Here is a 72,089-nt window from a genome sequence, read left to right on the forward strand (position 1 = left end):
TTGGCCAGCAGTGTAAGGATGCACAAACACTTTAGAATTACACCATTAGACCATTCTGAGTAAAAATAAATTTTCTATGGGATAGTAAAATTTGCGACATTGTTTTTAAGTGTTACTCTTAAAGCAATTCTTCACCATTTGAAAAAAATATTAAAGTCAGCAGCTACAAATACTGTGTACCTGCTGACTTTTAATAAAAGGACTCTCACTTGTCCAGGGTTTCAGCGCCGTCCTCAACCGAAACCCATTCTTCCCTGATCTTTGGGTCCCTGGGGCTGCAGTTTACTGTGGGCAGTCGGCTGTGATTCCATGTGGCTTTACAGCCGGCTTCCCATTGCGCCGCTCTTTGTGAATGGCCCTGCAGCCTTCTGAGACCTGTGACGTGTCCAAGAAGGTTCCATGCAGGGATGGGGCGAGAACTTACGGTGCATCCGCTGTAGCAAATTGACCAGAAGTGGGAGCGGGTACCTGCCAACCACCCCCAAAAAAAGTGCCACAAATGTATATCTGTGTACAACTCCTGGGACCTCTGAGACGTCATGGGAGCTATACCCAGAGAAAGGGTCAGAGGTCCCAAGAACTGAAAGGTTCTTGGGACCTCTGACCCTTTCTCTGGGTATAGCTCCCATGACGTCTCACCCCTCTCCTCTGTGTACAGCACCTGGAACCTCTCACCCCCTTCATCTGTGTACAACTCATGGGAATTTTCACCCCTCTCCTCTATGTACAGTTCCCAGGACCCCTCACCCCCTCATCTGTGCACAACTCCCAGGATCTTTCACCAACTTCACTTGTGTAGAACTCCTGGAACCTCTCATCACTCTTTTCTAGAGGAGGCGCAGTACACGGAGGTGCAGTATGTGGAGGACGGAGGAGGCACAGTATGCGGAGGATGGGGGAGGCACAGTACACGGAGGATGGAGGAGGTGCAGTACACGGAGGACAGAGGAGGCACAGTACGCAGAGGGGGCGCAGTACATGGAGGAGATGCAAAAAAAGGAGGATGCATGAGGCACTGTACGCAGAGGATGGTGGAGTCGCAGTACGCGGAGCAGTCGCAGTATGTGGAGGACAGAGGAGGCACAGTACACGGAGGAGGCGCAGTATGCTGAGGACAGAGGTATCGCAGTACATGGAGGACGGAGGAGATGCAGTACACCGAGGATGAAGGAGATGTAGTACGTGGAGGACGGAGGAGGCGAAGTATGTGTCAGAAACCATGGATCAGACTGAGACAGAAGTACAGTTAAATCACACTTGTTTAATAATAATAAAAAAAAGGTAAACAGAGTAACGTAGTCAAAACACAGCCAGAGTTCAGGAACCAGAACGGATAGTCAGACAAGCCAAAACATCAGGGAGCCAGAAGGAATGTCAGCCAAGCAAGTCTTTTTTAACAGGAACACAGGAGAGCTTCTCTAGAGATGTGACCATGGCGAAGGCAGAGATCATCTGGACTGGACGGCTTAAAGCAGAGTTCCGCCCAAAAATTGAACTTTAGGGGTGACCCCCTGACATGGCACATTTGGCATGTCATTTTTTTGGGGGGGGGGGGCAGATACCCTCTTTTTAGAGGGATCCAGCTCCCACTTCCTCCCGGGGCACCGTGGTGCCAGAAGCAAGTTCACCTCTCCTCCCCTTCCCTCTCGCCAATCATCTGGGACACGTCACATGTCCCAAATGATTGCCCGGCCAGTCACAGTGCGCAGCGCGTGCATGCTCAGTGCATGCCCGGCTGTGAAGCCACAGCCGGGCGCCCACAGTGACAATGCCGGCGCCGCAGAGAGGAGGGGGAGAGGAGCGGGGCTTCGTACGCCCGCATCGCTGGACCGTGGGGCAGAAGAGTGTCCGATTAATAAAAGTCAGCAGCTACAATTTTTGTAGCTGCTGACTTTTATATGGGTGGAACTCCGCTTTAAGTAGGCAGGACCGACAAGCAGGATATCATCAACAGGTGAGTCACTGTGGAGAGATAGGAGCTGGCAATTAGCCGACAGCTGAGCGGCCAGCTCAGGGAAGGGCTGGGCGCAGCCCTGACAGTACCCCCTCCTCAACAACCCCCTTCCCCTTGGAGGACCAACAGGCTTGAGGGGAAAACGTCTATGGAAATCACAGAGGAGGACATGTACATCCGAGGATGGGGCTCAAGAGCGTTCCTCCATTCCGTACGCTTTCCATTGCACCAGGTACTGTATGCGCCCACGGAACCTACGAGTGTCAACAATGGACTGTACTTCATACTCCTCATGGTTCTCAACCTGAACAGGGTGAAAAAGTTGCCCCCGAGGTGGTAAATCGGTTGCAGACCAAAGGTTTTAATAAGGAGACATGAAATACATTTGAGATATGCATATTAGAAGGAAAGTCTAATGCGTAAGCCACTGGGTTAATCCTGTGAAGAATGCGGAAAGGCCCAATAAACCGAGGTGCGAACTTCAGAAAGGGAACACGAAGTCGGAAGTTGTGAGGTGACAGCCAGACCATGTCCCCAATCTGGTAGGAAGGCACAGGCAGGCGTCTACGGTCAGCATGGAGTCTGTACCTATCATTAGCATGTCGCAAATCCTAATGGACTTGTGCCCAAATGGAACGAAGACCACAGAGATGCTCCTCTAACGCAGGAATACTCTGCAGAACAAAAGTCCGGCAACATGGAAGGTTGGAAACCATAGTTCGCCATAAACGGGGACAATCGGGAAGCAGAATTCAAGGCACTATTGTGAGCAAACTCTGCCCACGGTAAGAGGTCTGACCGGTTGTTATGATGGTCAGAAATATAGCAATGAAGGAATTGCTCCAAGGACTGATTGGCTCGTTCTGTGGCCCCATTAGACTGCGGATGATACGCAGAGGAAATGCAAGCTGAATTACCCAACTGTGCACAAAAGGCTCACCAGAACCGGGACACAAACTGACTACCCCTGTCCAAGAAAATCACTTTGGGTAGCCCATGTAAACGAAAGATCTCCCCAGCAATAATGGAAGCCAGTTCCTTAGAAGTGGGCAACTTCTTAAGTGGAATACAATGAGACATTTTCGAGAACCAGTCAACCACCATAAGGATAACTGCGTTGCCCTGGGAGTTGGGTAACTCCACAATGAAATCCATAGACAGGTGGGTCCAAGGCCTCTCTCCATTGGGTATGGGTTGTAGGAGACCCACTGGAAGGTGTCGTGGAGTCTTACTCTGAGCACACACGGAATAGGCAGCTACAAAGGCGGTTACATCAGCACATAGACTAGGCCACCAGAATTGTTGGGAAATGGCCCAAACGAGTTGATTCTTGCCAGGGTGGCCAGCTGCCTTGGGAGAATGGTAAGTCTGGAGCACGGCAGTATGAAGACTCTCTGGGACAAAGCAGCGGTCACAAGTTTTCTCCGGAGGAGCATGGACCTGAGCAGCAAGAATTTTGTCACCCAAATGAGAAATGAGACTGGTGCGAACCGTAGCCAGAATACGATCAGCAGGAATCACAGGAACCGGAACCGACTCCCATCTTGGAAGTGGAGGAAAATTGTCCTGACAAAGCGTCAGCCCTTACATTTTTAGTACCGGGTAAGAATGAGACAATGTAACTGAAACTTGACAAGAAAAGAGCCCATTGGGAGAGAGGCGTTTAGCCTCAGACAAGAATGTGAGAGTTTTATGGTCAGTAAGAATGGGAACCGGCACAGTGGTACCTTCGAGGAGATGTCTCCATTCTTTCAGGGCTAAAATGGGGCGCAGTACATGGAGGACGGAGGAGGTGCAGTATACGGAGGAGGCGTGGTACGCGGAGGAGGCTCAGTACGTGGAGGGCGGAGGACACAGGGGACGCTGTACGCTGGGGGTGCAGTGGAGGTGGCGGAGGATGGAAAAGGCGCAGTATGCTGAGTGTGTATCGGAGGACGGAGGAGGTGGAGGAGGCACAGTACACGGAGTAGGCACAGTACATGGAGGACAGAGGAGGCACAGTAAGCGGAGGAGGCAGAGGACACAGGGGGGCGTTGTATGCAGAGGACGGAGGAGGCGCCGTACGCTAGGGGGTGCAGTGGAGGTGGCGGAGGATGGAAAAGGCGCAGTACGCTGAGTGTGTAGTGGAGGACGGAGGAGGTGCAGTACAAGGAGGAGGTGCAGTACGCGGAGGACGGAAGAGGAGGAGGAGGAGGCGGCGCAGTACACTGGGGGTGCAGTGGAGGTGGCGGAGGATGGAAAAGGCGCAGTATGCTAAGTGTGTAGCGGAGGAGGCGCTGTACGCAGAGGACGGAGGAGGTGCAGTACACGGAAGATGGAGGACAGAGGAGGCGCAGTATGTGGAGGACGAAGGAGGCGCAGTACACGGAGGAGGCGGAGGTTGCGCAGTACGCGGAGGACAACGGAGGAGGCGCAGTATGCGGACGATGGAGGAGGCGCAGTACACGAAGACAGAGGAGGCGCAGTACGCGGAGGAGGTGCAGTACGTAGAGGACAGAGGAGGCGCAGTATGAGGACGGAGGAGGCGCAGTACGTGGGGCACAGAGGAGGAGCAGTACACAGAGGAGGCGCAGTACGCAGGAGACGGAGGAGCCATACACGGAGGAGGCGCAGTACGCGGGGGACGTAGGAGATGGGGGACGGAGTAAGCGCAGTACGCGGGGGACAGAGGAGACGCAGTACACGGAGGTGCAGTACGCGGAGGACGGAGGAGGCGCAGTAAGCTGAGGAAGGAGGGGGCGCTGTAAGCTGGGGGTGTAGTGGAGGAGGGAGGGGGCGCTGTACACGGAGGGTGTAGGGGAGGACGGAGGGGGCTCTGTACGCGGAGGGTGTAGGGGAGGATGGAGGGGGCACTGTACGCGGAGGGTGTAGTGAAGGACGGAGGGGGCGCTGTATGCGGAGGGTGTAGCGGAGGACGGAGGGGGCGCTGTACGCGGAGGGTGTAGCGGAGGACGGAGAGGGCGCTGTACGCGGAGGGTGTAGCGGAGGACGGAGGGGGCGCTGTACGCGGAGGGTGTAGCGGAGGACGGAGGGGGCGCTGTACGCGGTGGGTGTAGCGGTGGACACAGGGGGGCGCTGTACGCGGAGGGTGTAGCGGAGGGTGTAGCGGAGGAGGCGCTGTACGCGGAGGGTGTAGCGGAGGACGGAGGGGGCGCTGTACGCGGAGGGTGTGGAGGAGGACGGAGGGGGCGCTGTACGTGGAGGGTGTGGCGGAGGACGGAGGACGGAGGGGGCGCTGTACGCGGAGGGTGTGGCGGAGGACGGAGGGGGCGCTGTACGCGGAGGGTGTGGCGGAGGACGGAGGAGGCGCTGTACGCGGAGGGTGTGGCGGAGGAGGGAGGGGGCGCTGTACGCGGAGGGTGTAGCGGAGGACGGAGGAGGCGCTGTACGCGAAGGGTGTAACGGAGGACGGAGGGGGCGCTGTACGCGGAGGGTGTAGCGGAGGACGGAGGGGGCGCTGTACGCGGAGGGTGTAGCGGAGGACGGAGGGGGCGCTGTACGCGGAGGGTGTAGCGGAGGACGGAGGGGGCGCTGTACGCGGAGGGTGTAGCGGAGGACGGAGGGGGCGCTGTACGCGGAGGGTGTAGCGGAGGACGGAGGGGGCGCTGTACGCGGAGGGTGTAGCGGAGGACGGAGGGGGCGCTGTACGCGGAGGGTGTAGCGGAGGACGGAGGGGGCGCTGTACGCGGAGGGTGTAGCGGAGGACGGAGGGGGCGCTGTACGCGGAGGGTGTAGCGGAGGACGGAGGACGGAGGGGGCGCTGTACGCGGAGGGTGTAGCGGAGGACGGAGGGGGCGCTGTACGCGGAGGGTGTAGCGGTGGACGGAGGGGGCGCTGTACGCGGAGGGTGTAGCGGTGGACGGAGGGGGCGCTGTACGCGGAGGGTGTAGCGGAGGAGGCGCTGTACGCGGAGGGTGTAGCGGAGGAGGCGCTGTACGCGGAGGGTGTAGCGGAGGACGGAGGGGGGCGCTGTACGCGGAGGGTGTGGCGGAGGACGGAGGGGGCGCTGTACGCGGAGGGTGTAGCGGAGGACGGAGGGGGCGCTGTACGCGGAGGGTGTAGCGGAGGACGGAGGGGGCGCTGTACGCGGAGGACGTAGCGGAGGACGGAGGGGGCGCTGTACGCGGAGGACGTAGCGGAGGACGGAGGGGGCGCTGTACACGGAGGGGGCGCTGTACGCGGAGGGTGTAGCGGAGGACGCAGGGGGCGCTGTACGCGGAAGCTGTAGCGGAGGACGCAGGGGGCGCTGGACGCGGAGGGTGTAGCGGAGGACGCAGGGAGCGCTGTACGCGGAGGGTGTAGCGGAGGACGGAGGGGGCGCTGTACGCGGAGGGTGTAGCGGAGGACGCAGGGGGCGCTGTACGCGGAGGGTGTAGCGGAGGACGCAGGGGGCGCTGTACGCGGAGGGTGTAGCGGAGGACGGAGGGGGCGCTGTACGCGGAGGGTGTAGCGGAGGACGGAGGGGGCGCTGTACGCGGAGGGTGTAGCGGAGGACGGAGGGGGCGCTGTACGCGGAGGGTGTAGCGGAGGACGGAGGGGGGCGCTGTACGCGGAGGGTGTAGCGGAGGACGGAGGGGGCGCTGTACGCGGAGGGTGTAGCGGAGGACGGAGGGGGCGCTGTATGCGGAGGGTGTAGCGGAGGACGGAGGGGGCGCTGGACGCAGGGGGCGCTGTACGCGGAGGGTGTAGCGGAGTACGCGGAGGGTGTAGCGGAGGACGCAGGGGGCGCTGTACGCGGAGGCTGTAGCGGAGGACGCAGGGGGCGCTGTACGCGGAGGCTGTAGCGGAGGACGCAGGGGGCGCTGTACGCGGAGGGTGTAGCGGAGGACGGAGGGGGCGCTGTACGCGGAGGGTGTAGCGGAGGACGGAGGGGGCGCTGGACGCAGGGGGCGCTGTACGCGGAGGGTGTAGCGGAGTACGCGGAGGCTGTAGCGGAGGACGCAGGGGGCGCTGTACGCGGAGGCTGTAGCGGAGGACGCAGGGGGCGCTGTACGCGGAGGGTGTAGCGGAGGACGGAGGGGGCGCTGTACGCGGAGGGTGTAGCGGAGGACGGAGGGGGCGCTGTACGCGGAGGGTGTAGCGGAGGACGGAGGGGGCGCTGTACGCGGAGGGTGTAGCGGAGGACGCAGGGGGCGCTGTACGCGGAGGACGGAGGGGGCGCTGTATGCGGAGGGTGTAGCGGAGGACGGAGGGGGTGCTGGACGCAGGGGGCGCTGTACGCGGAGGGTGTAGCGGAGGACGGAGGGGGCGCTGTACGCGGAGGGTGTAGCGGAGGACGGAGGGGGCGCTGGACGCAGGGGGCGCTGTACGCGGAGGGTGTAGCGGAGGACGCAGGGGGCGCTGTACGCGGAGGACGCAGGGGGCGCTGTACGCGGAGGCTGTAGCGGAGGACGCAGGGGGCGCTGTACGCGGAGGGTGTAGCGGAGGACGCAGGGTAGCGCTGTACGCGGAGGGTGTAGCGGAGGACGGAGGGGGCGCTGTACGCGGAGGGTGTAGCGGAGGACGGAGGGGGCGCTGTACGCGGAGGGTGTAGCGGAGGACGGAGGGGGCGCTGTACGCGGAGGGTGTAGCGGAGGACGGAGGGGGCGCTGTACGCGGAGGGTGTAGCGGAGGACGGAGGGGGCGCTGTACGCGGAGGGTGTAGTGAAGGTGGAGGACAGTGGAAAAGGTGCTAGTTGGTGTTAGAGGAGGATCAGTGATGATTTTCCCCCATGAATTGTATTGGGAATTAAATGTGACAGGCGGAGTTGACATCAGTCACATCTCATCACTATGGAGACCTTCCGCTGACACATCACCGGGGGGCGGGGCCTCCACACCGGAAGTGGGTAGGATAGGAGAGACCGCCCTCACCCAGCATGGCGGAGGAGGACGTGACGTAATGACTGAGGTCGCGGTGCAGGCTGGGAGGGGGCGGCGCACAGCGGAGGTCGCTGTGCAGGCCGGGAAGAGGGGGAGGGGAGAGCGGGTCGGGTCGGTGGGGGTAGATGAAAGAAGATGAGGCGAACGGAGCGGAACCACCGAGGAGGACCGGCCGCCGCCATATTGTCCGCCATCGTGTGCCTGAGCGCCGGTCAGTCCGGGGAGAGTTCTATAGAATGTTTGGGGGGAGGGGAGAGCCTGCTAGGGGGGTGTATATAATGTGCAGTGTTATACGGGGGGGATATGAATTGTGTGGAATATAATGTGCCCCTCCCCCCGCCAAATCATCTCTATCATCTTCTTAGACATCCCATTGCAAACCCTACAGACAATATGTCCCCCCCCCCCCTCCCCCGTACTGTATGTGGCCCCCCTCCCCCGTACTGTATGTGGCCCCCCTCCCCCGTACTGTATGTGGCCCCCCTCCCCCGTACTGTATGTGGCCCCCCTCCCCCGTACTGTATGTGGCCCCCCTCCCCCGTACTGTATGTGGCCCCCCTCCCCCGTACTGTATGTGGCCCCCCCTCCCCCGTACTGTATGTGGCCCCCCTCCCCTGTACTGTATGTGGCCCCCCCTCCCCCGTACTGTATGTGGCTCCCCCTCCCCCCTACTGTATGTGGCCCCCCTCCCCTGTACTGTATGTGGCCCCCCTCCCCCGTACTGTATGTGGCCCCCCTCCCCCGTACTGTATGTGGCCCCCCCTCCCCCGTACTGTATGTGGCTCCCCCTCCCCCCTACTGTATGTGGCTCCCCCTCCCCCCGTACTGTATGTGGCCCCCCCTCCCCCGTACTGTATGGGGCCCCCCGTACTGTATGGGGCCCCCCCTCCCCCGTACTGTATGTGGCCCCCCTCCCCCGTACTGTATGTGGCCCCCCTCCCCCGTACTGTATGTGGCCCCCCTCCCCCGTACTGTATGTGGCCCCCCTCCCCCGTACTGTATGTGGCCCCCCTCCCCCGTACTGTATGTGGCCCCCCCTCCCCCGTACTGTATGTGGCCCCCCTCCCCTGTACTGTATGTGGCCCCCCTCCCCCGTACTGTATGTGGCCCCCCCTCCCCCGTACTGTATGTGGCCCCCCCTCCCCCGTACTGTATGTGGCTCCCCCTCCCCCCTACTGTATGTGGCTCCCCCTCCCCCCGTACTGTATGTGGCCCCCCCCTCCCCCGTACTGTATGGGGCCCCCCGTACTGTATGGGGCCCCCCCTCCCCCGTACTGTATGTGGCCCCCCCTCCCCCGTACTGTATGTGGCCCCCCTCCCCCACCCACCTTGTACTGTATGTGGATTGACCTGTTGCTGACACTCTCCCCCCCTCCATATTCCCTATTTAATCCATAACAAACACACCAATCAGGATGGATACAAATGTGCAACAAGTGATATCAGACTGTTACATTGTATCACTGATAGAGGAGAGATCATTGGTCAGAGAAATTTTAGGATGTGCCGCTCCAGCAATAGATAATGTAAGTGTGTACCCCAAGCTGGCCACCCTGATGCCTCGAGCTCCATGGTCTCGGGCTCCAGGCATCAGCGGCATATACATCGAGATCCTCCCCTATATACATTATACAGCCCCCTCCTCTATACTGTATACACCAGTCCCCTATATACATTATACTGCCCCCTCCTCTATACTGTATACACCAGTCCCCTCTATACTGTATACACCAGTCCCCTATATACGTTATACAGCCCTCTCCTCTATACTGTATACACCAGTCCCCTATATACGTTATACATCCCCCTCTATACTGTATACACCAGTCCCCTATATACGTTATACAGCCCCCTCCTCTATACTGTATACACCAGTCCCCTATATACGTTATACATCCCCCTCTATACTGTATACACCAGTCCCCTATATATGTTATACAGCCCTCTCCTCTATACTGTATACACCAGTCCCCTATATACGTTATACATCCCCCTCTATACTGTATACACCAGTCCCCTATATAGGTTATACAGCCCCCTCCTCTATACTGTATACACCAGTCCCCTAAATACATTATACAGCCCCCTCCTCTATACTGTATACACCAGTCCCCTATATACGTTATACATCCCCCTCTATACTGTATACACCAGTCCCCTATATACGTTATACAGCCCCCTCCTCTATACTGTATACACCAGTCCCCTATATACGTTATACAGCCCCCTCCTCTATACTGTATACACCAGTCCCCTATATACATTATACAGCCCCCTCTATACTGTATACACCAGTCCCCTATATACGTTATACAGCCCCCTCTATACTGTATACACCAGTCCCCTATATACGTTATACATCCCCCTCTATACTGTATACACCAGTCCCCTATATACATTATACAGCCCCCTCCTCTATACTGTATACACCAGTCCCCTATATACATTATACATCCCCCTCCTCTATACTGTATACACCAGTCCCCTATATACATTATACAGCCCGCTCCTCTATACTGTATACACCAGTCCCCTATATATGTTATACAGCCCCCTCCTCTATACACCAGTCCCCTATATATGTTATACAGCCCCCTCCTCTATACTGTATACACCAGTCCCCTATATATGTTATACAGCCCCCTCCTCTATACTGTATACACCAGTCCCCTAAATACATTATACTGCCCCCTCCTCTATACTGTATACACCAGTCCCCTAAATACATTATACTGCCCCCTCCTCTATACTGTATACATCAGTCCCCTATATACATTATACTGCCCCCTCCTCTATACTGTACATTGCCCCCTCTTACTGTATATGACCCTTCCTCAGTACTGCATATACCAGTCCTCTACACTGTATACAGGCCCTCCCTCCATATTGGTATATGGCCCACTATGTACTGTATTCACCAATCATGTACACTGTATACGGCCCCCTCCTCTGTACTGTATACACCAGTCCTCTATACTGTGTGTATATATAGTAGAAGGGATGATTGTATGTTTGTTTACATATAGTAGACAGTGTAATTGTGTGTACACATGTATGAGTGTCCTCTGGACTTGTAATATGTATAAAGATTGATCCCTCTCCGGACTGGTCCTGTGATATGTATTCATATATAAGGACTGATCACACTCCGGACTGGTCCTGTGATATGTATTCATATATAAGGACTGATCACACTCCGGACTGGTCCTGTGATATGTATACATGTGTAAGGACTGATCACACTGGTCCTGTGATATGTATTTATATATAAGGATTGATCACACTCCGGACTGGTCCTGTGATATGTATTCATATATAAGGACTGATCACACTCCGGACTGGTCCTGTGATATGTATACATGTGTAAGGACTGATCACACTCCGGACTGGTCCTGTGATATGTATACATGTGTAAGGACTGATCACACTCCGGACTGGTCCTGTGATATGTATTCATATATAAGGACTGATCACACTCCGGACTGGTCCTGTGATATGTATACATGTGTAAGGACTGATCACACTCCGGACTGGTCCTGTGATATGTATACATGTGTAAGGACTGATCACACTCCGGACTGGTCCTGTGATATGTATTCATATATAAGGACTGATCACACTCTGGACTGGTCCTGTGATATGTATTCATATATAAGGACTGATCACACTCTGGACTGGTCCTGTGATATGTATACATGTGTAAGGACTGATCACACTCCGGACTGGTCCTGTGATATGTATACATGTGTAAGGACTGATCACACTCCGGACTGGTCCTGTGATATGTATTCATATATAAGGACTGATCACACTCTGGACTGGTCCTGTGATATGTATACATGTGTAAGGACTGATCACACTCCGGACTGGTCCTGTGATATGTATACATGTGTAAGGACTGATCATCATCTAGACCAGTCCTGTGATATGTATAAGGACCGAGCCCCCCTTCAGACTAGTCCTGTGATATGTATAAGGAACACTTTTCCTCTGGGACTGGTTCTTTGATTTGGTTACGTGTATAAGGACTGATCACATTTTTCAACTGGGCCTGTGATATGTATAATGACCAATCGCAGTCTGGACTGGGCCTGTATAACTGTGTAAGGACTTATCACGTTCAACACTGGACCTGTGATATGTATTGATATACAGTGCCTTGAAAAAGTATTCATACCCCTTGAATATCTCCACATTTTCTCATGTTACAACCAAAAACATAAATGTATTTTATGTGATAGACCAAGTGACACATAATTGTGAAGTGGAAGGAAGATGATAAATATTTTAGTTTTTTTTTTTTTTTTACAAATATGTGAAAAGTGCGGCATGCATTTGTATTCAGCCCCCTTTACTCTGATACCCCCTAACTAAAATCTAGTGGAACCAAATGCCATCAGAAGTCACCTTATTAGTAAATAGAGTCCACCTGTGTATTATTTAATCTCAGTATACATACAGCTGTTCTGCAAAGCCTTCAGAGGTTTGTTAGAGAACCTTAGTGAACAAACAGCATCATGAAGGCCAAGGAACACACCAGACAGGTCAGGGATAAAGTTGTGGAGAAGTATAAAACAGGGTTAGGTTATAAAAAAATCTCCCAAGCTTTGAACATCTCACAGAGCTCTGTTCAATCCATCATCCGAAAATGGAAAGAGTATGGCACAACTGCAAACCTACCAAGACATGGCCGTCCACCTAAACTGACCGGCCGGGCAAGGAGAGCATTCATCAGAGAAGCAGCCAAGAGGTCCATGGTAATTCTGGAGGAGCTGCAGAGATCCACAGCTCAGGTGGGAGAATCTGTCCACAGGACAACTATTAGTCGTGTTCTCCACAAATCTGCCCTTTATGGAAGAGTGACAAGAAGAAAGACATTGGTGAAAGAAAGACATAAAAAGTCACAATTGCAGTTTGGGAGAATATCAAACATGTGTAAGAAGGTGCTCTGGTCAGATGAGACCAACATTTGAACCTTTTTGGCCTAAAAGCTAAACGTATGTGTGATGGAAAACTAACACTGCACATCACCCTGAACACACCATCCCCACTGTGAAACATGGTGGTGGCAGCATCATGTTGTGGGGATGCTTTTCTTCAGCAGGGACAGGGAAGCTGGTCAGAGTTGATGGGAAGATGGATGGAGACAAATACAGGGCAATCTTAGAAGAAAACCTGTTAGAGTCTGCAAAAGACTTGAGACTGGGGCGGAGGTTCACCTTCCAGCAGGACAACGACCCGAAACATCCAGCCAGAGCTACAATGGAATGGTTTAGATCAAAGCATATTCATGTGTTAGAATGGCCCAGTCAAAGTTCAGACCTAAATCACATTGAGAATCTGTGGCAAGACTTGAAAATTGCTGTTCACAGACGCTCTCCATCCAATCTGGCAGAGCTTGAGATATTCTGCAAAGAAGAATGAACAAAAATGTCCCTCTCTAGATGTGCAAAGCTGGTAGAGACATCTCCAAAAAGACTTGCAGCGGTAATTGCAGTGAAAGGTGGTTCTACAAAGTATTGACTCCGGGGGGCGCCATACAAATGTACTCCACACTTTTCACATATTTATTTGTAAAAAATGTTGAAAACCATTTATCATTTTCCTTCCACTTCACAATTATGAGCCACTTTGTGTTGGTCTATCACATAAAATCCCAATAAAATACATTTACGTTTTTGGTTGTAACATGACAACATGTGGAAAATTTCAAGGGGTGTGAATACTTTTTCAAGGCACTGTATAAGGACTGATCACCCTCCTGTCGTTGCAGCATGCTGCCTGTTAAACATTTCTTGGGGTTGGTGGTAAAGATTTGTGTATGGCGGTGGTATCCGTTCTGTTGATATTTCGGTGTAGTAGCTGTTGGGACATGCCGGTGCTCTTGTCAACCATGCGACAGCTTTGCTCTCTTTAAAGTGAAATTTCAGTTGAGTAACTGAACACATGGTTGAACTATATATGAATAGAAACCATGAAGGGTTGACTTTCGGAGGAGTAATTGGCCTTACCGCTCTGGAGTATGATGATTTCTGGAGGTGGGGGGGTTGTACTTGGATGTATTAGCCTTGTGTATGGTGACTTGTGGAGGGGTAATTAGCTGTATGCCCTGGTTTATGGAGACCTGTGGAAGTGTAAATGGCTGTTGTATGGTGACTTGGGTAACTAGCTCTACCGGCCTCATATGGTGACTTGTGGAAGGATAACTAGCTCTACCAGCCTCATATGGTGACTTGTGGAAGGATAACTAGCTGTACCGGCCTCATATGGTGACTTGTGGAAGGATAACTAGCTGTACCGTCCTCATGGTGACTTGTGGAAGGATCACTATCTGTACCGTCCTCATGGTGACTTGTGGAAGGATCACTATCTGTACCATCCTCATGGTGACCTGTGGAAGAATAACTAGCAGTACCGTCCTCATATGGTGACCTGTGGAAGAATAACTAGCTGTACCGTCCTCATATGGTGACCTGTGGAAGGATAACTAGCTGCGCCGGCCTCATATGGTGACCTGTGGAAGGATAATTAGCTGTACCGTCCTCATAGGGTGACCTGTGGAAGGATAACTAGCTGTACCGTCCTCATAGGGTGACCTGTGGAAGGATAACTAGCTGTACCGTCCTCATATGGTGACCTGTGGAAGAATAACTAGCTGTACTGTCCTCATATGGTGACCTGTGGAAGAATAACTAGCTGTACCATCCTCATATGGTGACCTGTGGAAGAATAACTAGCTGTACCATCCTCATATGGTGACCTGTGGAAGGATAACTAGCTGTACCGTCCTCATATGGTGACCTGTGGAAGGATAACTAGCTGTACTGTCCTCATATGGTGACCTGTGGAAGGATAACTAGCTGTACCGTCCTCATAGGGTGACCTGTGGAAGGATAACTAGCTGTACCGTCCTCATATGGTGACCTGTGGAAGAATAACTAGCTGTACTGTCCTCATATGGTGACCTGTGGAAGAATAACTAGCTGTACTGTCCTCATATGGTGACCTGTGGAAGGATAACTAGCTGCGCCGGCCTCATATGGTGACCTGTGGAAGGATAATTAGCTGTACCGTCCTCATAGGGTGACCTGTGGAAGAATAACTAGCTGTACCATCCTCATATGGTGACCTGTGGAAGAATAACTAGCTGTACCATCCTCATATAGTGACCTGTGGAAGGATAACTAGCTGTACTGTCCTCATATGGTGACCTGTGGAAGGATAACTAGCTGTACCGTCCTCATATGGTGACCTGTGGAAGGATAACTAGCTGTACTGTCCTCATATGGTGACCTGTGGAAGGATAACTAGCTGTACCGTCCTCATATGGTGACCTGTGGAAGGATAACTAGCTGTACTGTCCTCATATGGTTACCTGTGGAAGGATAACTAGATGTACTGTTTTGGTGTATGGCAATATCTGCCGGGATAACTAGCTATACATCCTGGTTTATGGAGACCTATGGAAGTGTAACTGGCCGTTGTATGGTGACTTGTCGAAGGGTAACTAGCTGTACCATCATCATATGGTGAATGGGGGAAGGGTAACTAGCTGTATCATCCTGGTTTATGATGACTTCTGCAGGGGTAACTAGCTGTTTCGTTGTAAATGGAGACTTCTGGAGGTGTAACTATCCGTTCTCGTGTATGGTGACTTGTGAAAGAGTAACTAGTAACAACCAACCTAGTGTATGGTTACTTGTGGAGGGATAACTAGCTGTACTGTCCTGGTATATGGAGACCTGCTGGAGGCCTAACGGGCTGTACCATATGGGTGTATGGTGACTTGGTGGACATATGGTGAAGGAGTAACTAGTAACCAACCTGGTGTATGGTGACTTGGTGGACATATGGTGGAGAAGTAACTAGTAACCAACCTGGTGTATGGTGACTTGGTGGACATATGGTGGAGAAGTAACTAGTAACCAACCTGGTGTATGGTGACTTGGTGGACATATGGTGAAGGAGTAACTAGTAACCAACCTGGTGTATGGTGACTTGTGGAGGGGTAACTAGCTGTACTGTTTTGGTTAATGGAGAATTCTGGAGGGGGGTGCCTAGCTGTACAATCCTGGCATATGGCAACTTGTGGAGGGGTAAGGATCTGCACAGTCCTGGTGTTATTATTACACAGACTGGCGTTGTTTGTGGGTTCCAGGCCCGGTAGAACGCCTCAGGTGGAGAAGGGAGTCTCTTTCCTATTTGGGTAAAATTTCAGAACGCCGACCTGAGAGGAAACCACAAGCATTCCGCACACATTCCACCCTTCTCTGATCTCCTGTGTGTGGCACAGAAGACGCTGACTGGCAGTTCCGAGAACAAAGGATTTATGTACATTGCAGCCAGTTTTTTTTTTTTTTTTCTTTCAAGGGTAGAGTGTCAGCTCTGCAGGTTCAAGTGTCAGTCATTGTTTATAAAGAGAAGATCAGACTCCAGCAGTGTGATGATAGTCGGAGGCTTCTTCCTGTCGGCAGGATAAAGGGGGGATAATTACAGGGACCGGTGACAACTGTCGCATACCAGACCCGCAGAAAACTTTGTGTCTTAGGTGGGGAGAGGTGTCTCCTGTGTAGTGCTCCCCCTCCCCCCCTGTCACATTCCTGGACTCCGAGAACCTGTCTGTAACCTCCCTCCCTCTCCATTTATACCTTTTCTTCATGGTAGCTTTCCCAAGTGTCCTAATCTCCCTCCTCCCACCCATTGTATCTTGTTATTGCTGTACAGGTTTTATTTCTTTTTTTTTTTTCTTCTTCTTTTTTCTTTTTTTTTTTTCTTTTCTTTTCTTTTTCCTGTCAAAATTCTTTTTACGTGTTTGTGTTGTATAGTCACCTTCGATTTGTATTGTGCACTATCAAGGAAAATTAATTTTGATATAGAAATCAATACTGTCTGACCCCTTTCACACTGAGGTGGTTTTCAGGCGTTTTAGCGATAGAAATAGCCTCTAAATAACCCCTGAAAACCGCCTCCTATTCAGTGTTAAATTTTTTACTCCCGGGGGGGGGTGTGCACTTGCGGGATGTTAGGAAAAGTCCTGCAAGCAGCATCTTTGGGGCGGTTTTGGAGCGGTGTACACACTGCTCCCAAAACACCCCTTCCAAATCGCCTAAAAAAGCGATTCGGAAGCGCCACAACACGGGCGCTTTTAACCCCTTGTTTGGGGTTAAAAGCGCAGCTAAAGCTCCGCAAAAACCAGTGGCGCCTTAGAGCTAACGACCGGGCACTGCAGTGAGAAAGTAGCCTTTATGTCATATTTAGCAGCAGAATGCTTTTATACAAAAGGGAATATAAAAACACCTATGCCTGTTGTCCTTACTATGCTCTCCTCCTGCCTGCCCCGGGGCGGTCTCTGCTTCCCTTTCACCAGCCCAACATATCTGTTCTACCCCCCCATCTCCAGCCTGCATGAAGTCTTTTTCTGCCTTCCCACCAGCTCAGCATTATATTTCTGCTACTTGCCCAGGGTCTCTCCTTTGCCCCCTCCTGTATACCTGACCTCTTTCTTCTGCCACCCTCTTGCCTGCCTGGCATCTCTCTACAATCTCCTGCCAGCATTTCTGCTCTTCCCACCACCTGACTTCTCTGCCTTCCCACCTGCCCTGCATTTTTCCCCTGCTTCTGCCTGGGGTCTCTCGTCTGCCTCCCTCCCACTTGCCCTACGTCTCTCGTCTGCCCCCCCTTCTCCCCCTGCCTGTGTCTTTTCTTTGCCTTCCCAACTGCCTAACATATATCTCACCTGCCCAGCATCTTTCTTCTGCAACCTGCCCTGGGTCTCTCCTCTACCCCCCTCCCAGTTACCTGGCGTTTCTCCTCTGCACCCTCCCTGCCTGCTCAGTCTCTGCTCTGCTTTGCCGAGTGTTCTTCTTTTGCCCCAGTCCCGTTTGCCTGGCATCTGTCCTTTGCCACCCTCCCACCTGCTTAGTGTCTCTCTTCTGCCCTCTTTACTGCCCGGTGTCTCCTCTGCCCCCCCCCCCGCCTCTCTCCTCTGTGCCCCCGCTTGTTTACCCAGCATCTTTCTTCTGCAGCCTGCCCTGGATCTTTTACCCCCCCCCCCCCCCCCCCCCACTTACCTGCCGTTTCTCCTCTGCACCCTCCTGCCTGCTCAGTCTCTGCTCTGCCCCACTCTTGGCTGCCCAGTGTCTCTGTTCTGCCCAACTCCTGCCTGGCCAGAATCTTTTCTCTGCCTTCTCACCTGCCCAGCATCTTTCTGCCCAGGTACCTCTTTTGCACCACCACCCCTCCCGTTTGCCTGGCATCTTTCTTTTGCCACCCTCCCACCTACTTAACGTCTCTCCTCTGTCCCCCTCCTGCATCTCTGGTGTCTCTCCTCCTTCCCCCTCTTGCATCTCTGGTGCCTCTCCTCTGTCCCCCTCTTGCTTGCCCAGCATCTTTTTTTCTGCACCCTGCCCAGGGTCTCTTCTCCGCCCCACTTCTGCTTGCCTGGTGTTTGTTTCCTCTGCACCTACCTACCTACCTGCATGCTCTGTCTCTGCTTTGCACCCCTCTTGCCTGTGCAGTGTCTCTGCTCTGCTTGCCTGGGATCTTGTCCTTGCTTTCCCTCCTGCCTAGCATCTCTCCTCTGCCTCCCTCCCGCATGCCTGGCGTCTCTCCTTTGCTCCCCCTTTAGGCCTGCCTGGGATCTCTCTCCACTTTTTTGCCACCTGCCTGACATTGAGGCATAGCTTGAAGTTTATATACTCTATTGGTGGGGGGGGGACTTTGTCAGACTCCTTCAGCTCAGGGATGTCTTGGATCTGTTGGGACATATAAGTTGTGTGATGGACCCATATGTTTCTGTGACTAATGACTTTATTTGGTTTCCCTCTTCAGCCATCAGTGCAAAAGCCGCAATTATATTCAGCAAGCAGCCATCATCTCAGGATGCTTTACATGGCAGGAGCGCCTTCCTGCGCTGCGAGGTGGAGGACCCCTCGGGGGTACAGTTTGAATGGTTACACAACGGCGCCCCCTTAATAGACACAGAGCGGCGATACCACGAGGGGGGCAGTCTGACAATCACAGCTGTGGACAGGAAGCTGGATGGCGGGAGCTTCCAATGTGTGGCCAGAAATCCGAGTACAGGAGAGGAAGAGCACAGCATCAATGCTTCTTTCAATATTAAATGTGAGTACCAGAGCGATCGCTGGCCTTTGGGGGGCCCTGGACAGACCCTTTGTGTGGTCACAAGTAACCAGAATGCGTTAATGACCCTCATTCTGTGGGAAAGGGGGACTAAGCATCCATAAACACTACTTTTTTTTTTTTTGTTTTGTAGGGATTGATAGCGGAGCTGTGTCCTTACAGAACCCAAGCAGCGTTGCTGAAATCCAGAACCTGTCACCGGTCACCCTGCGCTGTCACATTGATGGGCACCCGCGGTAAGAAAGGCGCCTCTTGGAATTTAGTTGTGTGAATGTGGCTCCCCCATTGCTGATACTTTGGTCCTGAATGACTCCCATCTCCTCATTTACTATCACAGATATGCCCAGTTAGGCAAAAAAAAAAAAAATTGCAAACTGGCAGAATATTTATTGCAGAAGTGATATGCATGGTCTCTTCTGCAATAAAGTAAACTTACCTCCGTGTTTGCAGTCCTCTTCAGAATGTACATGGAGCTGCACATGCCCAGCTCTGTTTACGTTTCCAGCACAGTGGCAGTGTGCTGGGATGAAAGACTCCTGCGTTTGCATGGGAGTGAGGTCATCCTGCCTTGGTCAATAAACTCAGCTGACGACCAGCGCCAGGGAGAAGATGTTGGCGAGAGACCTTGCAAGCACCAAACTGTTGGAGCATAGGAAATTATTTTTGCCTTTTAGTTCTGCTTTAATAATCTCTATATGTGGCACTGTTTTTTTCTGGTTGGGGTTGACCCTCAATGGAGGAAATGGGTCTGGGCATTGCTTCTACTGGGTAAGGTTGGTCCTCAAAGGAATGGATCTGGGCATTGATTCTAGCTGGGCGCGGTTGGCCCTGATTGGAGGGAATGAATCGGGGCATTGGTTCTAGCTGGGTGAGGTTGGTCCTCAGTGGAAGGAATGGATCCGGGCATTGGTTCTAGCTGTGTGAGGTTGGCCCTCAGTGGAGGGAATTGGTGTGGGCATTGGTTCTAGCTGGGTGAGGGTGGCCCTCAGTGGAGGGAATGGATCTGGGCATTGGTTCTAGCTTGGTGTGGTTGGCTCCAGGCGGAGGGAATGGATCTGGGCATTGGTTCTAGCTGTGTGAGGGTTGACCCTCAGTGGAGGGAATGGGTCTGGGCATTGGTTCTAGCTGGGTGAGGGTGGCCCTCAGTGGAGGGAATGGGTCTGAGCATAGGTTCTAGCTGGGCAAGGGTGGCCTTTAGTTGAGGGAATGGATCCAGGCATTGGTTCTAGCTGGGTGAAGGTGGCCTTCAGTGCAGGGAATAGGTCTGGGCATTTGGTTCTAGCAGGGTGAGGGTGGCCCTCAGTGGAGGGCATGGGTCTGGGCATAGGTTCTAGCTGGGTGAGGGTGGCCTTTAGTGGAGGGAATGGGTCTGGGCATTGGTTCTAGCTGGGTGAGGGTGGCCCTCAGTGGAGGGAATGGGTCTGGGCATAGGTTCTAGCTGGGTGAGGTTGGCCCTCGATGGAGGGAATGGGTCTGGGCATTGGTTCTATCTCGGTGAGGGTGGCCCTCAGTGGATTGAATGGTCCCTGGCATTGATTGCTTCTAGCTGAATGAGATTGGCCCCAGCCTGACTTTCTACTTTGTCTGATAATGTGTTTTCTTCACAGTCCGCTGTGTCAGTGGTACCGAGACGTGACGTCACTGACGGACAATGGGCAGTCCTATTCCATTAACAACAAAGAGCGCACTCTGACCATACACAGCGCGGGGCCCGATGACAGCGGAGAGTATTACTGCTGTGCGAACAATGCGGCCGGAGCCGTCTGCAGCAACCGTAACTTCACATTGAATATCATCGGTGAGACCTCGCCATTTATGTGCTCTATCCATCCAGGACTGAAATTGACTTATGAGATTTACTTGGAAAGCTGAAGTTTTTTTTATAGTTTCGTTTTCTATTACTATATGTACCCCGTTCCCTTCCCAGAGGTGACACGGGAGTGTTCTACTCCTCTGATGTGTGTATATAGTGTCTATGTGTTGCCCATAACAACCAATTGGGTGTCAGTCTACAAGATAAGGTCCAGTTGGTGGCACCACCAGGGTTAGAAAATATTCTAATCTAATTTTAAAATAAGCTATTTAGACTGACGGCTTCATTTCTCCAATCCCACCCTTCAGGTTCCCAAGTGATCGCTGACTTGATAGAAGTCCTCACTTTGCTGGGGATAATAATATGTTACAAATGAACATTTCTGGGATCCAGGGGGGGCGGGGCGGGGGTGTGACGGTTGGATAGCATTATTGGGTAGATATGGAAGGTACAGGGTGAAGGGATCTGGCAGAGGAGGGTGATGTGGTGGCAGCGGTAATAGGAAGGTGGGGGGGGGGGGGGGGGGTGGGGTCACCAGTCAGTAAGAATTGTTATGCTTTATTGTGTACGCTCACCGGCCACTTTATTAGGTACACCCTGTCAGCACTGGGTTGGACCCCCTTTTGCCTTCAGAACTGCCTTCATTCTTCATGGCATAGATTCTACAAGGTGTTGGAAACATTCCTCATAGATTTTGCTCCATAGTGACATGATAACATCACACAGTTGCTGCAGATTTGTCGGCTGCACATCCATGATGCCAATCTGCTGTTCCACCACATCCCAAAGGTGCTCTATTGGATGAGATGTGGTGAGTGTGGAGGCCATTGGAGTACAGGGACCTCATTGTCCAGTGGTGAGATGATTGGAGCTTTGTGACATGGTGCATTATCCTGCTGGAAGGAGCCATCAGAAGATGGGGACACTGTAGTCATAAAGGGATGGACATGGTCAGCAACAATACTCAGGTAGGCCGTTCGGTTTAAACAATGCTCAATTGGTACTAAGGGGTCCAAAGTGTGCCAAGAAAATATCCCCCCCACACCATTACACCCCCACCACCAGCCTGAACCGGTGATACAAGGCAGGATGGATCCATGATTTCATGTTGTTTACGCCAAATTCTGACCCCACCATCTGAATGTCGGAGCTGAAATCGAGACTCATCAGACCAGGCAACGTTTTTCCAATCTTCTATTGTCCAGTTTTGGTGATCCTGTGCGAATTGTAGCCTCAGTTTCCTGTTTGTAGCTAACAGGAGTGGCACCCGGTGTGGTCTTCTGCTGCTGTAGCCCATCTGCTTCAAGGTTCGATGTGTTGTGTGTTCAGAGATGGTATTCTGCATACCTTGGTTGTAACGAGTGGTTATTTGGGTTATTGTTGCCTTTCTATCATCCCGAACCAGTCTGCCCATTCTCTTCTGACCTCTGACATCAACAAGACATTTTCCTCCACGCAACTTCCGCTCACTGGATATTTTCTCTTTTTCCCACCATTCTCTGTAAACCCGAGAGATGGCTGTGTGTGAAAATCCCAGTAGATCAGCAGTTTTTGAAATACTCAGACCAGCCCGTCTGGCACCAGTAACCATGCCACCTTCAAAGTCACTTAAATCCCCTTTTCTTCCCCATTCAGATGCTCAGTTTGAACTTCAGCAAGTCGTCTTCACCACGTCTAGATACCTAAATGCATTGAATTGCTGCCATGTGATTGGCTGATTAGCAGTTTGTGTTTCCAAGTAAATAAACAGGTGTACCTAATAATAACGTGGCCTGTGAGTGTATATGTGGGGGGATAGATATCTCATTTTATTAGATGTCTGGTGGGCATGGAGTCTGTTGGAGACAATGATGGACATGATGAGTGTAGATCTCAATCAGTCGGATAAATCCATTGTTTTTATTGAAGTGTCTGATCTACTATAGAGGCCGGGTCAGTGTTTCATACTCCTTCTGTATACTGATACTCCTGATTTTTTTTTTTTTCTTTTTTCAGATGAAAGTTCTCCTCAGGCTGAGATCTCCCCCGAGGATCAGATTGTCAATAAGAATGAAGATGCCGTTTTCCACTGTAAATTCACCGCAGTGCCGCCTCCTGTACTGGAGTGGTTCTTCAAAGACAACAGCAGTCTGGTGAACAAGACCCGGTGAGGGGGACAGGCTGCTTGCATTGTGGTGGTGGTGGGGTGGGGGGGGGTTGGGACAATAGTAGAGGAAGATCAAAGGGAGATGGAAAGATCTCACCAGCTGTTGTATGGCTGTGTCCCAATATACAATGCTAATCATCCTCCTCAGTGGAGAATTGTACACAGCTTTGGGGGGCTCATCATTAGTTGTGTAATTATGAAGCGTTCGGTAGGAAGTTTTCATGTGCTGAATACTTCTCCCCTCCCCATTCTCCTTTTATAATCGCCCTCTAGGCAGCAACCCCCCTTGCAGCCAATGGCTGAATGAAGTCCAGGGAAGGAGCTCTCTCTCTCTTAGCCAGGGCTTATTCCCAATGAGTCCAGCTTTGTCTTGCAGTGGACAATGGGGAAACGATCTTCCTTTTCCGTCAACAGTCAGAACCCCATTAGTTTACATAAGAACTCTCTTCCTACCTCTCCTATGGGTGAGTGACAGGCCGGGCATTCTTCTTCACTAGTAATCATAATTTGCTGTCCCTGAAGCCTCTGCGTGTTACCTTCGTAAAACGGCATTTAGACCTTTTTTTAGAAAATTCCAAATTTGAAAAAATCTCAGGAGTGGAAAGATAATGAAGGGCAAAGTCTCTGGCGGATGAAATCTGGAAACCCTCCGTGATGTAATCCAGCTTTGCCCCTCTTCTGACCTGTAATGTTTTTCACTGGTTGCAGAACCAGCACCTGGGAGAAGCCTCCTATACTGGTGGGGCAAATCAGCATCAGGAGTTACTTAAATGGGAGGGGCCAAATAGGATCTGGGGCTCACAAACTGGGAGGGTCCAAACAGGATTGAGGGCTCGCAAACTGGGAGGTGTCAACTGGGGAGAGGGCCAAACCGTTTTGAGAGCTCACGGGCTGGGAGGGGCCCAAACAGGGAGCTGGGGCTCACGGGCTTGGAGGGGCCGAACGGGGATCTGGAGCTCACGGGCTGGGAGGGGCCGAACGGGGATCTGGAGCTCACGGGCTGGGAGGGGCCGAACGGGGATCTGGAGCTCACGGGCTGGGAGGGGCCGAACGGGGATCTGGAGCTCACGGGCTGGGAGGGGCCGAACGGGGAGCCGGAGCTCACGGGCTGGGAGGGGCCAAACAGGGAGCTCACGGGCTGGGAGGGGCCAAACGGGGAGCCGGAGCTCACGGGCTGGGAGGGGCCAAACGGGGAGCCGGAGCTCACGGGCTGGGAGGGGCCAAACGGGGAGCCGGAGCTCACGGGCTGGGAGGGGCCAAACGGGGAGCCGGAGCTCACGGGCTGGGAGGGGCCAAACGGGGAGCCGGAGCTCACGGGCTGGGAGGGGCCAAACGGGGAGCCGGAGCTCACGGGCTGGGAGGGGCCAAACGGGGAGCCGGAGCTCACGGGCTGGGAGGGGCCAAACGGGGAGCCGGAGCTCACGGGCTGGGAGGGGCCAAACGGGGAGCCGGAGCTCACGGGCTGGGAGGGGCCAAACGGGGAGCCGGAGCTCACGGGCTGGGAGGGGCCAAACGGGGAGCCGGAGCTCACGGGCTGGGAGGGGCCAAACGGGGAGCCGGAGCTCACGGGCTGGGAGGGGCCAAACGGGGAGCCGGAGCTCACGGGCTGGGAGGGGCCAAACGGGGAGCCGGAGCTCACGGGCTGGGAGGGGCCAAACGGGGAGCCGGAGCTCACGGGCTGGGAGGGGCCAAACGGGGAGCCGGAGCTCACGGGCTGGGAGGGGCCAAACGGGGAGCCGGAGCTCACGGGCTGGGAGGGGCCAAACGGGGAGCCGGAGCTCACGGGCTGGGAGGGGCCAAACGGGGAGCCGGAGCTCACGGGCTGGGAGGGGCCAAACGGGGAGCCGGAGCTCACGGGCTGGGAGGGGCCAAACGGGGAGCCGGGGCTCAGGGGCTGGGAGGGGCCAAACGGGGAGCCGGAGCTCACGGGCTGGGAGAATCCCCTGTAAAACCCATCCTGGTAATGCCTGAACCACAGGCTTCTTCATATACCATAGTGTCCATTCTCCTGGGACAGTGACAGTAAGTAAATTTGTCAGCAACCTTTATCATTTTTAGTCTTTCCTGGGGCTGATGCTCTAAGGAAGAGTCCCCGTCTTTTCCTGTCACAGTATAAGCTGGGGATAGTTTTTTGAAGCAGCAAGTGTTTAGGTCTTCCCAGAAGGTAGCTTTTACTTACAGAACATGTCCCTTCACAGAGGCAGCTCTCTAGAATGAGGTTTTTAGAATTGAAGAATGGTGCTGCCCCTCCTGCATGGTGTGTGTAACCGGCATTCCCTTGTGTCCCTCTTCATCCTGTAGGATCACCGTCTTCCAGAATGGCTCCCTTCTGATCAGTTCTGTTGGTGTGCGTAATACCGGCACCTATCGCTGTGTGGGGACAGGACAACGGGGCAAGCAGCTCACTCTGCAAGCAAAGCTTAGCCTGGCCAGTAAGATGAATTCCAAAGATGAGACGCTGTAATCTTCTCTCCAGTCAATTTAAACAAGGAGTATAATGACACTGCTTTCTTCCTGCAGAAATCGACGATATGCGCCCCTTGTCTCCCCGTATTCTCACTGCAGGCACAATGCATCACATCATCTGCAGGCAGCCAGATGGACTACCGACGCCTACTATGTGGTGGACTAGGAATGGGCAACGTATTCCGGAGGAGGGGAGGGTGTACCAGATTAGGCAGGAATTGGTTTTCAGCCCCATAATGGAGGAGGATACTGGGATGTACACATGCCACGCTGCAAACAAGGCAGGCGAGAGACAACAGGATCTGGAAATCACTGTGGCGAGTACGTAGAATCTGGTGGTTACAGTTCAACCATTTCTAGGCAACACCAACATCGTTCTGTACCAGTCTCCTAGCAGCACCAACAGCCCTTGTCTGTCTCCTGGCAGGATCAACGCAGTTCCTCGCCTTGCACCTGCCTCCCGGCAGCTCCAACCCAGTTCCTCGCCCTCCGCAGTCCCTCGCCCCCGCACCTGCCTCCCGGCAGCGCCCACGCAGTCCCTCGCCCTCACATCTGCTTCCCGGCAGCGCCCATGCAGTCGCTCGCCCCTGCCACCTGCCTCCCGGCAGCGCCCACTCAATCCCTCGCCCCCGCAGCTTCCTCCTGGCAGCACCCACACAATCCCTCGCCCATGCACCTGCCTCTTGGCAGCGCCCACACAGTCCCTCGCCCCCGCACCTGCCTCCTGGCAGTGCCCACACAGTCCCTCGCCCCCACACCTGCCACCTTCCTCCCGGTAGCGCCCACACAATCCCTCGCCCCCCGCACTTGCCTCCCGGCAGCACCCACTCAATCCCTCACCCCCGCAGCTTCCTCCTGGCAGCACCCACACAGCCCCTCACCCATGCAGCTGCCTCCTGGCAGCGCCCACACAGTCCCTCACCCCCGCACCTGCCTCCCGTCAGAGCCCACACAGTCCCTCGCCCCTGCCTCCCGGCAGCGACCACTCAGTCCCTTGCTCTGCAGCTTCCTCCTGGCAGCACCCACACAGTCCCTTGCCCCCGCACCAGCCTCCCGGCAGCCCCCGTACAGTCCCTCGCACCGGCCTCCCGGCAGCCCCCGTACAGTCCCTCGCCCCTGCACCGGCCACCCGGCAGCCCCAGTACAGTCCCTCGCCCCCGCACCTGCCTCCCACCAGCGCCCACACAGTCCCTCGCCCCCGCACCTGCCTCCCGGGAGCACCCACACAGTCCCTCGCCCCCGCACCTGCCTCCCAGGAGCACCCACACAGTCCCTCGCCCCCGCACCTGCCTCCCAGGAGCACCCACACAGTCCCTCGCCCCCGCACCTGCCTCCCGGCAGCGCCCACACAGTCCCTCACCCCCGCACCTGCCTCTACTCCTATTGGAAACTGGACTTAATTTTCTGATGTCTTTGCAGCATTTCCTGTGTGGGTTGAGAAGCCACAGGACACGGGAATGGATGAAGGGAAACCTGGATTCCTACACTGCCTCAGTACAGCGTCTCTGGAGCCGAGCGCCACCTGGTATCGCAATGCAATTCTCCTTTCTTCGGTCAGTGAGTGTTGATCTGGGATTGGGCATCAGTCTGATTCTGTCTGCCCTGTACTTACCTCCCCTTCTTTTTCACAGGATTCCCGATTCCATATCTTTGAGAATGGAACACTAAAAATCCTGAATGTGGAAGTGTATGATGGAACTGTGTACAAGTGTGTGAGCAGCACGCCGGCTGGAAGCATTGAAGCCTCTGCGCGAGTCATTGTACAAGGTGAGTGTGCCAGCATTCTTGGGTATGTTAGGGAGCTCTGGATCCAGTGTTGGCATCTGGAGCCCAAACAATCCTGGTTAGGCAGCTCCTCAACATAAAGTGCCTCAAGAAAGATCCAGGAGTTATAAGAAACAAGAGCTTCACACCAGTGATTTTTAGAGTCCAGAAATGCCTATTTTCCCAATCGTACATTATAGTGCACAGGAGATCACACATTCATGACTACTTGGATTGGGCTACCACCTTCAGGTGAACAGACGTTGGCCAAAAAAACAGCAGGAATTTCCAGTGCAGGCAAAACCCCTCCCAGGTCAGCTAAGCCTCTGTTTTTTAGCTAGTGTCCTTAGGTGATGTCTCATTCAGATCTCGTTTCATGGGCTGTAATCTCCTATAAATGGCCTATTCTGACACCCCTGTTGAGGGAAGGAAAAGCTTCAACCGGATCAGTTGCCTCCAGCCAGAAGGCCAAAAAGGACTTCACTTGAACCCCTCATGTAAGAGCAAGGACGGCCTGGGCAGAGCACCAATTTCCAGGGTACAATGTATCCGGTGAGCTCATTGGCAGGGTGCTTTACCGATCCAGGGCAGAGAACCTCTTGGAGAAGTGTTGAGTTCCTGAAGGTCACGAGATGTAAAAAAATTGGGTCTTCTGGCCCTACAGCCTGAAATAGCGAGTGCCTCTGTGGTGGAGCAAAGTGGCTGTTTTTCCTGAGTGTTCCCTGTGTATTAGGGCAGCACTGGCTTATTTCAGCATGTGGAGCATGTACTTTATTAGCTACACTGTATTTACAGGATAAAATGGATTGCGCGTTTTGGCCGTGTGGCCTTAGTCAAACGTGTAAGCGGTTTTATCCTGTAAATACCCTGTATTTGGATGTCTCGGGTCGTCTGCTGCATATCGCCCTCATTCTCATATTAGTGAGTGGTAGACTCAGAGCCTGAGCACCGAATCCTCAACCCCTTATTGGGATTTATCGGGAATCCAGACTGAACCTTGCTTTCCTTTTGTTGTATACTTAGCCCAGTGAACCTGGTTTCAATGAACTACAGTTTTGTCGATCTAGTTTCCTCCTGTTGGATTCTTGGTTTACTTTTGTTTCCTAAACGGAGAAGTACAGTCAAATCTTGTTTGGCTGTACTTCTGTGGATCGTTCTGCAACACCTGTGACCCAGGTGATGTCACAGAGGTCCAGGCTGGGGCAAGATCGCGACAGTATGGTCAGGATCCTCCCACAACCCTTTCTCAGCCTCTAAGTGAGCCGCTGAGGCCTGAGCCAGCCGCTTCCAACCTCTGCACAGCCCAGCGTTCCAGTGAGTGCGCGGGGGGTGGGGGTGGGGGTGGGGGCTAGAGAGCTGCTGACTGACCATCACCAGGTCTCTGCTCATGGAGCACTGAGAATCGAGCGACCAGCGGTCTTTGAATGCGTTTCTCAGTCTTAGAGCTGGCCGGGGACCGTTGCTGCATTCACCTAGATGAGTATGATTCTTATAGAAAAAAAATAATAAAATCCCCAACTTACTTTTAAGCATGCCTTCTCTGTCTTGGTCTGCAAAACCAGGTTGGTCCTCTGGGCCTCCCTTTTGGTTGTGGCAGCTCCACTGTCTTACATCTGTCTGGTATTGGTGTTAGCCCTTTGGGTTGTCTCTAAGACCCCTTTTACACTGAGGCACTTTTCAGGCATTTTAGCGCTAAAAATAACGCCTGAAAAGCTCCACTCATGCCTCCCCATTGTGAAAGCCCGAGTGCTTTCACACTGGGGCGGTGCGCTTCCAGGACGGGAAAAAAAGTCCCGCAAGCAGCATCTTTGGGGTGGTTTGGGAGCGGTGTATTCCCGCTCCCAAAACGCCCTGCCCATCGAAATGGGCAACGCTGCAACACGGGAGCTTTTAACCCTTTCTTCGGCCATTAGCGGGGGTTAAAAGCGCCCCGCTAGTGTCCGAAAAGCGCTGCTAAAACGACCGTAAAGAGCCACTAAAACTAGCGTCACTTTACCGCTAACGCACCCCCGCACCAGTGAGAAAGTAGCCTTAAACATGGACAGTTCCCAGTATTCTCCTTTGGCTCGTCAGTGGTTGTTGCCCACCCTTCAGTTAGACTGTATTTGTTTGGACTCTTTTTGAATTCCTGTGTCCCTCAAAGGAAAATGTGAGAAAATAATATATTTTTACCTACTGTAAAATCTGTCCATTTGAAGGGCACAAGGGCATTAAAAGGGGGATCAACTCCAGAGATAAAACTATAATTCTCCCACTCTACAAGACTCTGGTCCAGCCGCACCTGGAGTATGCTGTCCAGTTCTGGGCACCAGTCCTCAGGAGGGACGTACTGGAAATGGAGCGAGTACAAAGAAGGGCAACAAAGCTAATAAAGGGTCTGGAGGATATTAGTTATGAGGAAAGGTTGTGAGCACTGAACTTATTCTCTCTGGAGAAGAGACGCTTGAGAGGGGATATGATTTCAATTTATAAATACCGTACTGGTGACCCCACAATAGGGATAAAACTTTTTCGCAGAAGAGAGTTTAATAAGACTCGGGGCCACTCATTACAATTAGAAGAAAAGAGGTTTAACCTTAAACTACGTAGAGGGTTCTTTACTGTAAGAGCGGCAAGGATGTGGAATTCCCTTCCACAGGCGGTGGTCTCAGCGGGGAGCATTGATAGCTTCAAGAAACTATTAGATAATCACCTGAATGACCGCAACATAAAGGGATATATAATGTAATACTGACTACAAATCACACACATAGGTTGGACTTGATGGACTTGTGTCTTTTTTCAACCTCACCTACTATGTAACTATGTAGGTCCTGCCTCTGTTTTTTTTTTTGTTTTTTTTTTTATTCGTCCTATGAACTGCTTGCCCGTGAAACAGACAGGCTGGTTAGGAAAAGGGGTTTTACAGGGGTTGACTTATAACCTTTCTGTCTGCCAGTGTTCCAACCTCCTGCCGACAGCAGTATAACCTGACTGTTTCTGAATTCCTGTGTCCCTCAGGGAAATCGAAGAAAGATTTTATTGTTATTATAAAATCCTTATTTTTATCATAGAAATCTAGGGGTTGTAATGTCCGTCATCAGGGTTCAAATTGTGTATTGGGATGCAAATGGTGGATTAGTCCCCTTTCACACGATCGGACCGCTCAGGTCCGCCTGTCAGTTTTGACGGCGGACCGTTAAGGTCCGCCTGTCAGTTTTGACGGCGGACCGTCCAGGTCCGCCTGTCGGTTTTGACGGCGGACCGTCCAGGTCCGCCTGTCGGTTTTGACGGCGGACCGTCCAGGTCCGCCTGTCGGTTTTGACGGCGGACCGTCCAGGTCCGCCTGTCGGTTTTGACGGCGGACCGTCCAGGTCCGCCTGTCGGTTTTGACGGCGGACCGTCCAGGTCCGCCTGTCGGTTTTGACGGCGGACCGTCCAGGTCCGCCTGTCGGTTTTGACGGCGGACCAGTTTTGACGGGCGCTCCATGTTAGCCTATGGAGCGACGGATGTCAGCGGAGACATGTCTGCTGACATCCGACCCCGTCCGATCCGCTAAAAGCAGACAGATGGCCCTACGTCCAGGTCCGTCGCTGGCGGATCGGGTGAGATCTGATGAAAACGGACATGCTGTCCGTTTTCATCCGATCCCTCCATAGGCGGCAGCGGCGCCTGACAAGCCCCTCCCCACTCAGTGTGCAGAGAGGGACCTGTCATCCGCCGGCTCAGCGGAGATCAACGGACTGATCTCCCGCTGAGGCGACGGACCGAGGTGGGCTCCGTGGAAACGGAGTCCGCCTCGTGTGAAAGAGGGCATAGGTTCAAGTGTAAATTTGCTCTTCTGCAGCAAAATTCAGCATATTGTTACTGAAAAAAAACAAAAACCTTTCTACTGTTTTCATCTCCGCCTTTACTTTAATCCCTGATGAAGGGGGATCTTTACAACCTCCGGAATGTGGTGGCCGGTTTTACACAGGACTCTAAAACCATTGGTTTGTCTCTCCTGTTTATATTATATAGCAAGGCTGGCTTGTTAGAGGTCTATGGACCTGATTTGGATTTTGTTGCTTTATTGCAGAGAACCTGAAGTTCACACCTCCCCCTCAATCTCAGTGCTTGGAGCTGGATAAAGAGGGGACCGTCCAATGTTCTGCAACGGGGCGCGAGAAACCTACAATCCACTGGGTGAAGGCAGGTGAGTGCAGCTCCACGTCAGTCTCAACTTTGCTGGCAGGCGGAATAATTTTGCCTTTTTGTTTTTCTCTGTGGCCACTGACACAAGTCTGATTCTCTTCTGGCAGATGGAAGTAGCTTACCCCCTCATGTGGGTTCTGAGGCCGGTCTTCTGCGCTTTCACCATGTCGCCCGTACTGATGCTGGAAATTACACCTGCATTGCTTCTAACAGCCAGCAGGGGGAGATAAAAACCACAATTCACCTCTCTGTGGCAGGTAAGTGCTCGTTTTTGGGAGGAAGACTATAGTTTGGTTGATGGTGACATTTTGTCATGAATGGGATTATAATAAATCAGATTCTGCTTTTCTTAAAATTAAAAAAAAATATTAAAAATAAAAATTCTGATAATTTTTCCTTTAACCACTTCAGCCCCGGAAGATTTGGCTGCTCAATAACCAGGCCATTTTTTGCGATACGGCACTGCGTCGCTTTAACTGACAATTACGCGGTCGTTGTACCCAAACAAAATTGATGTCCATTTTTTCCCACAAATAGAGCTTTCTTTTGGGGGTATTTGATCATCTCTGCGGTTTTTATTTTTTGCGCTATAAACAAAAAAAAAGAGCGACAATTTTGAAAAAAAAACACAATATTTTGTACTTTTTGCTATAATAGCCCCAATTTTTTTTAAAAAAAGCTAATTTTTGTCTCAGTTTAGGCCGATATATATTCTTCTACATATTTTTGGTAATAAAAAATCGCAATAAGCGTATATTGATTGGTTTGCGCAAAAGTTATAGCGTCTACAAAATTGGGGATAGATTTATGGCATTTTTATTATTATTTTTTATTTTTTTTTTTACTAGTAATGGCGGAGATCTGCGATTTTTATCGAGACTGCGACATTATGGCAGACACATCGTAAACGTTTGACACATTTTTGGGTCGCTTGACAATTAAACAGCGATCCGTGCTAAAAAAAAAATGCACAGATTACTGTATAAATGTCACTGGCAGGGAAGGGATTAACACTAGGGGGGCGATCAAGGGGTTAACTGCGTTCCCTGTGTGTGTGTTCTAACTGTGGGGGAGGGGACTGACTATAGGAGATGAGAGATGGTGGTTCCCAGCTCGTAGGAACTTATGATCTTTCCTCTCAGAACTGGTATGTGTGTGTTTATATACACACACGCGTCCCTGTTCTGCCTCTCGTGCCCGGCGGACATCGCGACCGCCGGTCACGAGCATCAGCACCCCCCCCCGCTGTGCAAAGTGAGTGATAGAGTTCCCTGGTGGCTTTGCTGTATCAATCCATCTGATCAATCAAGTATCTCTGAGTTGGTGGTATATACTCCCTGGATAAAGGCCCTGGATGGGTATTAGCTGCAGGCTTATAACAGTTTGCTTTCCGGGAAGCACGCACTTTATGTGGTGGAGGTGCATGAATTTATGGTGGTGTTTTGGAGTCAATTCAAGAGTTCATTTATTCATTTTTTTTTATTCTATGGACTATTTTTTTTATTTATATATCTTTTTGCACTTTTTGGCGTGTTGAAGTAATTTCAGATCTACCATTATATTATGTGTGTGTAAATATATATATTATTACAAAGTAGTGAAGCAGTTAGAACTCCTGCCCTGCAAGTTAGCAAGTTTCCATCCGAAGGTGGACGTGGTGCTTGTCTGGGTGTAACTGTACTGATCACTTCTAAGCTTCTTTAGGACAAAAACGACTTCTATATAATTATGTAGATTATAGGCATTTTTTTTTTTTATTTTCTTGGCAGTCATGTCAGTAAAAGCTTTTCTTGCGGCAGACATGTTGGTGGAGACTGTCTATCTAGATAGAGGATGCTTCTTTTAACCAGACCCAGACGTTCAGTATTGTGGCGCGCTTCCCAGAAGCAGTATTAGGCTTCGTGTACACGGGACATTTTTACAACCTCTCTTGAACGATTTACCTTCATAGATAGTAACCCACGTTTAAAATGTCACATTTGCAACGTGTGCATTTTTAGGAGCGTTTTAAAAAAAAAAAAAAAAAAAAGTAACTTTTTATTTTTTCCAAAATGGGCAAAAAATTAAATATACGCGAGTTGCCGCGTTTAGAAGCATTTGGCGCTTGAAATGCCTCTAAACTCAGCTTTTGAACCCATTTTTTTTGCGTTCTAAAAAAAAGCCTCTAAACTTAACTGCCTAGAAAGGACTATAAACAACCCTGTGTACATGTACTGATAAGATAACATAGAGGAGAGTTCAGGGGCAGTTGGAAAAAATGCCCAAATGTTCCTAAACGTCCGTTTACCAGCAGCAGTGTACATGAGACCTTAGAGTAGTAATGAGCCAACACGTCTGTGTGTATGTGTGCAGCTTGTGCTGCCCTCCCAGGACGGTGCATGTTCTGTGCCAGGTGTCAGGTGTGGCTCTCTAAGCTCTGTCCAATGCTGAATCATCTCTGATTCTTCTAAGTGTCTGGTTGGAATGCTTGAAATCACTTCTTCTTTCTTTCTTTCTTTCTTTCTTTCTTTTATTTTTTTCTTTCTTCTTCCTTCTTCCTTCTTCCTTCTTTCTTCTTCCTTCTTCCTTCTTCCTTCTTCCTTCTTCCTTCTTCCTTCTTTCTTCTTTCTTCTTTCTTCTTTCTTCTTCCTTTCTTCCTTCTTTCTTCTTCCTTTCTTCTCCTTCCTTTCTTCTTCTTCTTTCTTCCTCCTCCTCCATCGCGCTTAAGCCTAACACTGGAGAATTGTCACTTGCCCTCTGCTATGCAGAACACCTCTAATGCTCAGCACAGTCTATGGGTATGTATATCTGCACGGGCATAGTGTAGTTGAATAGCCAGGTGATTTATGAGTGCCCAGACAAACGACAGTGCGTGAAAGTGCTCAAAGAGGTGCAATTCCCACATGTAATCACGCCTCTTACCAGAAGTGTAAGATCTCAAATTTTAGAGATCTAACTCACTCCAAAACCATAGCCGCCAATAATTCTCCACAGATTTAGCAACTCAGGAATGATCCCTTCACACGAAAGGTCCCAGCTCTGTTGATACCCCAGGATGTCGGCTGACTTTAAATGAAACGTACGAATGCTGAATGTCCATTAAACTCATGCATTTGAGTGCAAGATAGAAGAGACATCATAGTGCAGTATGATAAAGCCACAATTTATTCGAAAAAGTATTGCACTTGCATGTCAGAAGTTATAAAAAGCAGTACAAACAAGTGACAGACACGGCCACGGTTCTTGCCAGCAGACGCGTGCGTGATGACGTCGCAGTTGTGACTCTACCTGACCTAATAAAGCAGTGTCTAATACAGTTGTTGCCACACACACACACACACACACATATATATATATATATATATATATATATATATATATATGTATAAAAAATCTCCTTGCTCGTGCATATTTGATTGTATAAAATATAGAAATATTTGTGAATGAGCCACTAGAAGTTGGGAGAAGAATTGATGTTTTCCCCAATAAGATAAGCTAACAGGAGAGGTGAACACCACATCCCTCCCCTTTCCTTCCTCCATAGCCCTTTAGGCAAAGTTTTGGGACTTGGCTACAGAAACGCAGGTCCTTTCTTTTCAGAGCTGAAGGACATGGTGGTTTCTGCATGAAGATTTACAAACTGAATAGAAGTTGGCCTGGGAGATGATTAGATAGGTTGGGTCATTTTTTGGTGTCCCTCCCCACTCATATCTATGTTTTAGTTTGGTGATCAGGCTGTAATTGTGTCTCTGGATGGTGGTGCTATTTAACCAATGTCTTCCGTAGTCTACATCAGCTTCCGAATCATTCCGGAGAACACCACAGTCTACCGGGGAAACACTGCGATTCTGCACTGCCAGGCCACTGCTGACCCTGTGCCGCAAATTCATTGGCGAGGACGTGAGGGCTTGTTAGATAACACCAAACCAAATCAGAGGTGAGTGAGACAGTCTAGAGGGGGGGAGGGGGTCCGAACTTTTGACTCTCCTGGGCCACATTGGAAAAGGAATTGCAGCTATTCTTCTCGCAATTCAAAATTGTAAAGTGTAAATTTTACAAGACTGATGAGTAGAAAAGGTCAGTCAGATGGTCAAATTTCAACCATGTCCTATGTTACCATTCTTGTAAGACCTTTGGTCACAGTGTTTCTCATTTGGCAATCCCTTTTTGTTCCTTGTGACTAAGGAATCTAAATCTGGTTCTCTCGTCACTTTGCAAACCACCATAGAACCCAATAGAGATATTCCTGTGTCCACTCTTAATCAATTAGTTGATTTTGTGGCCATTACATTTGCAAAGTTGGTAGGCAGCCATTCCTTTAAAGAATATTTTGTAAGCTTTCATAAGGGTAAGGTGGTGTTGAGGCTTGAAACTCCCTTTCTACCTAAGGTAGTTTCGGCTTTTCAGCTCTATCGGGACACCACGCTGTACGGCTCCAATTCATCGGAAGGCAGTTTCGCTCCGTTGGCAGGATGTAATTTAGCCTTCTCAGCCATTTAATTTAGTTTCTCAGCCACTGCTTTGCTATAGGTAGACTGACTTATTTTGGATGGTCCCTAAAAGCATGCACCATCTCTAGGTGGCTTAGGTAGACCATTTTTTTAAGCTTATGGTCTGGGTTTCTGGGTAAGGGTTCTTCCCTTACTTTTTAAGACACTCCAGCTACGTTTACCCAGATATGCAAAGCTGCCACCTGTTCTTTTGTCCACACTCCAAGTTTTTTAAATGCAGCTAGTCCCCAGTTCATTTTTTTTGCAGCTGCCCACCTCTCAGTTGGGCTGCTTTTAAATGTCCCAACAATTTTGACTTCCTGTGTTCCTCAATGGACAAGAACAAAATAGGATTTTTGTACTCTGTGTAAAGTCCTTTTTTTCTTCTCTACCCAACATAGCGACTAACAATCTTTTGTCCATCTCTGTGCAGGATTCAGGTCATGCCAAATGGCTCTCTTGTTGTATATCATGTGTCCAGCGAGGACTCTGGGAAATACACTTGTATTGCCGGCAACGCTTGTAACATCATCCACCGCGATACCTTCCTGTATGTTGTAGGTGAGTTTGGTTCACTTCACTGTGGAGCCCCAACTATTTGTGCTAAAGGAAAGCTGAGTGGTGGCATTGTATTGTATTATCTGTGTGTGGGAAATAATTTTTAAAAAGGCTTATATAGTCATCCGCGTAAAGTTACAATTTGCCGACCGCATAACATGTACAGCGGCAAGGCAGCTCTGCTGCGCCAGATTTAGAGCCACTTTGATAACCTGTTTCCCCCCAAATTAAGCCCTACCGGTAAAATAAGATTTAGCGTGATTTTCAGTGATGGCTGCAATATAAGCCCTACCCTGAAAATAAGCCCTACTTAACGACCGGCCACTGTATATATACGTCATTTTTTTAAAGATGGATATCTCGTTAACAGCAGCAGCTGCAGCCACAACCGAGGTATCCATCTTTAGGGCCGGCGTTTCTGTACACGATAATGGTGGTCTCTGCGGCGGTTCGACGCGAGATCACCGTTATCGGCGGCGGGAGAGGTGCCACCCCCCCTCCTGCCGCTCTCCCGCGCCCTCCGCCGCTTACCGGAGCCTTCGGTAGCGGCGGAGGAGATCGGGACCTGTCACTGCTGAGGTATAGAGACGAGTGAGGCCAAGATGGTGCCCACCCGTCTCTATACCATAGGACGGCCGGAGCGACGTCATTACGTCGGCTCCGCCCACTTCTCTTAAAGGCACAATTTTTTTTGTGTCATTTTTTTAAACAACTTTTTTTTTTTTTTTTTTTTTTTTTTTTTTTGCATTTCAGTCTAAATATGAGATCTGAGGACTTTTTGACCTCAGATCTCATATTTAAGAGGACCTGTCATGCTTTTTTCTATTACAAGGGATGTTTACATTCCTTGTAATAGAAATAAAAGTGATCCAAATTTTTTTATTTTTTTTTTAAAACAGTGAAAAAATAAATAAAATAAAGTAAAATAAATAAAAAAAAAAAAATTTTAAAGCGCCCTGTCCCGACGAGCTCGCGTGCAGAAGCGAACGCATACGTGAGTAGTGCCCGCAAATGAAAACGGTGGTCAAACCACACATGTGAGGTATCGCCGCGACCGGTAGAGCGAGAGCAATAATTCTAGCCCTAGACCTCTCTGTAACGCAAAACATGCAACCTGTAGAATTTTTTAAACATCGCCTATGGAGATTTTTAAGGGTAAAAGTTTGACGCTATTCCACGAGCGGGCGCAATTTTCAAGCGTGACATGTTGGGTATCAATTTACTTGGCGTAACATTATCTTTCACAATATAAAAAAAAATTGGGCTAACTTTACTGTTGTCTTATTTTTTTATTCAAAAAAGTGAATTTTTTCCAAAAAAAGTGCGCTTATAAGACCGCTGCGCAAATACGGTGCAAAAAAAAGTATTGCAATGACCGCCATTTTATTCTCTAGGGTGTTAGAAAAAAAAACAATATATAATGTTTGGGGGTTCTAAGTAATTTTCTATCAAAAAAAAAAAACTGTTTTAAACATGTAAACACCTAAAATCCAAAACGAGGCTGGTCCTTAAGTGGTTAACCACTTACGGACCGCCCACCGTCATACGACGGTACTTTGAAGTGGAATATCTTTGGTATGGCAGCAGCTAGCTGCCATAACCCTGGTATCCACTTCTTCAGCGGGCGGTCTGCTTTCAGATAAAAGTGGTCTCTGCGGCAGATTCGCCACAAGATCACTTTTATCGCTTACCAAAGCCGCCGGTGGAGGCGATCGCGTCCTCTTCTGTGTTCGTTATGGAGTGAGGGGAAGATGGCCCCTGCTCGGCTCCATACAGTTGCAGGGCGGAAGCGACGTCAAAACGTCGCTTCCGCCCATAGTTCTTTACAGAGATTTTTTTTATCTTAATTTTTTTTCAAACGACTTTTGTCTTTTCTTTTTTTTTTTTTGCATTTTAGTATAAATATGAGATCTGAAGTCTTTGAGCCCAGATCTCATATTTAAGAGGTCCTGTCATTCTTTTTTTCTATTACAAGGGATATTTATATTCCTTGTAATAGGAATAAAAGTGACACTTTTTTTTTTTTATATATATAGAAGAACAGTTTAAAAATAAAAAGTAAATTAAAAAAAAAAATGAACGCGCCCCGTCCCGCCGAGCTTGCGTGCAGAAGCGAACGCATACGTGAGTAGCGCCCGCATATGAAAACGGTGTTAAAACCACACATGTGAGGTATCGCCGCGATCGTTAGAGCGAGAGCAATAATTCTAGCCCTAGACCTCCTCTGTAACTCAAAACATGCAACCTGTAGATTTTTTTTAAACGTCGCATATGGAGATTTTTAAGGATAAAAGTTTGTCGCCATTCCACGAGCGGATGCAATTTTGTAGAGTGACATGTTTGGTATCAATTTACTCTGCGTAACATTATTTTCATAGTTTCATAGTAACATTTCACAGTATAAAAAAAATTGGGCTAACTTTACTGTTTTATTTTTTAATACAAAAAAGTGTATTTTTTCTGGGGAAAAAAAAGTGCGCTTGTAAGACCCGCTGCGCTAATACAGTGTGACAAAGTATTGCAACGACCGCCATTTTATTCTCTAGGGTGTTAGAAAAAAAATATATATATAATGTTTGGGGGAATTCTAAGTAATTTTCTAGCAAAAAAAAATAGGCCCGGTCTTAAAGTGGTTAAAGTCCTTTTGTAAAAAGATTATATAATGTGCAGTGAGTCTCCTTGTGTAACTTTAGTATGGAAAATACCTTATTTACAGTACTGCTAGGCACTCACGTGACCCACCGGAGATCTCCATCCCCATCCCCCCGGCTGACAGCCCCCCCCTCTGCAGTGCTCTGAGTGGGGCTGATGTCAGCGGGGATCTCGGCTCCTCCCTCTGCAGTATTCGGAGTGGGGAAGAAGAGCTTTGGCGGATCACGTGAGCGCCCAGCGGCCCTATAAATGAGGGATTTTCCACAATAAAGTTACAAAAGGAGACACACTGCACATTATATTTTCTTTTTACAGAAGTGATTACATAATTTTACAAGGACTTTAACCAAGGTTTTGGGTAGGGCTGAAACAACTAATCGATTAATCGACAACTAATCGATTATGAAATTAATCGATTACTATTTTCATAATCGATTAATCGGCCAGTAACATAATGCGGTTAAGAAAAACTAAAATGAGCCCTTTATAGTACAAAAAGAGCAAATAATCGCTACTGTAAATGTAACTTCCACAGTTCTACAGTAAAAAAATGAACCCCTTACAGTAGTGATTATCTGGGTTTTTTTTGTACTATAAAGGGCTAATTTTAGTTTTTTTTTTAACCCCATTATGTTACTAAACGTCTTAGACCTGGTTGCACTACAGTTCATTTACATGATTTCCTATGGGACGCGTTCACATCTATGCTTTTTTTAGCCGCTGCGTATTTGGAAAGGGTCAGGGACTTTTTTTAACGCAAAACGGTGCTTTTTTGGTTCAATATACTTCAATTGAGAAGCTGCAGAAAAGCATGTATTGCGTTTTTGCAGAAATTTGTGTTTTTTAATCTGCCCAACAACAAGTTGGCCAAAAAAAATGCAAAAACGCAAATCGCAGCAAAATCACGTGTGCAAAAATCAAAATGCACAGCAAAAAGCACTGCAGAAATAGACCAAAAGCAAACTGCATAGGTGTGTACCGAGCCTTATGCTGGCCACACGGATCAATTTTCAGATGAGAATATTCATACGAAAAATCTTTGTACATTCGCTGAATGAAAGAATGTTTGAAATTTTCACTTGTTTTTAACATTCTGTTTTTAAAATGAAGGAAAACCACACACACACCGTCGGAAAATTCCTTTGACCAAGAAGTTTCCTATTATTTGTCACCATGGTTGAAAATGAACATCAATTTGACCCCACTAACGATTAGAAAATCGAACTAACGTTCTTAAAATGCCATTTTTTTTTTTTGAAGGAAGACATTGTTTGTTTTTTAAATAAAAAAATATTGATCTCTGAGTCTGATGTAATTTACCAGATTCACCCTTTAATAGTATATATCCTCCAATAGCATATACAGTATATCTCTCCTCTAATAGTATATACAGTACATCTCCTCTAATAGTATATCTCTTCTGTCTGTTATTCTCAGAGTTGATTAGATATTTAGCTCCCTAACCATATAGTTATTTACATTTACCACTGCATAGAGATATTTAACAATAAATTGCTTTTTTTTAAACTTTACATATTAACTAAATTTTACACCACACTTTTTTTTTTTTTTTTTAAGCTTATTAACCGATTAATCGATTAATCGAAACAATAATCGGCCAACTAATCGATTATGAAAATAATCGTTAGTTGCAGCCCTAGTTTTGGGATTACAGAATTTCATAATGTTGACTCCTCTGCTGACAGGGGGGCAAAGGAACTTTTAAAAAAAAAACATTTTATTGTTTTATTCCAGCTTTTTTTTTTAGAACATAGAGAGGGGTAAATGACACCACACAAGCACTGTGCTGTCTATCATGCGTTAAAGGATCAGGAGATAGATATATAGATATATATATATATATATATCTATATATCTATATATCTATCTATCTATCTAATTTTTTTTTTTTCCCCCCAGAAGATGATGACAGGACTATATTTGAATAAATGTAGATTATTGTACATATCATAAATAAGACATCCCCTGAAAATAAGCCCTAGTGTGTTTTATGTAGCCAAATTTTGGTATAAGACCCAGGCTTATTTTCGGGGAAATACACTATATATATATATATATATATATTATAGTAAGGTAAATGTATATCAAGCAACTATATTAAGTCACAGGAAGCTATGGTGAGAACGACTCACCTGTGATCAAATTTCAACAATATATCCAAAGAACCTTCATATAAAAGGATTAGGTATTATGTGCAGTGTAAGTAGTCACATAATGCTTCACCATTCATAACCTGAGTCAACAAATGTAACACAAGTCTGAGCAAGCCGATGTACTCGGTCCCAGCAGCTTGGTTGCAGCAGGCAAAGACGCAGTCAGACAAGTGTATCCCAGCAAGTTGATTATGAAGCAGTTCTCTACTGTATATGTATAATAATTTTATGCCTAACCGTTCATGAATTGATGAGGCAGCAGATGTATCTCCCATATTGGCACACTGATATACTCTGTGCATACTCTGTGTATTGCCTGGCTGAGATTTGTGATACTTCTGCTGATTCATACTCTTGGTGCTGCATCAATCTGTTGGAACTTTTCTTATACTTTTCTGGCTACAGATTGGCATTACCCAGTTCTACACTCCTGACTAGAAATTTCTGGAAATTTTGAAGCTTGGAAAAAAACCCATTTTTTTTTTTTTATCCGTTCTTTTTGGGGGGAAAAACAGAAATTTTCGGATTAATTGAAAAAAATGCAACATTAGCACTTTTTTGTCTTTTTAAGATTAAGCCCTCATGCACACAGGCTTTTAAAAAAACGTTATGAAAACGCCAGTATTTTAGCAGTGACTTTTTTCAGCGTTTTAGTAATAGCGTTTTTGAGCGTTTTTCCGCGTTAGCGTTTTTGAGCGTTTTTTTTTTTTTTCAATGGATCAAAAACGCTAAAAAACGTTGGTGAATGACGTTTTTGAGCGTTTTTCAGCGTTAGAGCGTTTTTACAGCTGAAAAACGTCTCTCAGAACCCACTGGTCCTGGGTTTTTTTTACAGCTTAAAAACGCCTATGCCACTTGCAGCTCAAAAACGCCTAGGTGGGCATGAAGCCATAGACTAACATAGACAGGCCTTTTTAAGCTGCAAAAAAAGCTCAAAAAAGCAACTGTAAAAACGTCCATGTGCATGAGGACTGAAAGTCGTTCTGTTACTTTAGGAACATAAAATATGACTATGGACATTTTGACTTGGCATTAAAATTAACTAGCATATTAAAAATATAGTGTAGCCAAACAATTATCACAAACAGAATTTACTTTTTTTATAATATGTATTTGTAACAAAGGGAGCAACAATCTCCTGAACTGCTTACTAGTTTATGTGGAACAGCCAAAAAGCCTCCACAAAACAATTTTCAAAACCAAAAGTAACAATTTTTCATATTTCCTCTCCACAGTATTAAATAAAAATAAAAAAACCCCATTCTCATAAAAAGAATTGAAGCTGGGGGAAGTGTTAAGAAGAAGAGTGGGACTAAGTTTCAATCATTTTCTGAGCTGAAATTGTCAGTATCCGTCTCTCTGCTTCTGCAGATACACTTTTTTTTTTTTGTCCATCATCACAATTAGGAACTTCTAAAAAGTTAAGGTTTGACCTGACCGGTTCTTGTTACAATAGCAGCACAGCACCTCCTAAAGGAAGACATGCATACTGTTCTTGCATTGGAGGGTTCAGTTTGTTACCTAGGACTTGCTTGTCCTCACTCAGTGCACAGAAATTAGAATAATCTGATATCATACATTTTTTTTTTTTTTTAGAAATGATTTGGAAAATATTTGAACACCCTGTCTTAAAATATTTTATTCATCATGTTAAAATAAAATATTCCACAATTTTTTATTTTTTTTTTTATTTTTTAAATTTTTTCCAATTTTTTGGAAAAAACAAAAAAGCCTTCAGAAAAAAAAAACGGAAAAAAAAAACATTTTTTTTCCCGAATTTTTCCGTTTTTTTTTTTTTCCGGGCCCTCACATCTCTATTCCAGACCTGGGCTATTATCAGCCATTTGTTTTAAAGATTCTTTCAAAAACACTTTACATAGTTCATTTGGGCCAAGCTGTTCCTCACTAACCTGTTGGGGCCGCTGGATATGCAGTATAAACTGTATGTAGCTGCGGTCACCTACAGCATGATGCACTGTGTTTTCCGGGTGGGAGCCGAGACTTCCTGTCTCGTACCCGGAACACTGAGCAGTCTACAGCAGCAGCGCTCAGCCACTCAGAGCAAGCGATGTATTTTAACAATGAATACAAAAGCTTCCTCCTGATTGGCTGAGTCAGAGCGGCGAGCTGATGTCACAACCATTGACTTGGCCAATCATAGGAAGCTTTGCATTCAATGATAGAATACACCACTTCCTTGTTTATATTCCACATCCAGCTGCCCCACAGGTTAGTGAGGGACATAGTTCATGTGGGCCATCTTGGCCTACATGAACTATGTAAAGTGTTTTGAAAGATGGAGTTCTTCTTAAAGCATAGTTTTTTTTTTTTTTTTTTCTGTTGCTTCAACATATGTCTGTTTTTTGCACACATCTATTTGCATGTGAGCAATCTATTACCCATCAAGCCACTGGAATACAAAATCTTGCCCTCTACAATCTTAAAGTATAACTAAAGGAAAAACATTTTTGTTTTTAGTTTTTGATGGAGTGGAGAGGCATTAGAACCTCTGTCAGTTTTTATTGCTGTCTGTGCCCCCATTAAGTCTGTGTTCACACAGACTTCCCCGCTTCCAATTTCGCATGACTGGATATTGTGACCGGCTCTCAATGGAGCTGGTTCACACATCTCCAGGGTGGCTGGGGAGCGGCTTGCACAAGGGTCCTGTGCATCTTTGGCTCAATTTCAGGGCCGAATTCAGGCAAAATTTCAGCCCTGATTCGCCCCTGAAAAGGAGAACAGGGACGCACCGGACCCCCTGCTGTGAGCCACTCCGCACGGAGGTGTGAACCCAGCCTTAAAGCGGAAGAAAACCCATTTAAGAGTTTCAATAAAGTTATATTCCCAGCATACTGGGAATGCTAACTGTCACATTGGATGTGCTCTCAACCGAGCTGTCAAACTATCCAATGGCTGGTGTCATAACCGATCACATGTGCAGCACTATGGAAGTTGAAGATGAAAAAGAAGCCAATATGGCAGCTCCCTTGGCTGAAAAAGATAGGAGGGTTCACTTCCACGTTATCCTGTTCCCGACTTGCTCACGCAGATATACTGCGGCAGAATGGCTCCCTTGGGAGAAATCCAGTGCGGGTACGTCCTCCCCCGTTTTGGCCACCAGAGGGCACTCGTGCACCGCCGGAGGTGCGCGCCCGCTGCACGGCGTGGGACCCAATGCGTGTGGCCGGCAGATACTATCCCCGCCGGACACACGTGATCGCGTGCACGGGAATTCGTGTGTGTGTGTATTTGTGTGTAAACACACAAATCCCTGTGCTGTCAGGAAGAGAAAACATATCGTTTGTTCATACTAAGTAGGAAAAACGATATGTCTCCCCTCCTAGTCGCTCAGATCCCCCCACAGTTAGAACACAGAGAGGGAACACACAGTTAACCCCTTTGATCGCCCCCTAGTGTTAACCCCTTCCCTGCCAGTGACACTTACACAGTAATCAGTGCATATTTATAGCACTGATCGCTGTATAAATGTCACTGGTCCCCAAAAAAGTGCCTGACCTGTCCGCCACAAATGTCGCAGTACCGCTAAAAATCACAGATCACCACCATTACTAGAAAAAATGCCATAAATCTTTCCCATAGTTTGTAGATGCTATAACTTTTGCGCAAACCAATCAATATACGCTTATTGCGATTTATTTATTTTTACCAAAAATATGTAAAAGAATATATATTGGTGGGATACTATAGCAAAAAGTAAAAAAAAAATTTTATTTTTTTTTCAAAATTGTCGCTCTTGTTTTTTTTTTTTTTTTTTTTTTTTTTTTTGTCTATAGCGCAAAAAATAAAAAATGCAGAAATACCACGAAAAGAAATCTCTATTTGTGGGGGGAAAAAAAAGGACCTTTTTGTTTTGGGTACAACATCCCACGACCGCACAATTGTCAGTTAAAGCGACGCAGTGCCAAATTGTAAAAAGTGCTCTGGTCAGGAAGGGGGTAAAATCTTCCGGGGTTGAAGCGGTTAAGGAGATTCACTCTCTATTTGTCCTGGTTACCATTATTTAAAATTGAAAGTAAAGAAAATCCCAAATTTTTGGTTGTCCTCAGAAAAGTGATAGGAGAGGGAATCTTCCAATGGGCACACTAGTTCTGATGACCTTGGGGGGTCCCCAAAGAATTCCCTTAATTTGCAGGGATTTCCTTTCACTTCCTGTTTGGCTATGGGATAGGAAGAGAAGAGAAATCTCTACAATAGGATGCAGATGATGGGGAAAAAAAAAAGAAAATAAACTGTTGGGTTATAACCCTCCCTAAGGCCCCTTTCACACTGGGGCAGTTTGCAGGCGTTATTGCACTAAAAATAGCGTCTGCAAACCGCCCCTAAACAGCCTCCGCTGTTTGTTCAGTGTGAAAGCCCGAGGGCTTTCACACTGAAGCGGTGCGCTGGCAGGAGAAGAAAAAATCTCCTGCAAGCCGCATCTTTGGAGCGGTGAAGAAGCGGTGTATTCACCGCTCCTAAACCGCTCCTGCCCATTGAAATCAATGGGACAGCGCGGCTATACGGCGGTAACACCGCGGCTATAGCCGCGCTATATGAGCGGTTTTAATCTTTTTTCGGCTGGCAGCGGGGGGTTAAAACCGCACCGCTAGCGGCCGAATACCGCAGTAAAACAGCGCTAAAAATAGCGATGTTTTACCGCCGACGCCCCCTACCGCCCCAGAGTGAAAGGGGCCTTACTCTATCCAAAATAAAAAAAGTTTTGCCCATAGTTCTACTTTAAGTATATGCTCTTATTGGTTGATATCATTGCAGGTTGTGTACCCTTTTATTTCAATAGCGCCCATTTAGAATCTTATTTTTTTGCCCTAGCTAACTTCTTGCAATTTATTACTAATTTGATTTAGCAGCTGGATTGGTTCTTTAAATTATTAAGTGATTGACATAAGTTATGGTGCTTCAATAATCATACCAATGTAGCAGTGGTGTCTGGCTAATAACCCGTGTGGGACGGAACGTTCCCACACTCCACTTGAGTGCTTCCGTCAGTATATCGCTTCCTAAGCTCTGGAACAGGAGACCAATGGATCTGGCTATATTCATTCCAAGAACCAGGCAACAACAGTTTTGGAGTACACCAAAAATAGAACTGTTTATTAGAACAAGAATACAGTCTTGTATACACTTGAAGAAGAGGTTCCCCCCCTCCTGATCATATTACCCTAACAATACAACTGTAACCAGAAACCTAAATTACCATGAGCTAATTAACTAATCATTTAACCATCCTAGGTGACTCAGAGGTTTGACCTTTCAGGTCAGCCTTGTCGTCTCCTGGAAGACAAAATCCACATTATCATAATTATAAACACAGGACCCCTTCTCACAATAGCAGAAGCCCACCAGTAGAGGACTATCCATCTCCTACACTGTACAGAGGGCCAATGTGATCCGCTCTTTCAATTAACATGTATAGTTCAGAATCAAATAAACCAGGAATAGTCTTTGTATATTTCCTGGGAGATATTGTGGATAAATATTACTGTTCCATTTGCTTGGTCACCCTGTGCCCCTAATAGACACAGGGTAACTTGGACATAAGAGGGCATGGAGAGCTGAAACAAAGGTTAACAAACCAGGGCCCGTAGTCAGTTGGCAAGAGGGTAGAATTCAGTCCTCTCCAAAAGCCTCTGTCCCGGGTGAGTCTATCACACTGTGGAGGCTGGAAATCACTGTAGCAGGCACCTGTACTACATAGATTGCTGGTGTCTTCCAGGTTCCAAGCTGAGCGGCTGCTTGGTGAACAAAGCAGGTCACTCACTCAGCATGGGCATCATTCAGAGAACACTGCATTCCTCTGAGTGAACGCAAAGCGTTCCCTAATTGGATGAAGTACAGAGGCAAGGTGGTGGCATCATGATCTCCACCTCAGCCTTAAAGGGGATGCTTTGGATTCATTTAGAGAAGTGCCAAGTGTTATTTGAATGGGGTCCATGCTGAGCTAGAGACCTCCTTTGTTCACAATGCAGCAGGGAAGCTGCCCAGCATGGGACCCAGAAGCCAGCGGCAATCGCTGTAGTTAATGGTGCCTACTACAATGATTTCCAGCTTCCATAGGGATCAGCCAGGTATTGGGACATCCATAGTTCTATGGGTTCAGCTCGGACCAATGCAAACTATGCAAAAATACCTGAAATTCAGCTTTAAGCATCTTTAGGTAAATGACACAGATGAAAATTTGCACATAATACAAAATCCTTTTATCTGAAGGCTCTTTGGATATATTGTTTGAAATGTGATCATGTGCGCTTCTCTGCATGGAAATGTGTATTAGATGATTGACATATTTACCATTCTATTTTTTATACATTAATACGTTTTGTAGGTGGTGTAGGTTTAGTGTGGGAACTGCATAAATTACTAACCTGTCTGCTTTAGCCAAATGTTTTCTTAGATTACAGTTATTATAGGAGTAATCAAAGCCTGTTTAATGTTGAACCCTTTCACTGCCAGAGCCGTTGTTGCAGGTTTTTTTTTTTTTTTTTCATTTTAGGCTTGAAGATTACACAAAACCCCCAAAACTTTATATATTTTCTGAAATTGATCACCCTAGAGAATAAAATTGTGGTAGTTCCAATTTTTTTCTGTCACAGGTTATTGCTGCAAAGGTTTAGGAAGTGCAAAATTTCAGTAAAAAATGAAGTTGAGTTAAGTTGTAGATGGGATGTCGGGTGTATGCTGTTGGGGGTCGCATTGTAGATGGCATGTAGACTCATGGATTTTCTTTTTTTTTTTCTCTAGAAAAGCCTGTTGAGCAGCAGAATCAGAACTTCAACCCCCCGTACGATATGATCCGGACAATTAGCCTGTCGGTGTGCGCTGCAGTGGTATACATCATTATCGTACTTGGGCTCATGTTCTACTGTAAGAAACGCCGCAAAGCCAAAAGACTGACTAAGAAGGACGGAGAGGAGCCAGAAATGGAATGTCTAAATGGTGAGGCACGTGATGGGTATAGAAAGTCATCACATGACCAAGAACAGAGCTACATGAGTGGTGTAGAGAGCCGTCACTCGTCCGAGAACAGTATGGTCATTCTTTAATTCCGTTTCTCTGTTTTCAGGTGGCACCGCACTACATAATGGACAGACCACCGCTGAGATCCAGGAGGAGGTCCCACTCACCACACTGGCAAACAAGAGACTGAGTTCTGGAGATAAAATCAACTTCCCCCGATCCAACCTCCATCCGATCACTACACTAGGTACTCCCCTCGTTCCAACCCCCATCCATTTACTACACTAGGTACTCCCTCGTTCCAACCTCCATCCATTTACTACACTAGGTACTCCCTCGTTCCAACCTCCATCCATTTACTACACTAGGTACTCCCCTGATCTGACCTCCATCCCATCACTTCACTAGGTAGTCCCCTTACCCAGTCTCCATCCAATAACTACATTAGGTACTCCCCTTATCCAACCTCCATCTATTTACTACACTAAATACTCCCCTGATCTGACCTCTATCTCGTCACTTCACTAGGTAGTCCCCTTACTCAATCTCCATGCCTCGCTTCACTAGGTACCCCCCTGATCTGACCCCCATTTCATCACTGTACCGGGTACTCCCCTGATCTCACTGACATTATCCCATCCTGAAGCTAGGTACTCCTTTGATTCAACCTCCATCCTATAACTATACTAAATTCGTCCCCAAACTCCATCTCATCCCCAAGATGGGTTCTCCTCTGGTCTGACAGTCATCTCATCACCACACTAGGTACTCAGCTTTTCCGACCTCCATCCTGCCTATCACAACACCAAGTTCTTAAGTGGCCTCCGCAAATAATTCTCTTCCTCCAATCACTATCCTGTTGCTAAAACTAGGAACTTCCCTAATCCAACCTCCCATTTAATCAACACACTAGGTGTTCAAAATCAAGCTCCATCTCATTGCTACGCTAGGTACCCTCCTGATCTGACCCCCATCCCATTGCTACATTAGGTACTCCCATGATTTGACCTCCGGACTATAAATACACTATGTACTCCTCTGAGCTACATCCCATCACTACACGGTACTTCACTGATCTGACCTCCATCACTACACTAGGTACTCCCCTGATCCAACTTCCATGCCATCACTGTACCTGGTACTCCCTGATCTGACTGACCTTATCCCATCACCAAGCTAAGTACTGCCTTTGATCTACCCTATAACCATGCTAACTTTGCCTCTGAACACCATCTGATCACCAAGATAGGTGCTCCCCTGATCCGACCTCGGTCGCTACACTAGGTACTCCCCTGATCCGACCTCGGTCGCTACACTAGGTACTCCCCTGATCCGACCTCGGTCGCTACACTAGGTACTCCCCTGATCCGACCTCGGTCGCTACACTAGGTACTCCCCTGATCCGACCTCGGTCGCTACACTAGGTACTCCCCTGATCCGACCTCGGTCGCTACACTAGGTACTCCCCTGATCCGACCTCGGTCGCTACACTAGGTACTCCCCTGATCCGACCTCGGTCGCTACACTAGGTACTCCCCTGATCCGACCTCGGTCGCTACACTAGGTACTCCCCTGATCCGACCTCGGTCGCTACACTAGATACTCCCCTGATCCGACCTCGGTCGCTACACTAGGTACTCCCCTGATCCGACCTCGGTCGCTACACTAGGTACTCCCCTGATCCGACCTCGGTCGCTACACTAGGTACTCCCCTGATCCGACCTCGGTCGCTACACTAGGTACTCCCCTGATCCGACCTCGGTCGCTACACTAGGTACTCCCCTGATCCGACCTCGGTCGCTACACTAGGTACTCCCCTGATCCGACCTCGGTCGCTACACTAGGTACTCCCCTGATCCGACCTCGGTCGCTACACTAGGTACTCCCCTGATCCGACCTCGGTCGCTACACTAGGTACTCCCCTGATCCGACCTCGGTCGCTACACTAGGTACTCCCCTGATCCGACCTCGGTCGCTACACTAGGTACTCCCCTGATCCGACCTCGGTCGCTACACTAGGTACTCCCCTGATCCGACCTCGGTCGCTACACTAGGTACTCCCCTGATCCGACCTCGGTCGCTACACTAGGTACTCCCCTGATCCGACCTCGGTCGCTACACTAGGTACTCCCCTGATCCGACCTCGGTCGCTACACTAGGTACTCCCCTGATCCGACCTCGGTCGCTACACTAGGTACTCCCCTGATCCGACCTCGGTCGCTACACTAGGTACTCCCCTGATCCGACCTCGGTCGCTACACTAGGTACTCCCCTGATCCGACCTCGGTCGCTACACTAGGTACTCCCCTGATCCGACCTCGGTCGCTACACTAGGTACTCCCCTGATCCGACCTCGGTCGCTACACTAGGTACTCCCCTGATCCGACCTCGGTCGCTACACTAGGTACTCCCCTGATCCGACCTCGGTCGCTACACTAGGTACTCCCCTGATCCGACCTCGGTCGCTACACTAGGTACTCCCCTGATCCGACCTCGGTCGCTACACTAGGTACTCCCCTGATCCGACCTCGGTCGCTACACTAGGTACTCTCTTGATCTGACCTTCATCCCCCCTCCCTCATCAGCTGTATTCATATTAGCTAAACTCCATCACATTGTCACACTCTGCACTCCCCCATTGTTGCTATCTGCCCTGTTGCAGTTTTATCTGAACATCCCCCCCCCTCCCTCGTCCCTCTTCACCTAATATCTAAACTCCACCCCCTTACCTTCCTTTCTTCTGTTTATTTATTTTTCTACTGACCATCAATGGTTGTGTTTAAAAGTTTGGGCACCAAAGTCAAATGATTAGTTCACAGGGATTGAACCTAATACGGCATTTTGAAAATGACTATAACATATTGGCTGAAGATGTTTCTGGATCTGCTATGTGGTCTGCCTGTTTTGCATGCAATGCGTGTTTGACGTCTACCCACAGACTTTCAGTAGGTGTTGATAGTTCTATTTCATAAACAGTAATCATGTGGTGGGATTTGGAAGAATTCCATCGGAGTCTTTATCCTGCGAAGGTTGTTTTCTTTTACTTCAAGAAAATCAACAAAACTTGTCTTTCAGCGTGTTGTGCTCAGATATATGCATATGATTGGATGTAGCAGATTCCCTCGTCACCTGTGCTGCTTGTATGTTTGAGTAACAATCTGTGTTTGGTCCCCTGCAGGCCGTGGTGAATTTGGGGAGGTGTTCCTTGCGAAGGCTCAGGGCATTGATGCCGGAGGGAAGGACGCCGTGGTCCTGGTAAAGGCTTTGCAGACTCGCGATGAACAGCTACAGATGGACTTCAGACGGGAAATGGACATGTTTTCTAAACTCAACCACGCCAACGTGGTACGGTTACTTGGTCAGTGCCGTGAGGCGGAGCCACATTACATGATTCTGGAATACGTGGACCTGGTGAGTGTGGATGACTGGATGGACTTCAATGTCCAGAATTGGTAACGGAGTTGTTCATAGTGTTGATTTTTTTTTTTTTTAAATACATTTGCAAAGATTTAAAACAAACGTCTTTCGCTTTGTCATTATAGGGTAATGTTTGTAGAATTTTGAGGAAAATAATGAATTTAATCAGTTTTGGAATAAGGCTAAAACATAACAAAGTGTGCAAAATGTGAAGCTCTGTGGATGCTTTGGTTCAAAAAATAAATTTTAAGTGCAGCGATCCTCTGCACCTTTTCATAGATAGAGATAAATATATATATATATATATATATATATATATATATATATATATATATATATATATATATATATATATAAATTTATCTCTTATCATCCAGAAAGTATAATATTTATTTATTTTTTGTCATGAAACTTCTCGAATGTGGCAAAAGCAAAGTTCCCATGAGCAGTTCTCCGTTATCTGTTCACTGGCTGCATTCTCCTCCACTCTTAGCTTTCTTTGTTTTTTGCTCATTTGCAGGGAGATCTCAAACAGTTTCTACGAATCTCAAAAAGCAAAGATGAGAAGTCAAAGGGACTGAGCACCCGGCACAAGGTGAGGGTACTGTGTGGCTTGCTGGTGGTAAAGAAAAACTGCTTAGACTAGGAGCATTACTGCTGGAAGCCATCTCCTGACATCCTGCTCCTCAAACCAAGGACAGTGATTTGCCTAACCTCTCTTGCTCCTCATACCCAGCGTTTCACCTGACCTCTTGCTCCTCATACCCAGCGTTTCACCTGACCTCTTGCTCCTCATACCCGGCGTTTCACCTGACCTCTTGCTCCTCATACCCGGCGTTTCACCTGACCTCTTGCTCCTCATACCCGGCGTTTCACCTGACCTCTTGCTCCTCATACCCGGCGTTTCACCTGACCTCTTGCTCCTCATACCCGGCGTTTCACCTGACCTCTTGCTCCTCATACCCGGCGTTTCACCTGACCTCTTGCTCCTCACCATAAAGTTATGAGAAAAGTCCTGGATAGCCGCACTCAAAATGATATTCACCTTTATTAAATAAAATCAACAAAAATACATGCCGCAGCAGGAAGTACAGTGAAACTGACGTGTTTCACACTACAAACAGTGCTTAATTAAGCACTGTTTGTAGTGTGAAACGCGTCAAAATCCCTGTACTTCCTGCTGTGGCATGTATTTTTGTTGATTTTATTTTAGTGTGAAACGCGTGTATTTTAGTGTGAAACGCATGTACTTCCTGCTGTGGCATGTATTTTTGTTGATTTTATTTAATAAAGGCGAATATCATTTTGAGTGCGGCTATCCAGGACTTTTCTCATAACTTTATCGTTACAAACATTGCCGGCACCTGTGGCTTCCAGCCTGGAGGAGAGGTCTGTTCCTGATTGACCTTCCTAGAGCGGTGATATCTTTCTCTCTCTTGCTCCCCATACCCAGCGTTTCACCTGACATCTTGCTCCTCATACTGTGGGCGGCATCATCCAGAGTGTTTCTGGCCCTCTGATGTTTATCCATTATACATAGCCATGGAGTACTCAGGGTGTATAAATACCAAATGGAGGTGGTAGGAGAGGTGGTGTTAGGGGTGTCAAACTCCATTTTATCACGGGCTTCAGCATTATAGTTGCCCTCAAAGGGACCAGTTGTATTTGTAAGACTAGATGTCCAGAGCACCCCACCCCCCCTTAGAATCACAGTGCACCTCCCCTTACCTTCTGCTGCTGGGGGGTGGAGCTGGGAAGCATTGCAGGGTCAGGAGGAGGACCAGAGTCAGCTGCATGCTAGAGGAGGCAGAGACAAGGGTGTGCTGCGGCTGCACAGAGAAGCGCAGGATCTGGAAGAGGAGTTCTGTCCTCCTCTGTGCTGCCAACTGCTGAGACAAGGTGGGGGCAGAGATGAGGGAGGTTCTGCAGCTGCAGGAGAGGTGTGAGGGCCACATAAAATGGCCTGGTGGGCTGGGTTGTGTTTGACACATGTGCTTTAGATAATGAATTTTGGGGGTGCAGAGCAGCTAGGCATGGAATTGGCATCACCGATTATCATCCATATCTCTTCCTCTAGGTGTCGCTGTGCTCACAGGTGGCTCTGGGAATGGAACATTTATCCAACAACCGTTTTGTGCACAAGGATCTGGCTGCTCGGAACTGTCTGGTCAGTGCCCAGCGGGTGGTGAAGATCTCCGCTCTGGGGCTGAACAAGGATGTATATAACAGGTGAGTAATACAGGAAGTGGAGGGCATAGTAATTGTATAAATAGTTTTAGTGGGTTCTGGGGGGTCCAGACATTCATGTGGGGAGGGTATGATGTTTACCTGGGTGGAGCATATAATGTGAGGGACATATAATTGGATGTCCTTCGCTGGGGAACATGGGTAAAAATATTCAGATAATGTCATTCAGCATGTCTCAGAGCTCCTCTGACTTCTCTTGTGCTGCAGTGAATACTACCACCTCCGGCAGGCCTGGGTGCCCCTACGCTGGATGCCACCAGAAGCCGTACAAGAAGATGACTTTTCCACCAAATCTGACATCTGGTCCTTCGGGGTGCTGATGTGGGAAGTCTTCAGTTTGGGGGAGATGCCGTTTACCGCCATGCCTGATGACGAGGTGCTAGCCGGTAAGTTGTTTTTTTTTTAGTTCCTCCTTCACCCTCCTTCCTTTCCTGGCCAGGAAACGACCGTCTCACCCGCTTGTGTATTTGTGTTCTAGGTTTACAGAACAGCTCCCTGAAGCTCTCAGCCCCGGAGAATTGTTCTTCCCGCTTCTACAAGCTGATGCAACGCTGCTGGGCTTTGAGCCCCAAAGATCGCCCTTCGTTTAGTGACATTGCAAACACTCTCGGCGATGCCCCCGCGGACAGCAAGGTGTGAGTCCCCTGAAGAATGGGGGGGGAGAAGCACAGAGCCCGCCTCAGGGAGGGGCCAGCACAAACTATAAGACATTTTACAGCTGCAATAGGTACAACGGCGGCATTCAGCCCCCCGCGTGTCTGGTGCTGCAATCAGGAACTACGGACCTCTGTGAGGGAGAACATTCCTTCTAAAGCACAAAGACAGACTCCGTCCTCCGTGAACACATCGCTACCCCCAACAAGGGGACTGTTACGTGTTTTTTTTCTACCCTTGACATTGGGACTGTTACGTGTGTACATAAATTATTAACACTAATGTTACATTTGTTCTAGAATCAGGTATTTATTCACTATAGATTAACGCCACAAGCTGGTACGAGCGGAAGCGGCCTCGGGTCTCCCATCGCAGATCCCGCTATTGCTATCCCTGAACACTACACTCGTCATTAACACTAAAAGAAGGGGGGGGTGGGGGGCTGTGGTACAAGGCCGCAGAAACAGTTCAAGATTAACACTAGCTGGAATTTCCCACCAGAGACTGAGGGCTGAGAGTTTCAGCAAGTTCTGGTGATTTGACTGTAAGTAGGATATGATTGTCAGTCCTGAATCCCCCCAGTCCATGTGCTACCTATAAGTCTAGGACCGTTCTGGGGGGCTGCACACCCCCTGGGATCCATGGATGGTTCTGTGAGGTCAGTGAGCGGGGGCAGTACATAGGGGCCCATCGCTATGACATCCTGAGGCTTCTCTGCTTGCTTGTTGTGTTCTTTGTATTATTTGATGCACAGAGTCTTCCATGTATTCTCACACTAAGTGCCTGCGGAATGAAGGAACCCTGCCTGGCAATATAACCCGGCCTTAATACATTCGGGACCTTTCTTTTTTTTATTATTATTATCCAGTGAATTTTTTTTACTGATTTTTGTTTTTTATATGTTTGGTTACAAATTGTAGATTTTACTTTTTAAATGAATTGTTGGGCTGCTTATGGCTCAACCTGCTGTTTTTATGTTTTGTTTTTTTTTTTAAACTGTTGCACCTAATAAAATAACCTTTTTATACTGTATCCAATGTGATGGTTTATTCTAATGCTCGATTGGGTTGGGGTAATAGATCGTAGACTGTCATTATTCCATTTTATTACACAGAACTTAATTTCTGAATTTATTTGTTTTGGTTTCTTTGTAATGTATGGGTTGTTACCGACACGTGGTGAAAATTTCATGTTAATAGCACCTTTAGAAATATATTTAGCTAGAAAAATCGTGACGTGTTCAATACTTACTTTACCCACTGTATGTCTATATAAATATACAGTGGAACCTTGGATTACGAGCATAATCTGTTCCAGGAGAATGCTTGTAATCCAAAGCACTCGCATATCAAAGTGAATTTCCCCATAGAAGTCAATGGAAACGAAGATAATTAGTTCCGCATTGACTTCTATTGCATGCAATAGCGCATGTGGCCGGGGGGGGGGGGATGGGGGGGGCGCCGGAGAGCCTCAGAAATACTCGGGGACAGCTCGGCTGAACTCGGAAAGGCTCCGAAACACTTGGGAACGGAGTGTTTCCGAGTACTTCCGAGCGGCTCTTAACCGTTCCTAGTGTCACCGGCGCACCCCGCACCTCTGGCCAAATGCGGTACTGCACACCCGATTGACTTGAATCTTGCAAACCGAGTCAGGCTTTTAAAAAAAAAAAAAAGTTGCTCGTCTTTTAAAACACTTGTTAACCGTGTTACTCGTAAACCAAGGTTCCACTGTATAGTGGATATAAAAAGTCTACACACCCCTGTTAAATTGTCAGATTTCTGTGATGTAAAAAAAACAAGACAACGATAAATCATTTCAAAACATTTTCCACCTTTAATGTATCCTAAAATATCTCTCAAAAGTGAGTACACCCCTGACATTTTTGTAAATATTTTATTCTATCTTTCCATGTGACAACACTGAAGAAATGACACTTGTCTACAATGTAAAGTAGTGAGTGTACAGCTTGTATAACAGTGTAAATTTGCTGTCCCCTCAAAATAACTCAACACACAGCCATTAATGTCTAAACCGCTGGCAACAAAAGTGAGTACACCCCTAAGTGAAAATGTCCAAATTGGGCCCAATTAGCCATTTGGGCCATTGGGCCCAATTCACTCCCCGGTGTCATGTGACTTGTTAGTGTTACAAGGTCTCAGGTGTGAATGGGGAGCAGGTGTGTTAAATTTGGTGTTATCGCTCTCACTCTCTCATACTGGTCACTGGAAGTTCAACATGGCACCTCATGGCAAAGAACTCTGAGGATCTGAAAAAAAAGAATTGTTCTACATAAAGATGGCCTAGGCCAGTGATGGTGAACCTTGACACCCCAGATGTTTTGGAACTACATTTCCCATGATGCTCAACTACACTGCAGAGTGCATGAGCATCATGGGAAATGTAGTTCCAAAACATCTGGGGTGCCAAGGTTCGCCGTCGCTGGCCTAGGCATTAAGAAGATTGCTAAGACCCTGAAACTGAGCTACAGCACGGTGGCCAAGACCATAAAACTGGTCAGGGAGGCGGCCAAGAGGCCTACAGCAACATTAATGGAGCTGCGAGAATATCTGGCAAGTACTGGCTGTGAAAACAATTTCCCGTATTCTTCATATGTCTGGGCTATGGGGTACAGTGGCAAGACTGAAGCCTTTGCTTACGAAGAAAAACATTCAAGCCCGGCTAAATTTTGCAAAAACGCATCTGAAAATCATGTATATTCACTGCATATACTCGATTCAGCATTTCCGGGTAGGGGGCGTGCGCCCGGCTGTGCTGTGATTCGTCACAGCACATGCCAATCACTGGGCCCCGGCCAATTAATGATCGCTGGCACCCAGTGATTGGCTGTGAGCACTCCGCTCCTTATATTAGAATGTCGTGTAGCTCATTCTCAGCCAGAGACCCCAACAATATTTATTAGAGCCGCAACCTTCTGCAGAGGTAAAGGAAGCGATTCTAGAAGACAATTTGGGAAGCATTTTAAAGCCCGAATTGTCCAACTTGTCAGGCTGGTCATGCGTAAAATGCAAGTCTGACCCTTCTATTTCCCTCATTTGACACCTCATGAATGCAAAGAAACTGTACTAGGATGGATGGCATGCTCGTCCCTTGATGGGCTGCACCCCTGCATAAGGGGGTAGGCTTAGTTTTACCAACGTCCTAGGACCTGGATTTCCAAACGGTGGTCTGTGGGTTGGATGTTGCCCTATTACTTCCACTGATCTCAACAATAGGGTACTATTCCTCCCACTGACACCAGTCATGGGGCACTATTCCTCCCACTGACCAGTTAATGGGGCACTATTCCTCCCACTGACACCAGTTATGGGGCACTATTCCTCCCACTGACACCAGTTATGGGGCACTATTCCTCCCACTGACACCAGTTAATGGGGCACTATTCCTCCCACTGACACCAGTTATGGGGCACTATTCCTCCCACTGACACCAGTTATGGGGCACTATTCCTCCCACTGACACCAGTTATGGGGCACTATTCCTCCCACTGATACCAGTTATGGGGCACTATTCCTCCCACTGACACCAATGATGTAATTTTTTTTTTTTACTCCCACTGATTCCAGGGCATTTTCTACTCCCACTAAGCCACAGTCCCTAATTTGGCCCCCCTAATATTTGAAAGGCAGTAAACTGGTTCTGGTTTGAAAGTTTGGAGACACCTGTCCTAGGAGGATGGACAGCAAGGTTCTTCCTTAGGTAGCACCCCCAACAAAAGAAAGTAAGCTCATTTGTATAACATCCAAATAGGTGTGCAGCCTTCCTCAGTGGGGAGTACCCACTACAAAGGAAGTGGATTCAGTTATAGCTTGATGTTCTGGAACAGTGGTCTCAGAACTGCGGCCCTTATCCTTATCCGGCCCTTGCGGCACTATTTTTCTTACTGGCTTTAACAATGGGGCATAATTCCTCCCACTAACAGTGGGGCACTATACCGGCTTATCACTGACACCCATGATGGGGTACTATTCCTCCCACTGACACTCATGATGGGGCACTATTCCTCCCACTGACACCCATGATGGGGCACTATTTCTGCCTCTCACACGAATGACGGGGCACTATTTCTGCCTCTGACACGAATGACGGGGCACTATTTCCCTTCTGATACCAACGTTGGGGCACTATTCCTCCCACTGACACCACCAACGATGGGGCACTATTCCTCCCACTGACACCACCAACGATGGGGCACTATTCCTCCCACTGACACCACCAACGATGGGGCACTATTCCTCCCACTGACACCACCAACGATGGGGCACTATTCCTCCCACTGACACCACCAACGATGGGGCACTATTCCTCCCACTGACACCACCAACGATGGGGCACTATTCCTCCCACTGACACCACCAACGATGGGGCACTATTCCTCCCACTGACACCAATGATGGGGCACTATTCCTCCCACTGACACCAATGATGGGGCATTATTCCTTCCACTGACACCAACAATGGGGCACTATTCCTCCCACTGACGCCAATGATAGGGGCACTATTCCTCCCACTGACGCCAACGATGGGACATTGTTACTGATACAGGACTTCTACTTCTGTTGGCCATAGTATGGCCCCTATAAAGTCTGAAGGATAATAAATTGGCCCTTTGTTTAGAAAGGTTGCAGACTCCTGTTCTAGAAGCATATGGCCCACACACCTCGCTTGGTGGGTCACTACCCCTGCACAGAAAACAAGCCCAATTCTAGCCTTGTGTCCAAGGAGTACAGATGGCATGCTCATTCATTGGATGGACAGCATACTCCCCTCTTATTGGTTGGTACACCCTTCACAAGAAGTGAGCTTTGTTTTAGTTTGGTGTTCTAGGACGGGCATTATCACCTATGCAGGAAGTTGGCTTAGAAGAGAGAGATTAGGTTTTCCTCTGTTTTTTTTTTTCTAGTTATTTTATTTCTTTCAGTCTGAGTTTCTGCTCCTTCTGGACTTGCCGTGGTGTATTTTTCTGGCTCCCAGCCATGTTGCAGTAGGTTCCCATTTCTAGATTTTCTGCAGATTGCCCATCAGTACCTACTCTAGGGAGAGTAGTACCTGGTTCTCAGCTCCATGGTCCTCTGCCTAAACCATCACCCTTTCCCAGGTGTCTATTTTTGGGGTGTCCAGAAGTTCTCCTCAAGTCAGCTTGGAAGATCTCTCAGAACTTTGGATGTGCGTAATTAATAAAAAGCACAGCTCCAGTGAGTAGCTAGAACCCTGCCACATGGAGCAAGGCCAATTTTGCTTAGTCTCTTTAGGATGTCTCTCTCCAGCTTGGCTAAGGTTTGGTATTTCATTACTATCTTGAATTATCCTCTATCAACAGCTGCTAGCAAAGCCATACCAGATCCAGAGATTCTCCTAGCAGCTGACAAAATACCTGTGGCATAATATCTCCAGATGGAGATTTATTATAGCAGCCAATGTATACAATAGTTCAGTCTAATACCTGAGCTCCAGTTAGAGATTCCCCGACACTTTTATGGTGTGTGCAATGCAGAAAAGGCGGGTTTGTCCTGTCCCACCAGTGTAGGAGGACAAGTAATTTACCATAAGGCCTTCCTATGTCCAACTAACTTTCTGCTGGGAGTGGAGGAGGTCTCCCTTTCCTACTAGAGCAGCACCTGTTTATTGCTCCCAACATTGGTTCCCTGCCTAGAAACCTTAGACCCCCTTTCATAAGTGCGATCCGATTAGGTCCGCCTGTCAGTTTTTCGGGCAGACCTGATTGGAACCTCCAATCTCTTCTATGGACCGTCGGACGTCAGCCGATTCAATCCAGTCCACCAAAAACAGATGGATGGGGGACCTACTCCCTCTCAGTCCGGCAGATTGGATGGAAACGGGTGGTCTGTTTCCATCCGATTGACCCATAGAGGAGAGCGGGCTGTGTCCGTGTCTGTTCTGCGGTAATAGACGGCAGCTTTAATTTAAAAAAAAAAAAAAAGCTGCAAGGCAATGTCATAATGTGCTAGTATAGCAAACTAGCACATTATGAGAGACTTACCTTAAAACGAAGCCCTGCAGCGGAATACTGTCAAAGCTGACAGGGCTTTTATCTGCACCCGGTCTTCCTTACTGGTTTGCTGCCTTCGGCCACATGAGTGACCGGGGGCCGCAGTGACGTAACTCCTGCGCATACGCAAAGGAGCCCTCAGCTACGGCACAGGCTCTGACGTCACCGGCTGCATGCGGTGTGAATATCACCTCCAGGGGTCTCAAACTGGTGGCCCTCCAGCTGTTGCAGAACTACAGTACTGTCCCATTAGGCATCGCAAGGCTGACAGTTACAAGCACTAGTTTGAGACCCTTGTGCAAGTTTAGGAGTTATACACAGTACTTACAGGTAAGCTGCCTTGTAGGCTTATGTGTAGATACAAGTTGAAAAACCAAGTATACTACCATTTTAAGTTGCCTCACCTACACCCCTACAAACTTTAGAAGCTGTGCACGGTTTATGTGCAGACTCCCTTCTCCTCACCTAATGAAGGGGACCTTTCACATTTGTTATCATTGAGCAATAATTGACTATTTATAGTGACAGGTTTGATTTCTTTTTAAATAACAAACATGTTATACTTACCTGCTCTGTGTAATGGTTTTGCACAGAGCAGACCTGATACTGCACTAATGGCACTCCAGGCCCCTCCCTCCTGCCTAGTGCCCCCCCCCCCGAGCAAGCACCCGAGCAGGCTCGCTCCAGAACTGCTGCTCTGTGTGTCCATTAAGGATGAGCTCCGGCGTGTTCGCATGCTGCACATGCCGAGCCCGCCAGGAAGTCGGCACGGCGCAGCGCTAATCACAAGCAGTGAGACATTTCCCGATGTGTGGCTGCAGAGATCGGGAAATGTCTCACTGCCTGTGATTAGCGCTGCACCGTGCCGACTTCCTGGCGGGCTCGGCATGTGCAGCATGCGAACACGCCGGAGCTCATCCTTAGTGTCCATTCACACATGGAGCACGGTTCGGCCCTGCTGTCTCAGCCAATGAGGGAACCAAGGCTCTCGTGCACATCACTGGATCCAGATGGGGTTCAGGTACTTTTTTTTGGGGGGGGGGGGGGGAATCCAGATGGGGCTTTTAGTTTCATGCATAAAATGAATCGAGTTTACAAACCTTGAGCATTTACAACCACTTTCAGGTTCCATTCACACCAGGGATATAAGTCCATTAGGTGGTGTGGTCACCAGCAGCTGCAGCTATTCGCTGCTGTCCCAGAAATTACCTGCGGTGATTGCGTCCAGCAGAAAGCCGCACCTACCTGCTATTGTGCATTAAATAGTGCAATCACGGGTGTGTTTGTGCTTCCACCTTCTCACATCCCAGTTCCGCCCCGGTACTCAGACTTGCAGGCTGCCGAAGCCTCAGGTAGCACTACCCTGTTTCCCCGAAAATAAGACCTAGTGTGATCGTCGGTGATGGCTGCAATATAAGCCCTACCCCCCCAAATAAGCCCTAGTTAAAGTCCTTGTAGGTCTTATTTTTAGTGTAGGGCTTTTTTGGGGGGTAGGGCTTATATTGCAGCCATCACTGACAATCACGCTCGGTCTTATTTTCGGGGAAACAGGGTAATCGCAAGAGAAGTCGGCACTCAAAATGGCATCCAATGGTTATCCTTTATTGCAAAAACATGCATAACAGCTGTAAAACAGTCAATGCGTTTTGGCCATCAGCCATGAGTAAGGCCTGTTGAATTGTTGGATGCCATTCAGAGTGCCGACTTCTCCTCTTGTGATTTGATATAGAAGTGCCTGCATCTGGGCAGACATTGCACCAAGGCCTAAGGAAGTAAGGGCAGCTGTTGCAGAAAACAGGGCACTATCCGCACATGCGCAGAACAACAACAAGGAGGAGAAGACTGCCTGTTGTTTCCATGCCAGCATTCCAGCAGCCACCCCCACACTTAAGAGCAAAAGAAGAAAAAAAAAGAGAAAGACAAAGGGTCACAAACTGCAATGTGGGAAGCCAGTGGCAGCTGGTGGTAAAAATTTTTTTTTTTGGGGGGGGGGGGGGGGGGGGGGGAGGGGGGGCGGCAAACAGTGCATCCACGACCACCCTCCCCCAGTTGGTCGGGTTACCAGCAACACCTCCACCCCCATCCATCCGGTCAGGTCATTCCCAAACCCCGCCCCCCCCGGACGTTTACGAGCCCGGCACTTACCCCATCTATGGCGCAGGCAGCGCTTCCCTCTGGGCGGCAGCTTCCGCTGTGCGTCTCCTCCCCCTTCTCCTAGGCCAATCGGAATGCTTCACCTTTCAGCCAATCGGGAAACGGGTCCTGATTGGCTGGGAGGAGAATCAGGAAGATAATGGTTCATTCACTATTGTCACACAACTGGGTGGGCGCTATGCTCTGTGCCCCGAGCCCACCATTTTTTTTGAAGCCTATCACTACCCTTAGGTATTATACTAAGGGATCATGGTGGACGAATCTCTGGGGCTGGAGGGAGCTTTTTGCATGGTGGCGGAGGTATGTCGCCACCATTTTGCGTTTAATTTGCTCCATTGTTCTGTTGCTGCTTGGTTTTCTTTTTTCCCTGCAGGGGATTGATGCGCCAGCATGGAAGGGGTTATGGAGGCTCCCACCCATTTTTTTTTTTTTTTTGCTAGGAGGATGTGTCCTTCATGTGCAAACATATAAATGGTGATACACTGGTTGGGATAGCTCTGAGGAAGGGGGTGTCTGTCCCCTGAAACGTGTAAGCTTCTCCATTGTGTGGCGTCGGTGGGGATGCCCATCTCACTTTCTGGATTGCTGCTATTGTCTAGCTTGATTTTATTCTGCTTTTGTGAGTATATTACCATTTTGTGATTTTACAATAAACAATTTTTAAGGTAACGCACTAGGCGTTCGCGCCCTCTTGTACATGTTTTCACCGTTTTCTGAAGATCGCCCAGCCTGAGGAGGGCTGCATTGCTGAAACTATTACATGCCACAGTTCCTGGGTGAAGTTCCTTGGTCTGAGCACTGGATGGTATTTTTACTTTACCATCATATCATCATATCAGGGTTTATCAACCAGGGTTCCTTCAGAGGTTGCTAGGGGTTCCTTGAGAAATTAATAATTTCTGCCTTTCAGATAAGTTACCACTGACACTATTGATCTTTATAACTGTCTGTAAGGGGGAAAATCTTCCCAATTAAAAAAAGAGATCTGGGGAATTGGCGCTGCCCTATTACCATTAGATGTTAATTAAAAATCACAGAAACATATAAATAAATGTATAAAACGAAAGGAGCTAAATGTGTATCCCTTAGGTGAATGTACCCCTACGCTTGTGCCAGAATAAATAAAATTAGTGAAAAGGTGTGATTCTTTAAAGTGAGCGTGCAATTCCTCTGTATTGCGTAAATGAATATTACAATATATGGGTTTGGTTTAAATTTGCCCCACCTCCATTGCAAAACTACACATTTACAACATATCAAATCATATCAAACTAACCAAAACTTTTGAAAAATTAATATTAAGTAGCCCCCTATAATATTGTTGGGGTCCGTGACAAACCACACTATTTGGGGGCTAACAGTATCCGTGTGAGGTTACCACATATCCCTAATATATATGGTGACTAAAGTGCACTATGCATAAAGTGAAACCAAAGTGCATTAGACCTCTATGATACAATCCCAAAATTCATATATAATAAATTCATATATAAAAAATTCATAAAAATAGAAATCCAAACCATTGACACTCAAAACCATTGACACTTGGGAGGTGTCGGACTGCTTGCGTCCACGAGTTCTAGTCTACCCTGTCCTATGTCGATCGGGTGTGAAACACAATCTCTTTTTTCCTACATTTTTTTAATTATTCATTTTATTTATGGTATTTATGGTTTTCATTTATTATTTTTATACCCCTTTATATTTATTCATTATTCATTTCATCAAGCACCCATTTTTATACACCATTATTTATTTTTAGATTTACCCATTATTATATATTTTTTTTCTTTTTCTACACCATTTTTTATTTTTCATATGCATTTATTATTTTTATACACCCTGATTCATAGTTATTTTTATATTTATTTATTATTATCCTCATTATTTTTCTTTATTTTTATACACCCTTATTTAGAGTTATTTTTATATTTATTAACTATTATATTTATCATTATTATTTATTTTATACACCCTTTTTTTTTATCTTTATTCTTTAAATTTATTCATAAATGTATCCTTTTTTATTTTTTTATATACATTTTTATTCATTATCTTTATTTTTTTATGTATATTTATACTCTCTTATTTTTTTATTTTATATTACTTTTATTTGTTTATATTTTTTAACCTATTTTTTTCCATTCACAATCTTTTATTTATATTTATTCATTATTAATGTCATCGCACACCCATTTTTATTTTTATACACCGTTATTTATTTTTAGATTTACTCATTATTAAGAAAGCGGGGCCCCATTCACAGGGGCCCTGGGGCCCAGGAACCGTTCCTAACAAGGAAGAGACCTGGTGTAGTATAAAAGGGGTTTTTAACCGATTCAGCCCTCGGAAGATTTTACCCCCTTCCTGACCAGAGCACTTTTTACGATTCGGCACTGCGTCTCTTTAACTGACAATTGCGCGGTCGTGCGACGTTGTACCCAAACAAAATTGACGTCCTTTTTTTTCCCCCCACAAATAGAGCTTTCTTTTGGTGGTATTTGATCACCTCTGTGGTTTTTATTTTTTGCGCTATAAACATAAAAATAGAGCGATAATTTTGAGAAAAAAAAAGCAATATTTTTTTACTTTTTGCTATAATAAATATCCCCAAAAATATAAAAAAAACCCTTTTTTTTCCTCAGTTTAGACCAATATGAATTCTTCTACGTAATTTTAGTTAAAAAAAATCGCAATAAGCGATTGGTTTGCGCAAAATTTATAGCGTCTACAAAACGGGACAGTTTTATGGCACTTTTATTAATAATTTTTTTTTAATTAGCAATGGCGATCTGCGATTTTTACCGTGACTGCGACATTATGGCGGACAATTTTGACACTATTTTGGGACCATTGTCATTTATACAGCGATCAGTGCTTTAAAAATGCACTGATTACTGTGTAAATGACCCTGGCAGGGAAGGGGTTAACCACTAGGGGGCAGTGAAGGGGTTAAGTGTGTCCTAGGGAGTGATTCTAACTGTTAGGGGGGGGGTGGGCTTCAACACACAGGACAGTGATCACTGCTCTCGATGACAGGGAGCAGTGATCTCTGTCATGTCACTAGGCAGAACGGGGAAATGCTTTGTTTACAAAAGTATCTCCCCGTTCTACCTCTCCGTGACACGATTGCGGGCATCCGACCGACATCGAGTCCACGGGACCCGCTGTCACGGAGGACGTGGCACTCGCGCGCCCGCAACACCGCTTCTTAAAGGGGACATACCTGTTTGCCCTTTTGCCCCCAGTGCCATTCTGCTGATGTACATCAGCGTGCGCTGGTCAGCAAGCGATTAAAATAGAAATGGTAAGCAAAACATTTGTGTATAGATATAAAAAATAAAAAAATTATAAATATCTTTGTTGCCTTTTTTATAAGTGATCACATTCCCTCTGTTCTCAGCTGCATAAGAGCTTGGGGAGGAGAAGCAGCAGCACACTGATCTTCTCAGTGAAAAGCTGTGCAGTGGGGGGGGGGGGTGTCAGGACAAGTCTGATCATTGGAGGAGAGCAGGCTGAGTTCCCATCATAGCTAGAGAACTGACCACGCTGTGCTCTCCTGCTTAGTGTGGTCAGTTTTTATTAGGAAAGCAGAGGGACTGACAGACACACCAGGGATTTCACATAAAGGAAGCAAAACAAAGAGAACAGGAGACTTTCTCATACAAGTACATGGTACAGCAGGCACATATCAGGAATAGGAAATGTTGGGGTAACAAACACCTTCCATTCTGGGCCAATTCTGACATCTCTCTCATACACGGAACAATTCGTTTTTTTTTTTCTTGGAACCCACAAATATTATATATTTTTATAATCAGAGACCTTGGAGATTAAAAATGGTGGGTGTTGCAGTTTTTTATGTCACAAGATATTTGCATAGTGGATTATCAATTATCAAACTTTTTAGGAAAAAAATACACTGAGTTTTAGTACATAGAAATGCAGTCTAATACTCAGTTGTTTGGTTAAAAAAAAAAAAAAGTTCCGCCGAGTATATAGACACCTAACACGCCATGCTTTAAAATTGTGTATGCCCGTGGAACAGCGCTAAACTATATTACCTAAAAATTTTCATAGGAGACACTTTAAAAGCCTTGACAGGTTACCAATTCAGAGTTACACAGGAGGTTTAAATTTTTTTTGGATTAACTTTATTGCTATCACAAGGGATGAACAACATCCCTTGTGACCGCATGAGCCTTGACAGGTCCTCTTTATGGTAAGATCTGGGGTCTTTCAGACCCCATATCTCTCCTATGCCCTCCAAAGCATCCGATCTGAGTTTGGTTTGATCGCCTGTAGAATTAAGATGCTGTTGCTCCCAACGTAGAACTCAACATTTTATCTGGCATAATGCAATGTCCGATAAAAGCAGGAATGTGTATTAAGCCAATTTGTCTCCATACACCTTCTTGGACTGGGTGTTTGCTAGGCGCTGACAGTATGGGGGAGATTTACTACAACTGGAAAGTGTAAAATCTGGTGCAGCTCTACATAGAAACCAATCCGCCTCCAGGTTTTATTGTCAAAGCTTCATTGAACGAGCTGAAGTTAGAAGCTGATTGGCTACCATGCACAGCCGCTCCACATTCTGAGTGCTCCAGTTTTAGTAAATCTCCCCCATTGTACATGGCACCTTTTCTGTAACCCGTGTGAATGTAACATTACAGGACTATATATATACAATTATTTTGCCATGTGTCTTTGTATATTTAACTTGCTCTCCAACAATTGTTTTTCTTTGTCGCAGTCCTAATTGGCTGTTTTACTTTTGATTGACAGGCCAGATTCTAAAGCCGTAGTTCTGGTGGAATCCGGGATCAGAATTCACACCACGGAGTTTGAATGGCCCAAGAATATGATGCCATCTGGGTTTGCAATGAAGGTTTGAAGGAAATCAATTACAGTCTCACTCAAAACATTAGTCATGTCATGGTCTTCTGAAGCTAGTCATAGTCATTACATTCTTAGTGCACAAACTCCTTTTGGAATAGTTATGTAGTATATGGTAGGCCCTCAGACTACATGGTAGGCCCTCAGACTACATGGTATTCCCTCCGACTACATGGTATGCCCTCCGACTACATGGTATTCCCTCCGACTACATGGTAGGCCCTCAGACTACATGGTAGGTCCTATGGTAGGCCCTCAGACTACATGGTAGGCCCTCAGACTACATGGTAGGCCCTCAGACTACATGGTATTCCCTCCGACTACATGGTATTCCCTACGACTACATGGTAGGCCCTACGACTACATGGTAGGCCCTCAGACTACATGGTAGGCCCTCAGACTACATGGAATTCCCTCCGACTACATGGTATTCCCTCCGACTACATGGTATTCCCTCCGACTACATGGTAGGCCCTCAGACTACATGGTAGGCCCTCAGACTACATGGTATTTCCTCAGACTACATGGTAGGCCCTCAGACTACATGGTAGGCCCTCAGACAACATGGTAGGCCCTCAGACAACATGGTAGGCCCTCAGACAACATGGTAGGCCCTCAGACTACATGGTAGGCCCTCAGACTACATTGATGGCCTTTTTCTGGCACCATCCTTCTATGTTTCTCACGAGCTTCCCAAGTATTATTTGATTGGTATGGTTGTCTGTTGAGCAGTTGGATCTTTTTTGAGATGGCCTTGGGCCAACCTTGTTTAAGAAAGCCTTTTGGCATTCCAGCTGTGTAGGGTTTAACCACCTCCTGCCTGGTCTATTGTAAAATTACAGCCGCCCCGGAGCCTCTGTCTTCTGGGTGGACGTTATATGACACCCTCCCGGTTGCGTGCCTTGTGTGTCCCCTAGGGGTGTTTCGTCACATATGGCGACCCATCACATTTGGCTGCCCGCTGGAGTGGGCATGCGCGACGCCGCCATATGCGTTCCAACACTTATAAAACTTTTGTCACTTTTAACACTTTTTTAAAAGTGTTTAAAAAAATAAAAAGTGTTTTTATCACTTTTAACACTTTAAAACGTAAAGTTTTAAAAGTGTTGGAACGCATATGGGGCGCTGTCGCGCATGCGCACTCCAGCGGGGTAGCCAAATGTGATGGGTCGCCATATGTGACAAAACAGGGGCCGTGCAGTGGCACAATCTGTGACCTGCTGTGTCCACCAGACACAGCGGAAGACAGATCGCTATACCGGGCCGGCCCTGGTACCATGTGATGGCTGTGACCAATCACAGTGACATTGTTGCCAACCATCAGTATTTATACTGGCAGCCAGTAAAAAACAGGCACTTTTCTACTGCCAGTAAATGCCAGTGACAGGAAGAAGTTGCCAGTAAAAAAATGTCTGACGGTTGGCTTGATACTGCACATGTACAATTCTGGTCTGGAGCCGGCCGAGACTATTGAAGTGCCTGCTACAGTGTGTTCGGGCAGCACCGGCAGGGGCGGGTCTACCACAGGTGTGCCTGAGCATGTCGTGTGATGGTGCAAGGGAGCTGAGCAGAGCGGCCGGAGCCTCGTGTGCAGGTCTGTGGGACAGGAGTGGGGCTGTCAGTGCTGTTTGGACTGAAGGGACCACCTGGTGTGGAGAGAGACTGTGATTCAGGAGGAGACGCGTCGTGTCGTTGAGGTGTCCTCATCATCTGTGCTGCTGCACACTGCTGTCAATGTCATTGTGAGAGTCAGTTTCATGTGTGTGCGTGCCTCCCCATTCTTATTTCTTGCCCCGTGAGCTACTTACTATATCAAAAATAAGATAGAAATATATTTTTTTTAAGTTAATATCTACTTTTGGAAAATTCCAGTAAAAACTTGGCTGTGCCAGTAAATTTTGGATGTTGTGTCAGTAAATTTCAATCTGGTAGGTTGGCAGCACTGCACAGTGATCACATGTCAAATGTACACAATGGCTTATAGTCATAGCCAATCATTGTGTACTGTTGTGATCTCTGTGATTGGTCCCTGTGATCACATGGTACAGACAGGGCTAATCACAGCACACCTGTACCATGTGATAGCCAATCACAGCTATTGCAATAATACATAATGACACATGAATTGATGCCATTCATAAAAAATAAGCGAGTACACCCCTCACATTTTGTAAATATTTTATTATCTTTTCATGTGACAACACTGAAGAAATGACACATTGCTACAATGTAAAGTAGTGAGTGTACAGCTTGTATAACAGTGTAAATTTGCTGTCCCCTCAAAATAACTCAACACACAGCCATTAATGTCTAAACCGCTGGCAACAAAAGTGAGTACACCCCTGAAAATTGTGAAAAGTGAAAATGTCCAAATTGGTCCCAAAGTGTCAATATTTTGTGTGGCCACCATTATTTTCCAGCACTGCCTTAACCCTCTTGGGCATGGAGTTCACCAGAGCTTCACAGGTTGTCACTGGAGTCCTCTTCCCCTCCTCCATGAAGACATCACAGAGCTGGTGGATGTTGGAGACCTTGCACTCCTCCACCTTCCGTTTGAGGATGCCCCACAGATGCTCAATAGGGTTTAGGTCTGGAGACATACTTGGCCAGTCCATCACCTTTACCCTCAGCTTCTTTAGCAAGGCAGTGGTCGTCATGGAGGTGTGTTTGGGGTCGTTATCATGTTGGAATACTGCCCTGCGGCTGAGTCTCTGAAGGGAAGGGATCATGCTCGACTTCAGTATGTGACAGTACATTTTGGCATTCATGGTTCCCTCAATGAACTGTAGCTCCCCAGTGCTGGCAGCACTCATGCAGCTCCAGACCATGACACTCCCACCACCATGCTTGACTGTAGGCAAAAAACACTTGTCTTTGTACTCCTCACCTGGTACCACCACACAGGCTTGACACCATCTGAACCAAGTAAGTTTATTTTGGTCTCATCCCCAAAAATGGGGATATTTATTACAGCAAAAAGTACAAAATATTGTTTTTTTTTTCAAAATTGTCGCTCTTTTTTTGTTTATAGCGCAAAAAATAAAAACCGCAGAGGTGATCAAATACCACCAAAAGAAAGCTCTATTTGTGGGGAAAAAAGGACGTCAATTTTGTTTGGGTGCAACGTCGCACGACCGCGCAATTGTCAATTAAAATGACGCAGTGCCGAATCGCAAAAAATGGCCTGGTCATTCAGCAGCCAAATCTTTCAGGGCTGAAGTGGTTAACCACTTGTTTACTGGGCACTTAAACCCCCCTCCAGACCAATTTTCAGCTTTCAGCGCTGTCGCACTTTGAATGACCATTGCGCGGTCATACAACACTGTACCCAAATTAAATTTTTATCATTTTTTCCCACAAATAGAGGTTTCTTTTGGTGGCATTCGATCACCTCTGCGGTTTTTATTTTTTGTTAAAAAATTTAAAAAGACTGAATTTAAAAAAATATATATATTTTTTTTATATTTTGTTATAAAATGTTGCAAACAGGTAATTTTTCTCCTTCATTGATGTACGCTGATGAGGCTGCACTGATGGTCACCAATAGGCTGCACTGATAGGCACCGATGGGCTGCACTGATGGGCACCGATAGGGCGGCACTGGTGGGCACTGAGAGGTGACACTGAGAGGTGGCACTGAAGGGCATTGATAGGTGGCATTGGTGGGCACTGAGAAGTGGCACTGATAGGTGGCACTGATAACTGGCAGTGATGGGCACTGATAGGTTACACTGAAAGGCAGCACTGCTAGGTGGCACTGATTGGCACCACTGGTGGGCATTGATAGGTGGCACTTGTGGGAATTGACAGGTGGCACTGGCAGGTGGCACTGGCAAGCACAGAGGAGGAGGCAGATGTGCCTCCTTCCTCTTCGGGACCGATGTCCCTTGAACATAAGCCGGTGATCAGCTTTTTTTTCTCCTCACACTGTCAGCGTGAGGAGAAAAAAAAAAACAATTACCGAGCTTTTGTTTACACACGTGATCAGATGTCATTGGCTGACAGCTGATTACGTGGTAAGGGGCCGCGATCGGCCCCTTACTCGGATCGGTGATCACCTGAGTCTCGGTTAATCACGCCGCGCGTGCCCTGCAGGGGGAGCGCTGGGAGCGCGCAAAGGGGAGGACGTCCTATGATGGCCTCCCGGAAATTCAGGTCCACGCTGGGGCCATCATTCGGCTACAGCACGGACCTCAAGTGGTTAAAGTATAACTAAAGGCAAAACTTTTGTTTTTTGTTTTTTTTTTTTTTTAGATAGAGGGCAGAGAGATTAGAACACCTGTCAATTTTGATTGCTGTCTCTGCCCCCATTATGGAGATTCTCCCTCTGTTTGTCCTGTTTACCATTATCATTGAAAAGGAAAAAAAAAAGGAGATCCCACATTTTTGGATTGTCCCCTGAAAAGTAATAGAGGGGGAAATCTTCCAATGGGGCATGAGTTCTGGTGACCTGGGGGTCCCCAAGGGATTCCCCTCATTTTCAGGTATTTCCTCTCACTTCCTTTTTGGCTATGGGACAGGAAGTGAAGGGAAGTCTCCCTGCA

At 47.8% G+C, this 72,089-nt stretch overlaps 1 protein-coding gene across 1 annotated transcript; it reads left to right on the plus strand.

Annotated features, from left to right (window-relative positions):
• The first annotated feature begins 7,870 nt into the window (after positions 1-7,870).
• Positions 7,871-55,499, plus strand: PTK7 (protein tyrosine kinase 7 (inactive)). The gene is made up of 20 exons (XM_073628639.1): positions 7,871-8,027; positions 18,647-18,940; positions 19,092-19,194; positions 20,566-20,756; positions 22,767-22,917; positions 25,219-25,349; positions 25,438-25,704; positions 26,803-26,936; positions 27,015-27,150; positions 31,206-31,322; positions 31,429-31,578; positions 35,087-35,237; positions 36,224-36,351; positions 47,934-48,128; positions 48,256-48,396; positions 51,328-51,560; positions 52,087-52,161; positions 53,644-53,795; positions 54,021-54,199; positions 54,292-55,499. The coding sequence occupies exons 1-20, from the start codon at positions 7,952-7,954 to the stop codon at positions 54,450-54,452; spliced, it is 3,165 nt and encodes a 1,054-aa protein (XP_073484740.1). The 5' UTR covers positions 7,871-7,951; the 3' UTR covers positions 54,453-55,499.
• Positions 55,500-72,089: the final 16,590 nt, after the last annotated feature.

The sequence above is a fragment of the Aquarana catesbeiana genome, linkage group LG04 (assembly GCF_042186555.1).
Source record: "Aquarana catesbeiana isolate 2022-GZ linkage group LG04, ASM4218655v1, whole genome shotgun sequence".
Taxonomy (NCBI): Eukaryota; Metazoa; Chordata; class Amphibia; order Anura; family Ranidae; genus Aquarana; species Aquarana catesbeiana.

Bases quoted from the DNA above. Each gene is read 5' to 3' on its own strand.
- PTK7 (XM_073628639.1), top strand. From the start codon at position 7,952: ATGAGGCGAACGGAGCGGAACCACCGAGGAGGACCGGCCGCCGCCATA. The intron at 36,352-47,933 runs GTGAGTTTGGTT...TTTTTTCTCTAG, and splicing joins TACCTTCCTGTATGTTGTAG to AAAAGCCTGTTGAGCAGCAG. The intron at 52,162-53,643 runs GTGAGGGTACTG...CTCTTCCTCTAG, and splicing joins GACTGAGCACCCGGCACAAG to GTGTCGCTGTGCTCACAGGT.